The 72,089-nt window shown below is 38.9% G+C and overlaps 3 protein-coding genes and 1 pseudogene across 5 annotated transcripts; 1 reads left to right on the forward strand and 3 right to left on the reverse strand.

Annotated features, from left to right (window-relative positions):
- The first annotated feature begins 1,250 nt into the window (after nucleotides 1-1,250).
- On the forward strand, nucleotides 1,251-3,461 carry LOC110922075 (myb family transcription factor PHL11). The gene is made up of 6 exons (XM_022166404.2): nucleotides 1,251-1,673; nucleotides 2,133-2,209; nucleotides 2,395-2,458; nucleotides 2,545-2,623; nucleotides 2,728-2,797; nucleotides 2,871-3,461. Exons 1-6 carry the CDS (start codon nucleotides 1,508-1,510, stop codon nucleotides 3,252-3,254), a joined length of 840 nt encoding a protein of 279 aa, XP_022022096.1. The 5' UTR covers nucleotides 1,251-1,507; the 3' UTR covers nucleotides 3,255-3,461.
- A 639-nt stretch (nucleotides 3,462-4,100) lies between these two features.
- On the reverse strand, nucleotides 4,101-13,831 carry LOC110920740 (cyclin-T1-3). 3 transcript variants are annotated; one of them, XM_022164939.2, is made up of 7 exons: nucleotides 13,677-13,831; nucleotides 11,755-12,094; nucleotides 7,363-7,444; nucleotides 7,118-7,252; nucleotides 5,824-5,999; nucleotides 5,577-5,728; nucleotides 4,101-5,039 (listed from the first exon to the last, which is right to left on the reverse strand). In XM_022164939.2, the coding sequence occupies exons 2-7, from the start codon at nucleotides 11,982-11,984 to the stop codon at nucleotides 4,282-4,284; spliced, it is 1,533 nt and encodes a 510-aa protein (XP_022020631.1). In that variant the 5' UTR covers nucleotides 11,985-12,094; nucleotides 13,677-13,831; the 3' UTR covers nucleotides 4,101-4,281. The 3 variants fall into 3 exon arrangements, with proteins under 3 accessions (XP_022020631.1, XP_022020629.1, XP_022020630.1); XM_022164937.2 differs by having other exon boundaries at nucleotides 5,824-6,002; XM_022164938.2 differs by having other exon boundaries at nucleotides 5,824-6,002; nucleotides 11,755-12,089; nucleotides 13,677-13,783.
- Nucleotides 13,832-15,491: 1,660 nt separating this feature from the next.
- LOC110923686 lies at nucleotides 15,492-20,850 on the reverse strand (annotated as a pseudogene).
- Nucleotides 20,851-25,898: 5,048 nt separating this feature from the next.
- LOC110923685 (protein IWS1 homolog 1) lies at nucleotides 25,899-32,346 on the reverse strand. Its single transcript, XM_035986138.1, has 10 exons — nucleotides 32,171-32,346; nucleotides 28,038-28,326; nucleotides 27,773-27,895; nucleotides 27,405-27,628; nucleotides 27,196-27,325; nucleotides 27,038-27,100; nucleotides 26,884-26,961; nucleotides 26,705-26,787; nucleotides 26,302-26,609; nucleotides 25,899-26,213 (listed from the first exon to the last, which is right to left on the reverse strand). The coding sequence occupies exons 1-9, from the start codon at nucleotides 32,344-32,346 to the stop codon at nucleotides 26,537-26,539; spliced, it is 1,239 nt and encodes a 412-aa protein (XP_035842031.1). The 3' UTR covers nucleotides 25,899-26,213; nucleotides 26,302-26,536.
- Between the last annotated feature and the right edge of the window lie 39,743 nt (nucleotides 32,347-72,089).

Below are 72,089 nucleotides of genomic sequence, written 5' to 3' on the forward strand. Positions count from 1 at the left end.
TTGTCCCATGTGGGCCTTTCTTAAAATGAAACGAATAACTTGCCCATGTAACTGATTCCAAATAAAGTAGTACCCTAAATAGGTGCGAATATATACACACGCACACATACACATACACACACGTACACTCCCAATTCATGTGAAGTTGTGAACACCCAAAACAACTCTTGGTTGTAGCTTTAGTCGACAAATGATGCTTGTTATGACTCGTAAACTTTTGGTGTTGGTGTTATTATTCAAAAATATTGCATAGGTGTCGCTCGACTGTCAGCTTCAATATAAGGTTTCCATATCCCTTTATTCCGCAAGTAAAATTATATAAGATCAAATTCAAGTGATACTTGGAGCCATATTTAGGAATAGGGTTGGCAATAGATATTTTTATAAGACACGATTATCCCTGTTTACTGAAAAAGTACACTACTTGGTTTTTACCTTTTTAAAAATAAATAGAACAAGCAGACTACGATCCATCATTTCTTCTCTTTGGTACATAAAACATACAACTGTATTATAGACATGAGATATAAAATAGTTAAACAAGTTGTATTCATGTTTAATACTTGTGTTATTCGCATCGTCAGAGACCTGTTAAACCCGATAAGACATGATTTGTCAGCCCTATTTAAGACTGACACGTAAAAAGCCAATAAACATTTGGGATGCTTTATTTTCTATGATATTCAATGATTTATGTTTTAGGGTAGGTTCTAGTGCATAGTATAAACAAAAGGGTATTTTAGTCATATATGTGTGTGTAACATATATATTTTTAAGGTTAAAGATTTATTAAAATCCTAAATAGAACATTCGGAACTATAGTTTGATCCAACTGGATGAGACCAATGTGCAAAAAGGGTATAACAGTCATTTGTCAATGACACAAACTTCAGTGGAGTGTGTGACTTCAAGGTAGTAACTAGCAAAAGTAGGGGCTACCTATATTCTTTTCAATAGTTAGGGGGCAATTTTAGCAAAACATTAAAACTAATGGATGATCATGTAATTAACAAACAAACCTTGACTTACATTAATTGCACATGGCACATGTCATGTAACAACTTCTTAGTTTAGTTTAATTCCATTGTTTGTTTTAGCTTTTTTAAAACCATTGTTTCCAAAGATTCTAATTTCTATATAACTTGAATAGTTCTCAAGGAATTTATATAGATAGATACATGGTATGTATGTGTATGTCTATATATATATATATATATATATATATATATATATATATATATGTTTGAAGGCTTTAGCACTTTTGGCTTTTGAGTGTGGGGAATTCATTCTGTGGTTGCTTCTTTCTCTCTGTCTTTGTTGTACAAAAGAAAGAACCCATCCATAAATAAACAAAATTCCCAAAGAGGACAAATAAAAAAGAGAAATAAAGGAGAAAACAAATAAAGAAAATAGCTAGTGGGAGAAGTTGAATTTTTGGGAAAAAGAGCATAATCAAGGTTGTAGTGTAGTGGGCACTGGTGAAAGAAACTTGTGATCAACAGTTGATATGGATGGGAGGTATGGTGGTGTTAGTGGCGGTTCGGGTGGCGGTTGTTATGAGTTTGAGGGTGGTGGGGTGGTCATGACTAGAGATCCTAAACCAAGGCTTAGGTGGACTGCTGATCTTCATGATAGATTTGTTGATGCTGTTACTAAACTTGGTGGCCCTGACAGTTAGTCTTTTTTTTTTTTTTTTAATCTGTTTTTGATCATTGTTAATGTGTGTTTGTGTTTCTTTATGTTTTTTTAACCAAAAAGCTATAAACTTGATTATGTTGATGAGATTCTTGATCTTGATCAGAAGTTTACCAATGCCCGGAATCCAAGATTGTTCGAAACAATTGAAAGTTTTGATCTTGATGAGATTCTTGATCTTGATTGTTAATAAAACATATGAAAGTTTTGATCTTGATGAATCTTGATTTTTGAATTATTGGATTACATGTTTTTTTTTTTTTTTTTTTTTTTTTTTTTTTTTTTAAGTTGAATGTTAAAGTGGCTTTTTGAATGCTAATCTAACTAGTAAAACATGTCAAAAGTGATCTAGAAATAACATGGTGTGTTGACTTTTGTGTTGACTTCTACTTGCAATTTTGATCTGATTTAAACTGATATGAAATTTGTTTTTCCAGAAGCGACACCGAAATCGGTATTGAGATTAATGGGCTTGAAGGGGTTGACATTGTACCATTTGAAGAGCCATTTGCAGGTTAGAGTTTAAGTTTGACTTCACAAATTGAAATTTGACATGAATTCTATTTGTTAGGACTTAAAAATGATTCAAATCTGTCATTCTTTTACATAATGAAATGTAGTTTGTTAACTTTTCGACACAAACAACACCCGATTCTCGTCGATTTTGAAGTTTAAATGTCTTGTTTTTGATGTATACAGAAGTATAGACTCGGACAGCAGGCGAAGAAGCAAAACAACGGCGATCCCAACAACGAAAACAGCGGTGAGAATGAACCCTACAATATGCATTCAACATTTTTACCACTTTTTTTCAAAAACATTTTATGATTATTTAAATAATTTATTTAGGTGATTCTTATGAACCCTACAACATGCATTCGACGGGCACGAGCTCTAATTCGTTGAGAACCAACCATGAACCCGCAGGGTACGCATCAACCTCATTTGTCGCGTTACATAATACACGATCTTAATAGTATCTCAACGCAAATACGGTTTTTTTTTTTTTTTTTTTTTTTTTTTTGCATACAGAGAGATCCCTATTGCAGATGCATTACTATGCCAGATTGAAACACAAAAGAGGTTACAAGAACAGTTCGAGGTATGTAACGCTTACTCTCTTTGTCCCATCTCGTTAGAGGGTATTTTAGTCATTTCACGATGTGTGTGTATAGGTACAAAAGAAACTCCAAATGAGAATAGAAACTCAGGGGAAATACTTGCAAGGAATATTAGAGAATGCGCAAAAAAGCCTGTCACTCGACATGAACTCATCCGGCAATCTTGAAGCAACACGCGCCGAGTTAACCAACTTCAACTTAGCGCTCTCGGATCTCATGCAAAATCTTAATTCCGAACAAAGGGAGGAAAACGTTACCAAATTTAGCCTCGATGGTAAGAAGGGACCGGTGACAGTAAAAGAAGAAATGAAGATCAAAACGGAGGGTGGCGGTGGTGGAACTGGAACCATCAGTTTTGATTTGAACACCGGAGGTAACTACGACTTCATTGGGACGAATCAGGATTTACTTGCACTCGGGTTTGCACGACAAAACTAGAGACGATCGTAATAATAATAGCATAATTCATATTTTCTGCAATAATTCATCTAAATTTTGATGATGCCAATTAATGCACGTGATGTAGCTAGATGGAGTAATGTTTTCATGGTGTTTGCCATAAATCACATTGGAATTAAATTGTAGATTTATAACATTTAACATGTATTTTGAGATGATGATGATGGATGGCTTCTCTTAAATTCATTTCAATAAAGTATTATATTCTAAACATCTTTTACCATTGTTTTGAATGATATTCCAACCAATGTTTTGAAAACTGGAACAAAATAAATTAACAAGAAACATAATACATGTGGTGGGAGCGCTAGCGCTAGTCGGGCGGTGGGTACTGACTAGCAACTAATCGGATTGAGATTTTTTTATGTAATCTTCAGTTTTATATATATATATATATATATGCACACATTTTATGTGTAACTTTTTAGCAAGACTCATTTTTTAAGTAGTTGACCGGAAAATGAATTTGGCTGGTTATTGGCCAGAACTTATGATAACCACTGATTTTTTGGTCAACTAGGACTGTTGTTGACCGTCTAGCAATTAATTGGCTGATTAGAGGAAAATTACTCGATGAACCTCCGAGTAGCGATTAATCGACGACTAATCAGATGCTAGTCGGCATTTTTACAATACCATCCCACATGAGTGAAGATATATTTTTGCATATAAATTCGGAAACCGTTTACCGGTTCAACCTACCTGGTTTCCGGTCAAGGAAAACCGGATCAGCGGCTCAATCGGTTCCTGGTTTAATCAAATGGCTTCATACTCTCCTTTAGAAACCAAACCAAACCAAGACAAAATACACAACGAGCACGATAGTTGATGAATAGAGAGGAGCTCATATTAACGTTGGTAAAATGGTCTGATTTTAACGACCAAAAAGGAAAAAAAAAACAAAATTTAGTTTTAACATGTTCTCTTAAAAACAAGAACAATTATATAGATAATAATCTAATATCCACTCAAGATTCAAGAATAAATTAGTTTTACTGGCTGGCTTCTAATTTCTCCTCCTTTTATCAGGTGGGGTCCCACTCCCGAGCCCGGGCCCGGGCCCGGGCCCACCACCCTTTCTTTTCCTATTACTGGACTTAGGTGACCTTGACCTGTATTCATCATCCATCATCCCCACTTCCCCTTCTTCCACTGGGTCAAAATCTTGACTTCTTGATGACTGCCCCTTATGTGAAGTAGAATGATATTGACCATCTTCCATATCATCATCATTGACCGATTTTGACCAATTATGTTTTCGGTTTTTCTCTGACTCAGCAGCCAACTCTATACCGTCTTCTAACTCTCTCTCGATTAGATCATCTTCGTCCATCAAATCCGTTTTCCGGGTCACATCACCGCCACGCGCTTTTCGTCTTTTTTCAAGAGCGGCTTTAACTTTATCTTTGTCGAGTCGTTTTATAGCGTCTTGCGGCGACTGCCCTTTGAATTTCTCCTTCGATGATTCCACTGCTTCCCGTCTTTCCTCATTCCTGTTACCATCTTCTGCCGTGTGACGCTCTTGTTGACTTTCGTTGACTTCAATGTCTCCCTTTACGTTCGGGCCTGATTGATCGAGAGTGGGCCTTGATGAGGTACCCGGCCGAGAATTGCTGTTGTTTGGACCGTCTTCGTCGTCAGGAAGAGATCGGGTGGGACCCTTTTGCGTAACCCCGCCATTTGTACTGCCGTCAACAACTTCGCTCGTTTGAGACGGTGCCACTCTGTTTTGCTCATACAGTTCCAGCATTTGGTTACTGACCTCTGCAAAATGATTAAAAAAAATTAAAGAAAATCATCGAAATATATGTAAAAAAAATTAGAGTAAAATGCCATTTTCGTCGACCAGTTTTGCGACTTTCGTCTAAAGGTTTAGTTTTCCGCATCTGGATCCAAAAAGTTTGAAACCGTGCCATTTTCATCCGGCTCGTTAACTCCATCCATTTTTCTCCGTCAAGTCAGAGGTATTTTCGTCTTTTTTGTTAACTTAAAGGGCAATTTGGTCTTTTGAATACTTGTACATTATGCTAAATCCTTGTACATAAAGTGATTTAGCACAATGTACAAGTATTCAAAAGATCGAATTGCCTTTAAGTTAACAAAAAAGACGGAAATGCCCGTGACTTAACAAAGAAAAATGGATGGAGATAACGACCCGGATGAAAGTGGCAAGATTTCAAACCCTTTGGATTTAGATGCAGAAAAACAAACCTTTGGACAAAAGTCGCAAAACTGGCCAAACCTCAGGGACAGAAATGGCATTTTACTCTTTTCTTTTTATGAAAAGCAAAAAGCACAGACCCTCTAATTGACGTGGGGTGACATCGAACTCCTGCCACCAAACTTTTTCACCGTCTGACGGTAGTTTAACTTTGAGAAACTTGGCGGCAAGGAAAATAGCACCGGCGGCGATGTGGTGGGGTTTAAATTGCAAGCAAAGAGATGTCCGAAGCCTGCATGCCTCTTTTGCATGTCAAAATGGTACGACAGGCTGGCATTTTTACATAGAGAAACAACCACAAATTAAGAAATTATTACAGCAGCGTACCCATCGTTGACAAAATTCCAAGCAACTTGAGCAAGGGCATTTTGGGCAACTTTGAACTTCTTTATTGCTTCTACTAGTGGTTTATATGGATGATGCACGTTAAAATCGAAACCGAGAGTTGCAAGAACAACTCGCTCCCCGATTAATATTAATTCCTTTTGTTGTTCGTACACTTCCTGCTTCAAAAACATATAATAAAAAAAACCAACTGAATAAGTTGTTCCTACACTTCCTGCTTCAAAAACAAATAATAAAATCCAACTGAATGACAGACTGTCTTGGTTTTAAAAAGCGTATAACGATTTGATGCGTTTTGATCCCAAAATCCGATGCGTGACGCGCGAAGCGCACGCATCACGTATGCGAGGTGTTCTTTATCAAAAAAATACAAAAAATAATATTTTAACTTGTCAACCTTTAAACACTCAAATCTAAGATACTTTCATCATTTATAGCCAGATTTGTTCAATCGATTGTCTAACTTGTTCAAATACTAGTCAACTGTATAAGGCGCCACATCGAACCACATCATGTGATGCGCGCATTTTAAAACCAAGATGGATGTTAACCGGTAATGTCGGTTTGATGATTTCTTGAACCTAAACCAAAACCGAAAATACAGGTAACAGGTTAACCGATAATCAGTTAACCATTTTTTCCGGTCTGGTTATATGATTAACCAATTAGCTGTTTCTTTATTAAATATCTAGATTTTCAAACTTTAAATAGTTTTATTTGTTGTCATTATGAATGCAAACATCTCTTATTTACATGTAAATTAAAAATAAAATAAATAATTTATATTCTCATGAACTAATTCATAAAAAAGGCGAAATTAATGTCTCAAAGAAATGGCTATTATATATTACTATGCTGGTAAGTATATGACTATATGGGCTAAAAAATTAAAAGTTAAATTGAGCCATTAGTTATTACTAAACAAAAAAATATATATATAGAAGTGTTGACCTTTTTTGGTCAACCAATATATATCTAAACTTGATTTGTTTTTTCGGTTTAGCCTTCCGTCACCAAAATCTTGAAACATATCCCTGAACCGAAATTTTCAGAAAACTGGCTTGGTTAACCAAAAATATGTGGCGGTCCATCGGTTTTTCTGTTCGGTTTCAGATATTTTAAACACGCCTACATTCCAGATTTTACAGTTTGAACTCAAATGCACGACAATATCTAAAGAAAATTGTGGGTGGGTGGGTGTGTTGTTATACATATACGCACATATAACAAACCTAGAGAGCTAACAACTGAGTCTTTTTAGTAAAGTTAATGATACCTTCTGTTTAATTCTTTGTATAGCCTCGGGATCCTTTTTGTTATTGATTTCATAGGAAACAAGGATTACGTCTTTCAATGGACGAGGTGTTTCTTCAACCTTGCCTGCCAGAAACATGCAGACAGTTGCAATCGTCTGCAATCCAAGCATGTTACCCAACGATAACAATGTACTTAAAACAAGCTAAATTCGATTAAAAAAAGAAGCAAAACAAGAGTAAAGTTATGAGATGAAGCATAACTCACCCTCCTGTCATTCTTTGCATGTGATTGACGAAGAAAGAAACGGTGACAAAAGATTATAGCCGTAGCAATGGTTACCTGGGGCCTGCATGGAAATATCCAACACAATCCACATATTACTATAATAACTCGAAACAAAATAATTATTTTCAGTACGGAACACAGCAGGGCTATGTATAAAAAGCAGCATATATTGAAAATTAAGAATACTGCAACCTCCAAGATTGAAAGCATATCGATTATCAAGTGAAGCATGTATTTACAGTCTCTTTTCCTAGGGATCTGGAAGCACACAAAAAGGGCTCGGCAAGGGTATTTACTGCCAGGCTCAGGCTTGTCGGGTGGCGGCCTGGGAGGGGTTATCCCCTCCGCGGTCAGGGGTACCGTGCATTACCCTTTTTTTTTTCACAAAGAGTGAATTTAATCTGCCCTCAGCATAGTAGCATACCATTCTTTAATTTTAAGAATCCTACAGTCTTCAAGTCTGTTTTGATGTCTTTGTGTTAGGATCAAAGCACACATGGACACAATAAAAACAGTAAAGAACACGAGAGGTGTTACATGGTTTGATCCCGGTGTGCAACCTACGTCCATGGGGCAACTAGGGTTTTCGTATTATTGAGTGATAATGAACTACAAGCTTGGTTTTAAAATGCGAGCATAATGCATGATGCGCCCGATGCGCTAATGAGAACGCATCGCCACAAATGATGCGTTGCATTTACGTGATGCGAGTATATTGCGCACATTTCGCATGATGCGCTCATCGCATAATGTGCTCTGATGCACGCAACATTGTTTCTTATGTTTTTTTCCAGATTTTATGAACTGGGTTCGGTTTTTTCAATAATTAATATCTTAGTATGCTTGATTTGAACCAAAAAGCACAACTCTTATATTCTTATTGCGTCATTTGTTTTACTTCAAGTATATTTTTATAAGTTTTTATGTATAAATAATTTTTTGATATTTTTTTATAAAGAGCGCATCACGCAATTTAAAACCAAGACTACAAGTACAGGAGATATATTTATAGACTAGCTAATTAGGGTTTAACCCATACTAAACTTGCTAAACAAAAAGATAACGGGGCCCGTTAAGAGTCAGGGCCGGCTGGATCCTACTACTCCTCTCCTAATCCACTTGAAGCCACGTCCCAACATTTTGCTGTTCAAGCATTGTTACCATCGTGTTTTAAAATATAATCCGCCCTCAGCACGCCCTTATCTTTAAGTTTAAGAATCCTAACTTCTTCAAGTCTATTTTAATGTCTTACCGTCCAAGTGCTGTTACTTTTATATTTTAAGATATAATCTACCCTCAGCACGCCATTATCTTCTCTTGACGTCCTCCCTTTTATATGGATACTCTAGCCTTTATGGTGGTACAGACCATACTCCATAGAGAACAGACCATCTTTTACCTGACTTGGTTTTGCATTAAAAATTAACCCATCGTTTGCTCTGTTTTCTCTAAGCAGTCAATAGCGGTTAGCAGACCTCAAGGTGTGTAGCGATCCAAATAGCGGTGGCCTATAGCAGTTCCGCTATTAGCGGCGCTAAATACCGCTATTTGGAAACCTATATAGCGGTTATAGCAGTAACGCAGTAGAATGAGGCAACAGTGCAACACAGTAAAGCAGGTAGGTGTTTGATTGTGTTAATTCTTAAATTATGTTAGATTTGCAACAGGTTTTTGATAATGGAATGATATTACTATGAATTTTGATATTACTATTAATATTTTTCAAAGATATATTTATATATATATATATATATATATATATATAGGGAGCCGCTAGAATGAGAACCACCTCGAGTTGTAAGAACCGCGAGAACTACACCCCACGGAGCGCCGTTCGCCATGATTTTTTTTTACAAGTAGATGTGTATATTATAAACACGGCCGTAAAAAATCATGGCGAACGGCGCTAAGTGGGGTGTAGTTTTTTACACCACAAGTTTAGTGAAAAAAAAAGAAAAAAGAAAAAAAATTAAAAAACACCAAACTTGTGGTGTAAAAAACTACACCGCACGGAGCGCCGTTCGCCATGATTTTTTACGGCTGTGTTTATAATACACACATCTACTTGTAAAAAAAAATCATGGCGAACGGCGCTCCGTGGGGTGTAGTTCTCACGGTTCTTACAACTCGGGGTGGTTCTCATTCTAGCAGCCCCCTATATATATATATATAAATACATAAATTATGCATGGTATAAAATTACCGCTATACAACCGCTATAACCTATATATCATATAGCGGACCTTGACCGCTATTCGATTTTGGACTGCTATAACTGCATAGGTTTTCTATTTATTAAAAATAGACTACTGCTTTAAATTTAGTTGCTAATGACTTAGAAAACATAAAAATGTAAGAAATTTAGACTTGTAAGTTCTTTTTATCCAGATAGAAAGAGAACATGAACCCATGGCCAAACTAGATGCTTGCCGAGGCACTATTTTACTTCTAACCTAGTAAAAGGGGGTCTATATGTGAATTTCATGGTTCTCAATCTCACAATGGAAAGATCTGGATCTCACAGAAGTAAAGTGTTAATGCTGGAGGTTTAGTTGTAATCACCCGGCAATCCGGCATATGACTATGCCCTTGGTAAACTAAATGATGCTATTCATTGCCATGGCATTGCACAAAGATTACAAGCAGAAATAAATATTTTTGTGTTTCAGTTAAGTGAAGTTAGCATTTTGGGATACTGAGATGCTATGCAGTTATAGCGGTCCAAAACCAAATAGCGGCAAGGTTTAAAAGTACGGAATCGTGCCTCGAGGCGTTTTCCCTTTGCCTCACGAGACGGAATTAAAAAGTAAAATACTAACTAATTTTATCATCAGATTCATCAATAACATAGAAAAAAGACATGAAATGTTTGAAATTGACACAAAAAGTCAAAACATCAAAAACAAATATCAAAACCCCCTAAGACAGCTTTTCTTAGCACCTCAGCTCTATGAGGCGCACGTACAGTATACCCCCCTGAGGCGCCACCTCAGACTCGTTTTTTGGGCGCACGCCTCAGCAGTTTTTTTAAACCATGAATATCGGTCAAGGTCCGCTATTTGATATATAGGTTACAGCGGTGGTATATCGGTAATTTTTATACCATGCAGAATTTATGTGTGTGTGTGTATATATATATATATATTTGAAAAATATTAAGAGTAATATCAAAATTCAGAGTAATATCATGCTGTAAGATTCCAAAATTAAATTCTCAGCAGCCTATAGCACCGAAGAACCATGAAGATTCGAAAATAACCAACGATCTCAGCAGCCTATAGCACCGAAGAACCAGCAGCGATGAAGATTGAACTTTGTTTGAAGAACCAGCGATGTTGCACCGCGCACACATTACTAGATTAGGTTTAATTAAAGTTTGGACCTTTAGTTTTGGCCCCAAATTAAAAGAAAATTTGATTTTTTGTGGGCTTTTCCCTACTTTTGGCCCTAAATTAAAAGACCTATAAAAGCGGTGCTAGAACGCTATAAAGGAATCAAAATAGCGGCCTATAGCAACGATAATAGCAGAACCGCTATTTTTTTTTGGAACGGCTAAAATATTTCCACACCTGATTTTTGCAGGATTTGAACCCACAACCACTTGGTTGGGAATGCACCACTTTACCACCAGGCAATCCCCTTGGGGATCAGAACCGCTATTTTGACCGCTTTGTAATCTGAGGTCCGCTAACCGCTATACCAGTGCTATAGCACCGCTGTTGACTGCATAGCTGAGATGTCACACATACAACAATACTGTGTATGGATGTATAATGAATGAACTTTAAAGCTATCACAAAAGCATGATGACAAGAATGAAGGTAAAATTATGAGAAAGCAAAACTGCAACCGTCAGTACGATGATCCTAGAAAACTTTATAACTGCAAACTCTTAAGCTGACCAACTTAAAATGATGGGGATTCTGTAGGCCCGTAAATATGACTGATACAAGTATACTATATAAAAGAGTTTCAATATGTATATGGATGAGATCTCATCCTATTAATAGATACAAATATGGCTATAGAAAAAAAATGACCAAATTACCAAAGCACTACAAGAAAAAAAAAACTTAGAAAAATGGTAAAAACAATTAAAAACAGATAGAACCATAAACACCTATCAAACACGTAATAAAAATTATAATGAAGATATTGTCTTAATATAACATATTATGGCAGACCCATAGTGACCCAATAAGTGAAAAACTTTACCCAAACCAACCCAGTTTCCAACAAGACGAACTGAACTTTCCAAGCAGAATAAATCCTAATGCACTTTTCATTAACGATCAACAAATAAAGATATGGACACTAAAAAAAGATAATTTGAGGGGAATAATAATAATAACAAAGAATAAAGAAGCTTACACTTTGAGCCTCATACCCAAGTCTTGCAAGAACGTGCAATATGACTTACGTAGATAAGTTTCCTTCTTCAGATCAATGCCATCTGGTCTAGACGGGGAATTTTCTTCAATTTCTTTCCGTGAAAAATACCACCTGCCACCAGTTTCTTCCGTTTTATCATCAGAATGTCTATATGGACCGCCCTCATACATTCCAAAATGCATCGGATCACTGGACAACAAAGCAGTCATTGGCAGCTTCTGCTCTCTCTTATCAATTTTTTTTTTTTTTGAAAATGATGACGAGATTCCCGATTCCCCTAGTTTGCGAGTTTGTAGAATGCACTAAACTGACATCTGCACTGCATCAGTATGTGCACTAACAGATTTCAGTAAGCAAGAAAGGGCACAACAGGCAGTTTCTCATATATACAGATTTTCCCTAGTTTACAGTGTAACTTAACAGAGGTGTATTAACAAAACTGAGCGAGGAAAACAGAAAGTAAAACAAAACGGTTAGCTGGTTACAGGAATCTTTTAGCATTTATTAACTTACACACCTAGACTAAAATAGGTTCTAAGCCTATGTGGGAATAACTACAAATTCACATGCATAGCATCAAATCGCCAAAACGGACATTGGTAACTTCCTACAGCCTACAATTGATCAAATCATATGAGATGCAAAACACGTCCAGTAAAGATCATATATGATAATTAAAGTAAAAAAAAACAGGTTTGATGAAAAATATTAGGCAAGTCTTATGCGTGACCACATTGCAACCATGACCAATGCACTAGATTTGAAGCAAGTGCAGGGTGCAACAACAGTTCAAATGTTCAATTGAAGTGCCGTATGGCAATCATAGAGGGGTGTTGTCCTCAACAGTTTGCATCATAGTTGTTAATGGCGAATAGCAACAAATACCGATAAGGTACCTATATGCTACATAGCGAATAGCGATAAATAGCGGGCGCTATTTTATAAATAGCAATACACTAGAAAAAGATTTTAAATTTTTTTGTATGTATATTATATCAAAATACCCTGATATATACGCTACTTTACATGTATATTTAACAAAAACCTAAAATCCAGCTGTTTTATAGCTATGTTCAATCGCTATTTATATTTAAAAAGTAACTAAAATCCCACTATTTATGGCTACATACCCTGTAGCGACCTTCGACCTAGACGCTATGCTATTCGCTATAGCGACCGCCGACCGCTATTGACAAGTATAGTTTGCATACGCAAAACAACTAGAAAATGATACAGGGGGAATCACAAGATTACCTAATGCATTTTATACTGTTAAAATACTAATGTAAAGCATGAAAACCTTCAAAAGCCCCGACCAAACCACGTAAAATCTCTCGTGTTCTTTACCGCGTTTCTGTTTGTTTGTTCGTGTATGCTCAGTTTGATCCTTATTCCAAACAAGCTACAATGCAACTGAATGTACATATAACTAACTAAAAAGACTTCCAATTTTCCCAGTCAGAGACCTTTAACTAATGTATGTGTCCAATTTAAGACAACCACCGCCTACAAGAACAGGACCTTTTGCCCAATCAAACCTAATCTCCATTTAACAATAGTCCTCTTTAAGGATAAAGAACAACTGTTCATTAAAATTTAAAATCCAACAATTACTACTTAATTCCCTTTCATATGACTGCAAGAGCTTCAATTTTGACTGAAGCAAACCCTACTTCTCTAATAAGATGAAAAATGTAACAAGTTTTCAAGGAATAAACAACATATATTCTGCTTAACAGCATCGATTTATCTCAAGCTAAACGTTGAATATAGGAATCAAGATCACGTAAATGCATCGGTTACTTTGTGCCCTAATTGAAAAGGTGCTAACAAAACAATAAGATTGCATCTATACAGCAAATATTAGGGAAGCAAAAGGTATGAGATAAAGTAAGAATTACCGGCGATTAGCTGAGGAAGATTGCAGTGTTGGTGAGCGTTTGTGGTCGGTGTTTTTAGGCTGCGCGTATTGATGGAGAGAGAAAGAGAAGAAGAAGAAGAAGGTGTATTGAGAGGGTGTTTGGGTTCCTTATTTTGAGGGTTATTTTGAGGGTAAAAGGACTTTTGAATGGCAAAAGGACTTTTGAAAAGTGTTTGGCTTTCCTTTTGAAGGGCAAAAGTCCTTTGGATTTGTCAAAAGTCAGGATTTCCTGACTTATTTTGGGCAAAAGTCCTTTTGCAAAAGTTGAAAATAAGCTAAGCCAAACATGCCCTGAAATCATGTTTTTTATTTTAGAGTTAACTTCCGTTTTGCTCCCCATGGTTTGGTAATTTTAACGGTTTTGCCCTAATCATTTGGAAAACGGCCATTTTTCTTCTTGATGTTTCGATCTTGTCGTCAGTTTGCTCCTCGGCTCTAACTCCATCCATATTGTATGTTAACTAAAATGGTATTTTTGTAATTTCAAGTTGACATACAAGATTCAAGTACCCTTACATTATACTTGAAATTACCAAAATACCCTTCCATTTAACATACAATATGGATGGAGTTTGAGTCGGGGAGCGAACTGGAGACAAGATCGATACATCAAGGAGAAAAATGACCGTTTTTAAATGATTTGGGCAAAACCGTTAAAGTGGCAAAACCACAGGGAGCAAAACGGAAATTAACTCTTTATTTTATTAGTTAAAAAATGGTGTTTGTGTTTGGGGCGTGGAGAGTGGTGTGGTGTGACGTGGCTTTGAGTCATGGCGTTGAGATCGTATAGGAAATGTGACGTGGAGATTGGATCTTTTATATTGTATTTTTTTAGTATTTAAAGAAACATGTGGTGGTTTTTCACATGCGGAAAAAGTGAATCAACGCCCCATTTGTTGAAATCGTATAGGAAAGATGTGACCCATACATGACAGTTTCTACATGACCATACCCCATGGTCTTACCGAGCCCCCAACACGTATAAATCATCTTGTTTAAGTGACCAAACAAAATTGATATAAAATAGTTAATTGGCTAGTTTCGTAACATGGTTAAAGATATGTTATTACAAAAGTAGAAGGCGTAAACAAACACAAACACTATCGATCGAGTATCAACAAAGCGAGTGGTCACATAGTCAACATGCCTTATTTCATGTCCTCGCAAATCAACGTCTTCTCTCTCCTTCCCACACACCATGACGGCATGACTCCCCCCCCCCCCCCCTCTTACAATCATGGCGTTCTTTCCATAGACCATTTGTGTCAACGGACTGTGTGACTTCCTTTTTCTCACCTCTTTTCTTTGTCCATAATTTTTGAAATCAAAGCACCATTAGTTTCTCTTCCTAAACACCTTTCTATCTCCTCCCCCCCCCCTACAATCATGGCTTTCCTCCCATGGGTCGTCCATGTTCGCGGACCGTGAGACTCCTTTTTTTCTCACCTCTTTCCAACTAATTGAACCGTAAACGGTGGATCGAGTTGTCGGTTTAACGGACTTGTTTCATAACATTGGTTAAAATTATGCGGCGATAATGGGATGTATTATAAAAGTTTAAGGTGTAAAGAATCACAAAGAATAACGATTACTATAAGTATCTGCAATGTGGAATGTCACGGAGTTGCCATGCCTACTCTAATGTCCCCACAAATCACCATTATACAACCACAACTGTTCTTCACACACTAATGTTATATGATTAGAGAGATCCACATACCAAAACAAATTAAACACAACTTAACATTGAATAATAAAAATATTTACAGACTACCGTCATGAGACAACGTTTGGGCATATACATACATACTGACATATACTAGAATATTAACTATATGTTTTTATACTAGCGAGACACATAAGTTTTTGATGCCAACAGACCATTTCTTCAGCACCAACTCCTTGATTCTGGTCTACACGTACTTGATCATTCCACGACCCTCCACGCTAAGCTTAATAGCTTGAAGCTGCTTCTTTTTCTTCAACTGCCGCAGCCTCTTGTTCATCTGTCATCACAGAGAAGAATATTTATTATACACATAATATTAATTATAATCATTACTAATATGGTATACTATTGCAATTGATATAGACCTTGACTCGACGTTGATACTCTTGCATAGCTTGTTTGGCTCTGGCTTTAACTTCATCTGGATCTATCTTAGATTGGGGGCGCACCACAAAATGTAGTGGCATTGTTTCGGGCCTTGATGCGGGTAGTGTATAAGTTGAATTTCCAGACTTTAGTTCTCTACAATTACCCAAAAAAACCATCAAACAAGTGAAAGCCATATGTAGCAACTATAATATGTTCTAGAAATAAAATAACTTACGGATAATATTTAGCCGGATCCAGATCGTCATCATCTCTAAACTGCATTCGAGAAGATTTATTTATAGGCCTGTTAATGAGTAGCAAAACAGATTAGAAAACTTGAAGCAAAGAACGTAAATATTAATTTAGTTACAATATTTTGGATAAAAAATTGCAATATACATTTTTATTGATGGCCGGCGAATGGGGATTCTCTCATCCTTAAGGTCCTCAAATCTATTGCTTATATGAAATATTTGTCGACTCTGCATTATATGTAAAATGTTAGTGTCGATTGAAGGGCCAAGAAACTGGTAAACTCTCAACATGTGCATAAAACCTCAAAAAGAAGAGAGACTTACCCATTTGTCAACCAAGTCTTTCGCTAGCTTTCTGTTGGATGCGGTCTCTTCATCGGACTTTGACATGAACATAACGGCCTAAAGAAAGACATGATCGTTAGAAAAAGGAGAGGATAATAATAAGTACCAATTTAGAAACAATAATAAGACCAACCTTTCCTATTCCACTCTTCTTCAATTGTTCTCTTCTATCATCTTGATATAAATCAATTGGGAACTGCAGGATGGATTAAAGCAAAAAAAAAGTATTTAATTACACAAACATAAAACGATATGATTAATCAATCCTTAAGATAAAACCATGTTTATACCTCAGTTAGGATCTCTAATATCGCTGTACTGTACGAATGTTTCTATTGGGCAAGCTTCCATCAGGGAGGGGTTCAAGCCAGTTTTTCAAAAGCGTTAGAACTCCGTGATCCAGGAACTCCAGTTGAAGTTGTTTCCTGTATTAAGAATTGATGGAGATGGTAAATATAATATGTTCATTACGAGACTTATGCGAACAATGCACTTAGCCAGCCACTTACTTAGATAGAGCTTCAATTAGAAAAGGAAGCTTTATGAGTTTATTAATTGCTGGTTTGGATGCCCTATTGAGATTTGCATCTTCTTCTGCTGCAACCTCAAGTTCAGCCATGATCTTTTCGACAACAATTGCAATCTCCATAGCAGTTTTCTCAGTCTTCTTCTTTTTCTTGCCCATCTTGAAAAGTTCCTTGATCTCATCATCTTCTTCACCTAGCTCCTCAGCCTACATGATTAAAAAAATATAGTAAGTTCATAAATAATAAGTGTCATGCAAACCAAGAACATGTTCTTGACTTACGAACGCATCACAACAATTACTAAGAAACTTTTAAATAGGATATGCCTACCTAATTCTTTTACCTGACTCGAAGAATAACCACAACGGTTGCTTCCATGACGATTTACTGGATCGACACCACTATCATCTATAAAGTTATCATCATCCAGCTCCTTTTTTAATGGGGTGTTGTTGATGATTGTTGTGAAAACTACAAAGTTGACAAAAACAATACAGTTAAGGTCGGTTTCATGACTAACAGTAGTACGTAGCATTAATTGTCTAGATAATTAAAAAGAATACAGTTAAGTTCGACTCCGGGTTACTATAAACTGGGGTATCCATAAAAAATGACACCATAAGAAAAAATTTCTGGCTCCGCCACTGTCCATGACGATTTACTGGATCGACACCACTATCATCTATGAAGTTATCATCATCCAGGTCCTTTTTTATACCCTTTTTCTCTTCCTGAACCAGTAATTAAACAAACCTCCATAAAAAACTTACAAAGTTACCATCATATAACATGGTTAATTAATTGTTCAACAGATATTCCTATCAAAATCACTATAAAGGCTACCAGTTTAAAACTAACTAATAATTTACCTCTGAATCGCCTCCTCCGACAATAGTATCCCACATCTCCTTCACTTCTGGAGCATCAACACTCCTTTTACTATTCCCCTTAATTTTTTTATTACTAAAAGACTTGTTCCTATTTCCACAACCACTAACTGAACCATCATCTCTCACCATATCAACTGCAAACTCCACCTCCGTGCGCTTCTTCATTAACCTTCTAAGCGGCTTCGATTTAGAATCGAATTTGTTAAACTCAACCGTCGGATTTAAAACATCAACTTCTTTAATGGGGTGTTGTTGATGATTGTTGTGAAAACTACAAAGTTGACAAAAACAATACAGTTAAGGTCGGTTTCATGACTAACAGTAGTAGCATTAATTGTCTAGATTAAAAAGAAGTGGAACTTACATATTGTTCTTGTAGGACATAGAATTTTTAAGTGGAACTCAACGAAGAAGAAAAGTGATGATTGGAAGCACTTTTATATATACATAGTGAAGGTAGTTGCCATATTTTTGTTACTTTGTTATCAAGTAATAAAATTTCAAATAATTTATTTTACTTATGAATCATAAATCCGATAAATACTATAGTATACTTTGTTAGCAAGTAATTAACAAAAATTCAAATTAAAAATTAAAATTAATCTATTTTACTTATGAATAATCACATAAATATTATAGTCTGCGCAATACTCCACATCTTATCCAAAATGCGTATAAATAATAGGTTTATGTAGATAAGGTAAATAATATATGAGATTTAGGTAGATGAGGTAAATGATTTATGAGATTTAGTTAAGTATATGGTAGGTTAACGAAAAAACGTTAAATTATGGAATATCGAAAGTTATTAAATTATTATTTAATCTTCTAACTTATAATAAAAATTAAGTATAAATCTTTATAACTAACTAGTGTTATAGCCCGCCGCTTCGCGGAGAAGCGGCGAGGTTTAGTATACTATTAATAGGTTTTGGCATTTCATATGCGGCAAACTCCATAATTATAGTTGATGCTTGTATAACATAAATTACTTGAAGGGGAAATTTCTCTCTACTGCGTGACAGACACATGTCGCTTCATACTCCTCCACACCGAATAGTCTAAAAACCGGTTAGCATCTGACTTTTTTTAATAAAAGTTTTATTTATCTCTTTCTTTTTTTTTTGGGAAATACATATATTTAAAAACTTTCCTTTATTTAAAATACTAAAAACGTACCATTACATAAAATTGTACATCATCATCAGGTTACAAGTAAAATAAATATTAATATATTAAGACATAATGTAACAATAAAAAATAAAAGAACATCTTGATCTCGAAAAGCCCAGCCAACTTCTTGGAAATTTCTGAATTAAATTGGTTGACCAGAGAGCTCGATTCAGTTAGGTTAGCCGATAGAAAAGATAAATGGACTTGGATTGGTGAGGCTAAAGGCGGCTTCTCGGTTGAGCAGTTAGACGGCTTCTTAATAAAGGGGCGGGTAATAGTAGCAATTATGTTATGAGGTGATGCAAATGGACACGTGCCTTTTGGGGCTTGCTTGGTTAGAAAGCGAAAATCTTTAGCCTAGCTCTACTAAAAGGAGAGGAGTGATAACAACTCACTAGAAAGCAACTAGTTGTCGCCCTGCTTCCGTCTTCCCTCTCGATAGAGGGCTAAATCACCTACTTAACACTAACCCAACAGAACCAGGAAAGCATAACACCTTTCGCAGTTCCCCTCGCTAGCAAGCACCTAGCTGGCGAGGAAGGAAGACAAACTAGCTCTCCCGTAGGTGCAAAGCCGCTCGCCCTAATGATTAAGCAAAACAAATGTTAACTCTTTATTTTATTAGTTAAAAAATGGTGTTTGTGTTTGGGGCGTGGAGAGTGGTGTGGTGTGACGTGGCTTTGAGTCATGGCGTTGAGATCGTATAGGAAAGGTGGCGTGGAGATTGGAACTTTTATATTGTATTTTTTTAGTATTTAAAGAAACACGTGGTGGTTTTTCACATGCGGAAAAAGTGAAACTACGCCCCATTTGTTGAAATCGTATAGGAAAGATGTGGACCATACATTACAGTTTTCTACATGACCACACCCCATGGTCTTGCCGAGCCCAACACGTATAAATCATCCTGTATAAGTAACGAAACAAAATTGTATACTAATAATTGATAAAGTGAATGACCAATAAATTTGTTTTAAAGATTTTTTTATATGTGTTATTTAGTGGTTTTTTACATGTGTTATGTGGTTCTTTTATATATCTTATGTAACTTGCGTTTGTTTTTTATCGATGTAATTCACGTTTCAATATTTCTTGATATGATAAAGTGAATGAAGAGTAAATTTGTTTTAAAGATTTTTTTATATGTGTTATTTAGTGGTTTTTTACATGTGTTATGTGGTTCTTTTATATATCTTATGTAACTTGCGTTTGTTTTTTATCGATGTAATTCACGTGTCAATATTTCTTGATATGATAAAGTGAATGAAGAGTAAATTTGTTTTAAAGATTTTTTTATATGTGTTATTTAGTGGTTTTTTACATGTGTTATGTGGTTCTTTTATATATCTTATGTAACTTGCGTTTGTTTTTTATCGATGTAATTCACGTGTCAATATTTTTTATCATATCAAGATTTTTTATTTCTCTATGGGTTGCTGTAACGAGTGTAGGTGACGTAATAAAACAAACCGATACCGATCAAATTCCCGCCGTGTTGGTATATTTTTGGTCATATCATGATTTTTTTTCTCTATTGGTTGCTATAACGAGTGTCAGTACCGTAATTAAACTAAACGAACTGATACACACCCACCGCGCAACGCGCGGATTTAATAACACTAGTTGATATAAAACAATTAATTGGCTAGTTTCGTAACATGGTTAAAGATATGTTATTACAAAAGTAGAAGGCGTAAACAAACACAAAAACTGTCGACCGAGTATTAGCAAAACGACTGGTCACATAGTCAACATGCCTTATTTCATGTCCTCGCAAATCAACGGCTTCTCTCTCCTTCCCACACACCATGACATCTCTCTCTCTCTTCCCTGCTCTTACAATCATGGCTTTCTTCCCATATACCATTTGTGTCAACGGACCGTGTGACTTCCTTTTTCTCACCTCTTTTCTTTGTCGATAGTTTTTTGAAATCAAAGCACCATTTGTGTCGGCTTTCCTCCTATGGGTCGTCCATGTTCGCGGACCGTGCGACTCCTTTTTTTCTCACCTCTTTCTTTTGCTGATAGTCTTTTCTATTAAGCCAACTAATTGAACCGTAAACGGTGAATCGAGTTGTCAGGTTTAGCGGACTTGTTTCATAACATTGGTTAAAATTATGCGGCGATAATGGGATGTATTATAAAAGTTTAAGGTGTAAAGAATCACAAAGAATAACGATTACTATAAGTATCTGCAATGTGGAATATTACTCTTGTCGGAAAGGAAAAAAATAGATTGTGTAGGGGCTTGTGTGTAAAGTGGTGTCCTATATAAACCCTCTATTGTAACCCTAATTCTTTGAACTTTTTTAATCTCAATACAATTCAATCTCAATCACTGTGTTTGTCCTATACTTGACAGCATGTTTCTGATCCGTGGAACACTCTGTTCACCACCTACAATCGATCTCAGCAAAAAAAAACTCAAATCAAACCAGAAAAACCCAAAATCAACTCCAAAATCTGACCTGATTCCACTGTCGCTGCAAGAAACCCTAGCTGCGTCGTTCATCAGTTTCGGCGAATTAGCTCAACTCAAGCCTTCGGTCTTGTTCTTTGAACCCTAACCGTTCTGCTCACTGATCGATCCCTGCAAAAAAAAAAACCCTAAAACCGTTCAAGTTCAGCCACTTTGTTCACCCTATCCAACCCTGCAAATCAGTCGCGACATTTGTTCAGACACTCTCCGACCAGTACCGGTACTGCAGTCCTACTCTGGCTGCTGCCGCACAACATCAGCCGTCCAACCCTAGAAACTTTTTGTTTCAACAGGTCCGCTGAACCTTAGCAAAACCGCCCAAATCCGCTAATTGTTGCCGGATTTTCAGCTTATTGTCGCAAGTTTCCCTTTAATCTTGGGAGTTTCCTTTTCCCATAAAGTTTCCTTTCTCAGCTAATTTTTGGTGTATTTGAAAGTCCCCATTCGATTTTAAGTGTCAGATTCCTTTTTCATTAATTAGCTTGATAACTACGCTGGCCTCCTTGGTGTCGGTGGCGGATTTGTGGATTGCGGGCGACATTAAAATCTTGAACGCGAGTTCAAGTTGCCGGTGTATTTGATAAATACGCCGGTAAGATACCCTCGCTATCTAGCGTCGGTTTTCCAAATGAGAATCTTGAACGTGAGTTCAAGTATCCGGCGAATTTAATTGTGTTAAATCCGCTCGGTTAGTAACGCAAATTCAAGTGTCCGGCGAATTTAATTGTTTGTCAAATTCGCTCCTTTTTGGTTATAAAAAAAATGGCAATCAATCATGAAAAAAACAACTCTTGGATATTCAATTCCGGTGCAACTGATACCATGACATTTGAACCGTTGGATATACAATCAATGTCTAATCCTCGAAAAACTCAAATCCATACCGCAAACAATGGAATGATGCAAGTAAAAGGAGGATGGACTATTGAAATTTCACCAACTATGAAATTATCAAACTGTCTCTATGTTCCATCATTATCACATAAATTGCTCTCCATTAGCCACATTACCAAATAGCTGAATTGCACTGTACTAATGCACCTTAATTTCTGCCTTCTACAGGATATCAGGACGGGTGTGATTATTAGACGTGGTACTGAGCGCCAAGGGTTGTATTATGTGGATGAAGTGGCTCAACAGGGTACTGTGATGTTGGCACATGGAACCGAAAACCGGGAAGCCTGGCTATGGCATAGACAGTTGGGACACCCATCCGTTGGCTATTCGCACCTTTTGTTTCCAAAACTCTTTCCTTCAAATGGGAAAATAGATTGTGAAACCTGCTTCCGTGCTAAAAGTCATCGACAACCATTCAAACCTAGTAATACGAAAGTTGCTTCACCCTTTTCACTAATCCACTCTGATGTGTGGGGTCCTGCTCCTGTGATGGGGGGGGGGGGGGGCAGGGTCTTCGTTACTTTATACTATTCGTGGATGATTGCACTCGCATGACATGGGTATATTTTTTAAAAACCAAAGCCGAAGTTTTCGAAAAATTTGTCACATTTTATGCCATGCTTCAAACTCAATTTCAAACTCAAATCCAAATTCTTCGATCCGACAATGGGGGGAATTTGTCAATACATCTATGAAACAATTCTTTAAAACCAAAGGATTAATTCATCAAACCTCTTGTGCTCATACCCCTGAACAAAACGGTGTTTCCGAACGGAAAACCCGTATTATTCTTGAAATGACTCGAGCTCTTTTGATCGAATCTCAGGTTCCTAAATCTTTCTGGCCGGAGGCAGTTGCAACCTCCGTGTATCTGCTGAATCGGCTTCCCACAAAAGCTCTTAAATTTAAGACCCCTTTAGATTGCCTGTCTAAGTCTGCCAATATTCCCCATCCTCTTACACTTGAACCTCGAATCTTCGGGTGTACCGCATTTGTTCATATACCCAAAGTCAACCGAAACAAGCTCGGCCCATGTGCTGAGAAGTGTGTGTTTGTCGGCTATGAGATCGACCAAATAGGTTATCGGTGTTATAATCCAAAAACTCGTCAAATGTTCACCACAATGAACGTTGACTTTCTTGAAACAAAATACTTTTATGACACCCAACTCAGTGGTCAGGGGGAGAACGAATGTATAGACCCTCTGAGCTGGCTAACCCAGCTTCCCTCGTCTGAAGAAGTAACAACAGAACTCCCTCACAGTACTCTGAATCAGTCATCTTCAACCACAACCACACAATCTGAGGAGCACAGTACTACTGAAGATAGTCCATCCAACATGATACCTGAGGTAAGAAATAATGAGAACTCTGAGTTTACTATGTCTGGTAACTATGAGACAACAGGGGAGCATACAGAACCGACAACAAACGAACCTACAGAACATGGTGAACATGTTCAACCAGTTTTTGAAGAGGTTGAACCAGTTACTGAACATGTTGAACTAGGTGCAGCAGAGACAACCGGGAGATATTCTCTCCCTCCAAGAGAAAATAGAGGAGTTCCCCCTAAGAGATACTCTCCAGAAAAGGTGACTCCAAGGTCTAGGTATCCTGTGGCAAACATTGCCACTGGAAATTTGTCTAAGGAAGCTAAAGCATTTACCGCTTCCTTGTGCTCTGAACAAATGCCATCTACAACACAGGAAGCATTGAGTTCTGAAGAATGGAAAAAGGCTATGGAGACCGAAATGGAAGCACTCAAAAAGAATGACACGTGGGAGAAATGCAACCTCCCACCAGGAAAGAAACCAGTGGGATGTCGGTGGGTGTTTTCAGTCAAACTCAGACCCGATGGAACGATACAAAGCTCGGCTGGTTGCAAAAGGTTACACTCAGACTTATGGAATCGACTACTCTGAAACCTTCTCCCCAGTAGCCAAAATCGATACAATCAGAGTCCTGTTTTCTATAGCTGCCAATAAAGGTTGGCCTCTTCATCAATTTGATGTAAAAAATGCCTTTCTTCACGGGGAACTAAATGAGGAGGTCTATATGGACGCTCCACCAGGATTCAATGAGAATTTCAAGGCTGGAGAAACATGTCGGTTGAAGAAATCTCTGTATGGGCTTAAACAGTCTCCTAGAGCTTGGTTTGGGAGGTTTACCCTTGCGATGAAAAAATATGGCTTCAAACAAAGCAATTCAGATCATACCCTATTTTTGAAACGTAGGGGCAGTCTTGTGACCTGCTTAATTATCTATGTTGATGACATGATTCTCACGGGAAACGATGAAGAGGAAATGTCAATGTTAAAAGATAAATTGTTTTCGGAATTCGAGATGAAAGATATGGGAAGATTGAAGTACTTTCTTGGAATTGAAGTTCTGAGATCTAAACAAGGGATTTTTATCTGTCAAAGGAAACATGTCCTTGATCTGCTAGCTGAAACCGGAATGATTGAGTGCAGACCGGCGGACACCCCAATGGTGGTTAATCATGGCTTACACATGGAAGATGGAGCAGATCTAGCAGATAAGGAGAGATATCAACGAATGGTGGGAAAACTGATATACCTCTCCCACACTCGTCCAGATATAGCTTATGCAGTAGGAGTGGTGAGTCAGTTTATGCACCAGCCCAAAGCAAGTCATATGGAAGCAGTATTAAGAATCATCAGGTATCTCAAGGGAACAGCAGGTCATGGCATTCTGTTTAGATCAAATGGGCACTTAGAAATCCAAGCTTATACAGACGCCGACTGGGCAGGGGCTAAAGGGACAAGAAGGTCAACCTCAGGATACTTCACCATGGTTGGAGGAAATCTAGTTACCTGGAGAAGTAAAAAACAAAAGGCAGTCGCCCTATCTAGTGCAGAAGCTGAATTTCGAGGGGTTGCTCGTGGCTTAGCAGAGGTTCTGTGGATTCGCAAGCTCCTAATTGAGATTGACTTTCCTCCTACTACAGCAACCAAAATCATGTGCGACAATAAAGCTGCTATACAGATCTCAGAAAATCCAGTCCAACATGATCGAACAAAACATGTGGAGGTAGATCGACACTTCATCAAGGAGAAATTAGAGGAAGGCATCATAGAGCTCCCGTATATAGCATCGAAAGATCAACTCGCAGATATTCTCACAAAGGCAGTCAACGGAAACGCGTTTAGTAGCTGTTTGAGCAAGTTGAGTATTGGTGACCCCACTACTCAACTTGAGGGGGAGTGTCGGAAAGGAAAAAAATAGATTGTGTAGGGGCTTGTGTGTAAAGTGGTGTCCTATATAAACCCTCTATTGTAACCCTAATTCTTTGAACTTTTTTAATCTCAATACAATTCAATCTCAATCACTGTGTTTGTCCTATACTTGACAACAACTCTAATGTCCCCACAAATCACCATTATACAACCACAACTGTTCTTCACACACTAATGTTATATGATCAGAGAGATGCATATACCAAAACAAACAAAACACATCTTAACATTGAATAATAAAAAATATTTACAGACTACCGTCATAACTACTATGAGACACCGTTTGGGCATATACATACATACTGACATATACTAGAATATTAACTATATGTTTTTATACTAGCGAGACACATAAGTTTTTGATGCTAAGTTTAAATTCCAACACACCATTTGTTCAGCACCAACTCAACAACCAAATTGCTTCAGATATCTATACGATCAAATGCCGGCCAACCCAAAAGTTTACGTGGGTGATAATTTGAGGCACATGCTCCTTGATTCTGGTCTACACGTACTTGATCATTCCACGACCCTCCACGCTAAGCTTAATAGCTTGAAGCTGCTTCTTTTTCTTCAACTGCCGCAGCCTCTTGTTCATCTGTCATCACAGAGAAGAATATTTATTATACACATAATATTAATTATAATCATTACTAATATGGTATACTATTGCAATTGATATAGACCTTGACTCGACGTTGATACTCTTGCATAGCTTGTTTGGCTCTGGCTTTAACTTCATCTGGATCTATCTTAGATTGGGGGCGCACCACAAAATGTAGTGGCATTGTTTCGGGCCTTGATGCGGGTAGTGTATAAGTTGAATTTCCAGACTTTAGTTCTCTACAATTACCCAAAAAAACCATCAAACAAGTGAAAGCCATATGTAGCAACTATAATATGTTCTAGAAATAAAATAACTTACGGATAATATTTAGCCGGATCCAGATCGTCATCATCTCTAAACTGCATTCGAGAAGATTTATTTATAGGCCTGTTAATGAGTAGCAAAACAGATTAGAAAACTTGAAGCAAAGAACGTAAATATTAATTTAGTTACAATATTTTGGATAAAAAATTGCAATATACATTTTTATTGATGGCCGGCGAATGGGGATTCTCTCATCCTTAAGGTCCTCAAATCTATTGCTTATATGAAATATTTGTCGACTCTGCATTATATGTAAAATGTTAGTGTCGATTGAAGGGCCAAGAAACTGGTAAACTCTCAACATGTGCATAAAACCTCAAAAAGAAGAGAGACTTACCCATTTGTCAACCAAGTCTTTCGCTAGCTTTCTGTTGGATGCGGTCTCTTCATCGGACTTTGACATGAACATAACGGCCTAAAGAAAGACATGATCGTTAGAAAAAGGAGAGGATAATAATAAGTACGAATTTAGAAACAATAATAAGACCAACCTTTCCTATTCCACTCTTCTTCAATTGTTCTCTTCTATCATCTTGATATAAATCAATTGGGAACTGCGGGATGGATTAAAGCCAAAAAAAAAGTATTTAATTACACAAACATAAAACGATATGATTAATCAATCCTTAAGATAAAACCATGTTTATACCTCAGTTAGGATCTCTAATACCGCTGTACGAATGTTTCTATTGGGCAAGCTTCCATCAGGGAGGGGTTCAAGCCAATTTTTCAAAAGCGTTAGAACTCCGTGATCCAGGAACTCCAGTTGAAGTTGTTTCCTGTATTAATAAGAATTGAGATGATAAATATGATATGTCCATTACGAGACTTGTGCGAACAATGCACTTAGACACTTACTTAGATAGAGCTTCAATTAGAAAAGGAAGCTTTATGAGTTTATTAATTGCTGGTTTCGATGCCCTATTGAGATTTGCATCTTCTTCTGCTGCAACCTCAAGTTCAGCCATGATCTTTTCGACAACAATTGCAATCTCCATAGCAGTTTTCTCGGTCTTCTTCTTTTTCTTGCCTGTCTTGAAAAGTTCCTTGATCTCATCATCTTCTCCACCCTCCTCCTCAGCCTACATGATTAAAAAATAATAAGTGTCATGCAAACCAAGATCCTTATATGACATCCAAAAGTGACATGTTCTAATGCATCACAACATTTAATAAGAAAATTTTAAATAGGGTGCTGCATGTATATGCCTAGTTAATTCTTTTACCTTAGGAGCACGACTCGAAGAATAACCACAACGGTTGCTTCCATGACGATTTACTGGATTGACACCGCTATCATCTATGAAGTAATCATCATCCAGCTCCCTTTGTATACCCTTTTTCTCTTCCTGAACCAGTAATTAAACAAACCTCCATAAAAAACTTACAAAGTTACCATCATAAAACATGGTTAATTAATTAATTGTTCAACAGATATTCCTATGAAAATCACTATAAAGGCTAGCAGTTTAAAACTAACTAATAATGTACCTCTGAATCGCCTCCTCCGACAATAGTATCCCACATCTCCTTCACTTCTGGAGCATCACCACTCCTTTTAAATTTTTTATTACTATTCCCACCGTCTCTAAAAAACTTCTTCCTATTTCCACAACCACTAACTGAACCATCATCTCTCACCATATCAACTGCCAACTCCGGTACGGTGCGCTTCTTCATTAACCTCTTCGATTTAGAATCGAATTTGTTAAACTCAACCGTCGGATTTAAAACATCAACTTCTTCTTTAATGGGGTGTTGTTGATGATTGTTGTGAAAACTACAAAGTTGACAAAAACAATACAGTTAAGGTTGGTTTCATATGACTAACAGTAGTAGCATTAATTGTCTAGATTAAAAAGAAGTGGAACTTACAGATTGTTCTTGTAGGACATAGAATTTTTAAGTACGAAGAAAAGTGGTGATTGATTGGAAGCACTTTTATATATACACACTGAAAGGTAGTTGCCATATTTTTGTTACTTTGTTATCAAGTAATAAAATTTCAAATAATTTATTTTACTTATGAATCATAAATCCGATAAATACTATAGTATACTTTGTTAGCAAGTAATTAACAAACATTCAAATTACAAATTAAAATAATTTATTTTACTTATGAATAATCACATAAGTATTATAGTCTGCGCAACACTCCACATCTTATCCAAAATGCGTATAAATAATAGGTTTATGTAGATAAGGTAAATAATATATGAGATTTAGGTAGATGAGGTAAATGATTTATGAGATTTAGTTAAGTATATGGTAGGTTAACAAAATAACGTTAAATTATGGAATATCAAAAGTTATTAAATTATTATTTAATCTTCTAATTTATAATAAAAGTTTAATTATAAATCTTTATAACTAACTAGTGTTATTATCCGTCGCTGCGCGGAGAAACGGCGGGGTTTAGTATACTATTAATAGGTTTTGCCATTTCATATGCGGCAAACTCCATAATTACAGTTGATGCTTGTATAACATAAATTACTTGAAGGGGGAATTTCTCTCTACTGGCGTGGCAGACACATGTCGTTTCATACTCCTCCACACCGAATAGTCTAAAAACCGGTTTGCACCTGATTTTTTTAAATAAAGTTTTATTTATCTCTTTCTTTTTTTTCTTTTGGCAAAAACATATATTTAAAAACTTTCCTTTATTTAAAAAACTAAAAACGCACCATTACATAAAATGTACATCATCATCATCAGGTTACAAGTAAAATAAATATTAATATTAAGATATACCGTAACAATAAAAAATAAAAGAACACCTTGATCTAGAAAAGCCCAGCTAACTTCTTGGAATTTTCTGAATTAAATTGGTTGACCAGAGAGCTCGATTCAGTTAGGTTTGCCGATAGAAAAGATAAATGGACTTGGATTGGTGAGGCTAAAGGCGGTTTCTCGGTTGGGGCAGTTAGACGACTTCTTAATAAAGGGGCGGGTAATAGTAGCAATTATGTTATGAGATGGTGCAAATGGACACGTACCTTTAGGGGCTTGCCTGGCTAGAAAGAGAAAGTCTTCAGCCTAGCTCGACTGAAAGGAGAGGAGCGATAGCAATTCACCAGAAAGCAACTAGTTGTCACCCTGCTTCCTTCTTCCCTCTCGATAGAGGGCTAAATCACCTACTTAAGACTAACCCAATAGAACCAGGAAAGCATAACACCTTTCGCAGTCCCCCTCGCTGGCAAGCACCTAGCTAGTGAGGAAGGAAAACTAACTAGCTCTCCCGTAGGTGCAAAGTCGCTCGCCCTAATGAATAAGCGGGAGAGGGAGAGCGAAAGGAGCACACTTCTCGACTAAATGTGCTTGCATGGAGGACCAAAATGGGAAGAATTCCTACATGTATGGCGCTTAGAGATCGGAATGTTGACATTAATGACGCGTCTTGTCCGTTGTGCAGTTCGAGCGATGAGACTGCTGATCATATTTTCACATCTTGCATCAAACACAACGAAAATAAATATGGTTTAAATACACAATATTCTTGCATTTTCATAAAACACGTCCAGCTGTATTTGACAATATTTTGAAGGTTTTTTCGGTGGTTTTGGTCGAGACGTTGCTGTGACGTGCTAAACAAATGAAATTTCGTCAAGTCCGACTTGTTCTAACGGCCGGGAATCACCCCGTTCCGTCAGAAATGGTCGTTCTTGGCGGTTTTTCCATGTTTCTGAATTTGGTCCTCCCATCGTTAGAAATAAGATATTGGACCAACACGACACTAGGAATGAGTAGAAGGTCGGTACAAGCTCCGATTCCACCGCTCTTGAGTGCTTGAGAGTAAAAGAGTTGAAAGAAAGTTGGAAAACCATCTTTCAATCCTTTTATTCATGATTATGTGTAGATCTGTTGTGAAAATGTTGTTTATTCTTGTGGAAATCCTTCGAATCTAAGTTGTTCTTGGTGGATTGAGACTAACACTTGAAGTTCATATGAACTTCATGATGACCTCACCCTAGAACACCTCAAATCCGTTGATTTCATGGTTAAAAGTTGAGATTTGAAAGATAAAAAGGTGGAGGAGTGCGTATAGATCAAAGAAGTACAAGTTTTGAGTTGAAAACTTACAAGAATCGCGAGAAATCGAGAGATAAAGGGGTGGGAACGTCTGGTCGAACAACAACAGTCACAGCAAGTGTGCTTGATGTGAAAATGGGGTATTTATAGGCAAAGAGGAGGAGAAGAAGGAGGAGGAGGAGGAGGAGGAGGAGAGGAAGTGGTCCGGATCGGATGGCCCGTCCGATCGGCTGGCCCCTCCGATCGGCCGGCCCAGCCGTTCGGCCGGCCCAGCCGTTCGGCCGGCCCAGCCGTTCAACTTGCCCATCCGTTCGGAGGTATTTCGATCCACGTGTTTGTGCGTTGCGATAGTTTTGGTCACACGCTTCCATATACTTATTTATTATTTATTTATTTATTATAATTAATCACAAAAGGGTCGTATACACGTATTCATATATTTAATTACCCAAAGTTTGCGATATGGTAACTGAGTTTCGTTTCGAGTATTTGATTTCTTTTCGACGCTTCACGGTCAACGAGGAGGGTAGATTAGGTCCTCTCCCAATGCCATCGTGAACGTTAGATATATTTTAAGTAATAAGTTGCACTGCGACACATCACAGCTATCAAGGAGGGTAAAATTGGTCCTCACATGACGTCTTCGTGGTTGTCAGCAAGTATAACGTGATGTGATAGTACGAAAAATATTGTGATATAGCGATGTAACTGATGTGAGTACATTAAGATCCGAATCTCTGGTGCTTGGCGTAACGAGTATATCGAGTAGTAACAACGCATGAAAGTGCGGGTTGTTACAGTTTAAGTATCGCACTTTGTCATTCGTTGTGAGGGTTTCTATCTCGTGATTATCGTTAAAGTTAAATTGAGTTAATACACTAATACGAGTTCCATTGTATCTAGAAATTAGAACTCGTAAGCAGGGAGCTGCTAGAATACTTAATAGCTAAGTAAACTTAATAGTTAAATAGACTTAGCAGTTAAGTTAGCTGAGTAGATTAATTAATCTGTTAATTAAGTTAAGTATGATTAATTAGTTAAGCGAGATTAATTAAGCTAAGCTAAGCAAAATTAATTAAAGCTAAGCTAGATTAATTAAGCTAAATTAATTAAGATTAAGCAAGATTAATTAATCAGCTAAGTAAACCACCTCCAGTTGTAAGAACCGCGAGAACCACTCTCAACCAATCAGATTAAGCCAACTAAAAGGGTATTTTGGTCTTTTCCCCCAAATGTCAAATCCCCACGCTCTCTCTCTCCATTTAATGCTTCTCTCTCCTTATCCTCTCTCTCTGTATTTAATGTTTCTCTTTCATTTGTCTCCCATAAAATACAATAAGATCTTCATCTCCAAAATTCAAAATCCAAACACTTTTCCCCTTCAATCTCTCTGCATCCAAATGAAGGGAGAGATCCCTTCATCCCCTTCATAAAAACTCCGCTCATCGGAGAGATCCCAGCCGATTCCGGCCGTAATTTCGGTGCCCCTTTCTTCTCCAACAAGCTCACTCAACCCTCCCTCATTTCATCACTCTCACGCACACATCCCCAGCCCCTGTTTTTCATCGAGTAGACGGCTGGCCACCACCAACCAGTGGTGGCGTGCGGCGGCACACAACATAGAAGCAGAGAGAGGTAGTTCGAAGAGAGAGAGGGAGACGGCGGAGAACAACGGCTCGTGACGGCGGTGGACGTGGTCTGATGATGATGATAATGATGTTGCTGACGGCGGTGGACGCGGTGGCAGCGGTGACGGTGGTTTCGTCATTCACAGATTTACATTTAGGGCTTCAAAATCTCCTTTCAGAAAACATAAACAGCTTCTATAGATCAATTGTCAAGCTCGTTCGGTGAAATCGCTTCCGGTTATGGAGATGGAACGTCTTGCCGAGCTTTCCGATGAGTCAGTTGGATCTCAGTCTGAGAAAACGACAACGTTTGGGCTGGGATGTGGCTCCTCTCACTCCGAAGGTATAGACCCTGATTCGTTTTTGGTTTGTTAAAAAAAATTAGTGTTTTTGTTGTTTTGATGATTTAAAATCGGTTTGAATCAGTTGTTTTTCGGTTGAATTTTCGGACTAATTCGGTTAATATTCAGTGATTTTCAGTAGAGTCTTTTGATGATTTCAGATGTTTTACATTGATTTTAGATCGTTTTTTACCGATTAAAAATGAATTTGAATAGAATATTTTTGTTCATCATAACGAGATTAGTTGAAATTTTCATTTAAAAATTTCAGAAGTTATTCGCAAATCAATGTTCTTCATTGTTTGAATATGTTTTAGATGTAAGCTGAGTTGATTTGTTGTTGTTCATAGATGATAGGATTGCAGATTTTTTCGAAAATGTTGAAAGGCGGTTTGTTTTCGAACAAAAGACACGAAAAAGAAGAGTTGCAGGTTTCTTCATTTCGAATATTGATAGAGGTTTTGGTATAGATCAGTAGCATATGATCTGTTTATCGGAAAATATAAGTGGTTCTTTTTAGAACGTTGGTTTGAATTGTCGTTAGTTGGAAGAAAAGGTTTCGTATAACTTGAAGAGATCGATTTTGGTTGTGATTCTATCTTCAGTTGTTTTCTGTGAATTGTCGTTAGTTGGAAGAAAAGGTTCCTTAAACTTTTTAACATAAAATGTAAACTTTTTAACGTAAAACGTAAGGTTTTTAATGTAAAACGTAAAAAGTTTAACGCAAAGCGTAAAAACGTAAAACATAAAAAGTTTAACGTAAAGCGTAAAAACGTAAAACGTAAAAAGTAAAACACAAACATTTTAACGAAAAACGTACAAAGTTAAACCGTAAACTTTTAAACGAAAAACATAAAGTTTTTAACGTAAAACGTAAAAAGTTTAACGTAAAACGTAAATAGTTTACCGTAAAGCGTAAAAAGTTTAACATAAAACGTAAAACATAAAATGTAAAACGTAAAACGTAAAAAACGTTTTTTACGTAAAACGTAAAGAGTTTAACGTAAAACGTAAAAAGTTTTACGTAAAACGTAAAAATTGAAACGTAAAACGTAAAAAGTTTAAAAATTTTAACGTAAAACGTAAACTTTTTAACGTAAAACGTAAAATATTTAACGTAAAACGTAAAATCTTTAACGTAAAACGTAAACTTTTTAACGTAAAACGTAAAATCTTTAACGTAAAACGTAAAAAGTTTAACGTAAAACGTAAACTTTTTAACGTACAACGTAAAACTTAAAAAACGTGGAAAAACGGCGCGTTAAAAAAACGACGTTTGAAAAAACGGCGCGTAAAAAACGTGTAAAAAACGGCGCGTTAAAAAACGTCGAAAAAACAAACGGCGGGTGAAAAACGTGTAAAAACAGCGCGTTAAAAAACGTGGAAAAAACGGCGCGTTAAAAAACGTGAAAAAAACGGCGCGTTAAAAAACGTGAAAAAAACGGCGCGTTGAAAAAACGCCGATTGAGAAAAACGGCGCGTTAAAAAACGACGCTTGAAAAAACGGTGCGTAAAAAACTTGTAAAAAAAAACGGCGCGTTAAAAAACGTCGAAAAACGGCGCGTTAAAAAACGTGCAAAAAACGGCGCGTTAAAAAAACGTCGATTGAGAAAAACGGCGCCTTAAAAAAACGGTGCCTTAAAAAAACGGCGCGTTAAAAAACGTCGATTGAGAAAAACGGCGCCTTAAAAAAGTGAAAAAAACGGCGCGTCAAAAAACGGGACGTAAAAAGCGTGAAAAAAACGGGGCGTAGAAAACAGCGCGTAAAAACAGGACGGTAAAACGGCACGTAAAGAACGGGACGTAAAAAATGGGGCGTAAAAACGGCGCGTAAACGAGACGGTAAAACAGCGCGTTAAAAAAACGAAGCTTGAAAAAGCCCGGTGTGCAACAACCGGAGCGCACAAAAAATTGGCTTCTTAAAAAAACGGCGCGTTAAAGAACGACGCCTGAAAAAGCCGGCTGTAAAAACGGGGCGTAAATAAAACGGCTCTTCAATTTTTTTTTTAAAACCAAATCTTAAAAAAATTATTATAAAAATCTTATTTCAAAATATTCTTTTAAAAGAAATTGTTTTTTAATAAAAAGTATTTAATGAATAGGACAAAAATGACAATTAAATATAATATATATAAAAAACAAAAAAGACAATTTTACTTAAATACCCTTTAACAATAAAATATTAAAGACATAATAAGACTGTAACACCCCGTGTTTTCGAATGTCAAAGCCAAAGTCAAAGTCCAAGTCAACTTTGACTTCTTTGACTGTTAATGTTTCTTTTTGCTTTTTGTATTATGTGGAGTAAGTGTTGTCTAAATAAAATGATCGAATGTTTAATCAATGCGACCGATTTACGACTGTGAATAATAGGAAGTAACAATGCGATAAAGTTAATCAATCAATAATCAAGTTAATCAAATCAATCAATCGAACTCGAGACTCGAACTATGCGAAACTGGTGTGGTAATGCTTACGTGTGTGTGCGCCTTATGTGTTACTTGTGCATGTTTACTTTATGTTTTGTGTGGTATTCAATCGAATCAATCGAAGCTCGAATCAAAACTCGAAAAGCAATCAAACTCAATCGAAATCGACATCGAAACGTGACTTATAGATGATTGTATGTTAGATATAGTAGTTGGGACTGAAAGTAATTTGACTAGGAACTCTATCGTATTCGTATCATCGTCCATCGAAATCGAAATATCAAAAATCGTCGCAAAACACTCGAGAAGGTGTTCCTGATCGAACAGGAATCACCGATCGAACATGTAACAACCCGCACCTTCGTGCGTTGTTACTACTCGATACACTCGTTACGCCTAGCACCAGAGATTCGGATCATAATGTAACTATACCAGTTATATTGCTAAATCGAAGTATAATCGACTGATTACGCATATTCTATCGCTATTACAAACCTATTTTGCATAACACTCACGATGATGTCGAGTAAAGGCCTAATCTACCCTTCTCGATAAGCGTGAGGTGTCAAAACGTAAGTAATCAACGCTAACAAGGACTATCGGGTGAGTGCTATGACTCCAGCCGTCATGACGATGATAGCAATACGAGTAAGTAGTGCCCCGGTAATCATTGTGGCACATCACATCGAAGAACGCACTCGAAGGCACGCGTAACTCGATCACAGACTGTGAATGATAGGAAGTAACAATGCAATAAAGCTAGTCAATCAATAATCAAGCTAATCAAATCAATCATCAAACTCAAGTGTGGGGATTTTAGTACTTTTTATACGTGTGTGTGAGCCTTACGTGTTACTTGTGCATGCTTACTTTATGTTAAAGTGTGTGGTGAATCAATCAAAATCGATCAAGAATCGAAGGTGAATCAAACTCAATCGAAATCGAATCCAAATCATGGTGTAAGGATGCTTGTATGTTAGATATAGTAGTTGGGACTAAAAGTAATTTGATTAGGAAATTCTACCATCCTCAAATCATCGTTCTAAGTCGGAATACCGAAAATCGTCGCGAAACACTCAAAACCAGGCAAGCCGATCGAACAGGGCAACCTGATCGAACAGGCTAGCCGATCGAACAGGGCAACCTGATCGAACAGGCTAGCCGATCGAACAGGGCAACCTGATCGAACAGGCTAGCCGATCGAACAGGCTGTTCGATCGGGCAGCTGCTCGATCAGGGATGCTGTTCGATCAGCCAACCCTTTCCACTTTTGGAAGCCTATAAATAGGGCTGTCCTTGTCAAGCTTTCCACTTTTGGAAAAGCTCTGACCGACCAGCCTCTTCTTCTCACTAAATCTCAGATTTCTCTCAAACCGGTAAGTATTTCGCTCTAATCTTTGTACGTTTTTGTTCATTAATCGATTCTACATCTTTCTATCTTTCAAAACTTGGATTTCATCCATGAAATCACCAAGATCTAGGTGTTCTTGGGTGATGTCATCATGTGTTCTTCAAGAACACTAAGTTTTGACATCATCCCACCATGAATAGCTTAGATCTAACCGATTTCCACATAAATAACCTAAAATCTACCAAAGATCTTAACATTTCACGGTGGGGAAGGATTGGAAGATGGGTTTTCATCTATCTTTCAACTCTTTTACACTCAAAAAGGTGAAAACGAGACTTGAACCGATTTACAAATCAATCTAAACAAACACATGGTTCAAGATTCGGGTTCTACCGAGAGATATACCGATTTCGGGTTAAACGTTAAACTTAAGTTCCAAACCGCCTCTGGCCGAGCTTGGGTGATTCCTGCTCGAGTCAGTAGACTAAGTAGGGACTTCAGCTTTGCGGTTCAACTCGTAGTCAAAATATCTCTAAAACATCAACAATTAACGGGAATAACCAAGTGTTAAGTGATAGGTTAACCGAATCGAGAAGCTGGCCGGACGGCTAGGCTGTTCGATCGAACAGCCCAACCGAACGACTATGCCAGCCGATCGACTAGGCTAACCGATCGACTAGCACTTAGTCCCCCAAACTCACAAGGTGTAATATTGACGAGGTACTGTTCGATCGACTACGCTACTCGATTGTAATCATTACTACTCGAATCATGAGATACTACACTTCAACACTTAGACTTTTCGAAACATTGGAATGTCACCCGATCGAACATGCCAACCGATCGAGTGACATATTTGAAAACAATGAAGTGCTAGCCGATCGGTTGGGCTAACCGATCGAACAGCTGTTCGATCGGCCAACTTGAAAGGTAGTACAAACCATCATACACAAACACATCCTTCTCATCAAAGGAAGAAACAATCCACTTGAAGGAACCAGCCGATCGAGCCAGCCGGCCGATCGAATGGATGTTCGAACGGACTTTCAAACCAATCGAACAGCCCACTCGATCGAACTGCTGTCCGATCGAATGGCCTACTCGATCCAAGTACATTGTTTACTCTTCCGCGTTACTCATCGTTGTGTTACCGAACTATTCAGGCTAACCTATTCTCAGTGCTCTTTCAATCTACAACCAACCACTGTGAGTATACTTGACCCCTTTTACCGAATTTTGGGTGTAACATACGTTCCATAACAACCGAACTTATCAAACGAATGATTCAATTTGACAATTTATCACTTGCGAATAACTGTATGCATAGATATACGTGATGCTAGTTGCATGTATGCTAGGACTTATACTCGTGACGTCCCACCAACAACTAGTATAGTACTATTCCACCCGACGGGGTCTAGTTATGCCAGAGTCGAGCATCGAGGACTTAGCTGGTAGTATCAGTTTTGTGAGTATATATGTCGTGTATTACGTTTATGCATGTGGAAATTCGCAGCACTTTTAATCTATCATACTATACATATCAAACCTGTATACTCGCCAATACTTTTGTATTGACAAAGTTTTAACGTATGTTGCAGGTTTAGCCGAAGTATACACCAAATCAAGCTAGGAAGTCTAGAAATTCATCTAAAATCTAGGTTGTCGGATTTGAATTGTTCGAGAGGACAAGAAATCTGTGATGACTTACGTGATTGTATTGTTTGTTAGTATGGGATGACAAATGTAATAAATATTATCGCAATATAGTTGTTATGGATTCTCTTGAGCAATCTGATTCGCCTAGTGCCGCGCCCCGATGATTCCGCCATCGGTTGGGGTGTGACAGATTGGTATCAGAGCCATAACTATAGGGAATTAGGCAAAGTTTGAGACTCGACCTAGTCCGGGTCGATGTCTTAGAAAATTGACCTAGTCTATAGTCTAAGTACCCACAGGCCGACTCTTACGAACTCGTTAGGGTTTGTTTGGGCCAACTTGCTACTCTCGATCGAATTTGTTGAAAGTTACAACTATTGTGTGAACACCGCATACTATAGCTTCACACAAAGAGCCTTTCCTAAGGCTAGAATATTACTTAGCCTTCCCTAAGGCCGACACAATACACATGTTTTCAAAACTACTCGTACAACAAAACCGGGTGATCTAGTCGAGACCAGGTGTGAAAACCAAGAACTCTCGATAAGATCGCTCACTCAGCGTATTTTCCTAGCACGAGAACTCTTCGTCGAGCCAGGAGTGACATCCGCATCTCGACAAAAGGTCTCCATTTCAAAATTCTAGTGGAACTCTCGAATTTATTCGATGATCGCCACCACAAATGGGAACGAAGTTGTTAAGCCAGGGGTGAAACCCATACCTTAATCAACTGTTCCACTCCATAAAATGGTTTACAAAAGCTCTCACCAAGGTCACGGCCATAACAACGACTCAGGCTACGCGAAGACTAGAGAGACGAATGTCAGGAGCTGCATCCCAGTGGAAGCATGAGTCCCCTAGGTCAACGCGTATGCCCGAACTTGTTGGGTATAGTCGGGTTACTTGGGTAGTCAACGCCTAAACACCCAAGGCATTCTATCTAAGCTGTTACGTTTATGGTATCGATTACGTTTAGGTGTTTTCGAATTTAAACTTTACGATTTATCGATTTCTCGATTTATCGGATTTACGATCCTAGATTTACAAAGCGCACAACTTGCACAACCATCGCAATCTAAAACAAAGACCGAATGATCGCAACAAAACAAACGCCTAAGTACTCGAATTCGCTTACGCCATTTCTCTCGTCGCGTCCTCGCGAATTCTGAACCAATATCTATGTGTAACCTACAGCTATACCTATACGTACTATATACAAAACGAATCAATTATGTGAGAGTTTAGGAACCTAGAATTTTCCTATGTGGCTCCTATGTGTTTAATTAAATTCTATACCGAGTTTTGATCGAATCGAATCGCATCAAAAGTTCAGAAATCATTATGATCGAATCTCATTCCGAATCCTTCTGTCTAGATGCCTTCCAACAACTCGATCTCGAGACGAGTAGCTAGGAGAAGAGCCCAACGACGCGCCGATAAGAGGATTGCCTCAATTGTGACCAAGGAAGTGGTCAAGCTCATTCCTCAGATTGTCGCGCAAGTGCACTCTCAAAGCCACTCTCGAGCCCCGGAAGACGTCAAGACGGAATCTGCATTCCTCTACAAACACTTCAAAGCCTGTGATCCGATGCCTTTCACGGGTGAAGGAGATGTTTCTCAATTACTCCAGTGGTTCGATGCCATCGAGGTTACCCTTCGTCAGAGTGGGTGCCCCGAGGACCTTCAAACTACTTGCGCCACCGGAGTATTCCAATCCCGAGCACTCGATTGGTGGACCGCCGAACGCAACAAACGTGGGATCTCCGCAGCTTACGCCCTCTCATGGGATGAGCTGAAGGAACTCATGAAGGAAGAATATTGTCCCCCTCACGAAGTCCAGAAGCTAGAGAACGAATTTTGGGAAATCAAGCAAACCGAAGGTGACAATGCGAGCTATACAGCAAGGTTCAAACAGCTTAGCATGATCTGCCCAAGTCAAGTCAACACTCCAAAGAAAGCTATCGCAAAGTATATTCGTGGCTTACCAGAGTGTGTGGGTGATTTTGTCGAAGCTGCAAAACCTACTACCATCGAAGAAGCCTACCGTCTAGCCGCAGAGCTCAACAGCAAACGAGTCGTGGACGGATTCTTCTCCAAGAAGCCTGTCAAACGAGCTCATCAAGCAATCATCATCAACTCGTCCGACGATTCCTCTGGAGAATCGGTCGATGGATCATCTGACAGCTCCTCGGAGGATTCTTCTAAGAATTACTCCGACAATGCCTCCGTTAAATCGTCAGGCGAATCCGAAGACGACACTGCATCAACTCCAGAAGCCCAACCGAGCCGCAAACGAAAGACCGTGAGCCCAGACTCTTCAACAACTGGACTGCCGCAACCCGAACCTCTCCGATCAGTTCCAGTTCAGTCAAAACGTGCTTACAATGGATCTCATCCCCTGTGTTTCACATGCACGTATCATCACCCGCTAGAAGCAAAATGTCGCTATTGCGCAAATTGCAACTGGTATGGGCATTATACGTCGCAGTGTCGTACAGGACCGTGACCTGGAAGGAAGTCATCAGCAACCGCCGTCTCCGCAAGTATCCACAACAACGTTATTTTGATCCTAATGTTGTTGTAATAATACGACTTATCGCTATCATTTCTGGAACTTATTTCATATATCATCGTGTGTGGATTCTATTTCTCTTACAAGCGAGCACTATCTAGACGCTAGCACTATGTACTATATTATGTATTTTATCCCTATAACACTCTTAGAACGAGGTACGGTATACGTGCAAGGGACAACTAATCACGGGTGCACACGGGATTATCTTGGTCAGTGCACGGAGATCGTAGTGAAGTTCTAATGGTGCCATAACGTTTAAAAGCACGGTCAAGGCCGTGTCAACAAAGTGTGACACCAAAGCACGGGGCATAAGTAGTAGGGGTGACGCGGGGGTACGCTTTACCACACTACCGAAACTTCGTGAAGAAAGTGCCATGTGGAGTTGGACGTTATTAGACCTATTATACTATTATGGTTAATTTGACACACTACCATCAATCACAAGGCGTAACAAAACTAAACCGCATCACTGCGAGGCTTCTCGTAAGTCCGCGTACACAAATTGCCACATCGATGAACTTAGGTAAGTTCACCCCGAAGAGCAATTGGAACAACGCGAGACTGGTCGTAAAGTCTAGAACGCAACTTAATCGCAGTTTTGCCGGATCAATCTCGCAACCAAATCATTCGATAAGTGGCTCGAAATCGCAATCGCATCATGTGTTTGTCTAGAAATCTCTAACGCTAGTTGTTGTCAATTGTGTGAACTTCTATCAGCTGGTGTGGATCGTCTATTGTGGATTCGCTAGACGAGTATCGAGAATCACTCGCCGCCTTCCACTATTAACGCGCCTCGCACCTAATCCACCAACTCGATACTCTTATCGTGGTTCGCTATTACTTATCAATGCACGCGCATTCTACGTGTCACGTTAGCGCACAAGACCTCGCTTCACGAGACGAAACTAACAAGGTTGAAACATGGTGATGTTTTGACCATATTAGTTGACTTTGTGGAAAAAGGCCGTGTGGGCTAGCCTTAGTACTATTCGTGGTGTAATCAGTTCAATCAATCGTCTACCACTCGCAACGCAACAATCGTCGCTTATCAATCTGTTGAAATCTATTGTCTATCGATGTTCGAATGTTACTTGGAAGTCATCGCAGGTGGTGTAATGTTAGGGTGCATGACATTGCTTCACAAGATAAAACTAATATGAAAACATGGTGTTTGTCATATTAGCAAGTCTTGTGGAAACGTGCCATGCGAACTTCGTGTGGAATCAAATCGAAATCTCACTTACCCGAATCAAAATCGTGTCATTCGTTGCCCAACCAAGCATACCATATCAGCGTTGTGCGACCGGACTACTCGCACCCGCTGCCTACGCTTGGTTTGCATCCAACTTATTTCTATTCAAAACTCGGTCTAGCACCTCATCGCTAGGATCAAGGGAATCGAAATTCTATCTGTGTCTTATCGGCACGCATGACACTGCCTCATGAAACAGAGTTAATATGGGTAAAGCATGGTGGATACGCCGCTGGTACTTCCTATATATAAGTGTTTTAACCATATTAACGAACTTTTGTGGGAAGGTGCCACGTGGGGCCCGATGTAAGTTATTATCCCATAGTATTAAGGAAAACCTATTTTTATAAAATTTTTACTAAAACCGTTGGACAAATGAAATTCCTTACAACATGGAGAAAACATTGAATCAGTTTGGCTCCGTGCCCAATGAAAATTTCATAAGTCCAATTCTTTCCTTAAAAACCTTTGCAATGACCGACAGGAATCTTCCCGAGAACGAGGGTTCGACAGTCGAGTTCCGCTCGAACCCACGTTGTAGGAAAGTTTTCTTAAAACTTATTTCGCCACCTGATTCTTTTAAAATGTAAAAACTCAAAACCTGTTATTAAATAACAAAACCCTCCACATAGCGCTGGTGTGGACATCAAAACGGTCGACACCGCGCCATGAGGAGATTTTTCTTAATTAACTTCGGAAATTAATCGAGTATTGGTAAGTTTAAAACGCTATAAAATTGCTTTTTGTATGTGTTATCACTTCTAAGTAATCGAATCGTATGCTCTCTCTATTTTCACTCGCCAAATCGTAATCGATCGCTCGTTATCTAGACGCTAGTAATCTCTACTCTCAATCGCATCAACCCTTAAGACCCTACTATTGGATTAATTTCGGGACGAAATTTCCTAAAGGAGGGGATACTGTAACAACCCGCACCTTCGTGCGTTGTTACTACTCGATACACTCGTTACGCCTAGCACCAGAGATTCGGATCATAATGTAACTATACCAGTTATATTGCTAAATCGAAGTATAATCGACTGATTACGCATATTCTATCGCTATTACAAACCTATTTTGCATAACACTCACGATGATGTCGAGTAAAGGCCTAATCTACCCTTCTCGATAAGCGTGAGGTGTCAAAACGTAAGTAATCAACGCTAACAAGGACTATCGGGTGAGTGCTATGACTCCAGCCGTCATGACGATGATAGCAATACGAGTAAGTAGTGCCCCGGTAATCATTGTGGCACATCACATCGAAGAACGCACTCGAAGGCACGCGTAACTCGATCACAGACTGTGAATGATAGGAAGTAACAATGCAATAAAGCTAGTCAATCAATAATCAAGCTAATCAAATCAATCATCAAACTCAAGTGTGGGGATTTTAGTACTTTTTATACGTGTGTGTGAGCCTTACGTGTTACTTGTGCATGCTTACTTTATGTTAAAGTGTGTGGTGAATCAATCAAAATCGATCAAGAATCGAAGGTGAATCAAACTCAATCGAAATCGAATCCAAATCATGGTGTAAGGATGCTTGTATGTTAGATATAGTAGTTGGGACTAAAAGTAATTTGATTAGGAAATTCTACCATCCTCAAATCATCGTTCTAAGTCGGAATACCGAAAATCGTCGCGAAACACTCAAAACCAGGCAAGCCGATCGAACAGGGCAACCTGATCGAACAGGCTAGCCGATCGAACAGGGCAACCTGATCGAACAGGCTAGCCGATCGAACAGGGCAACCTGATCGAACAGGCTAGCCGATCGAACAGGCTGTTCGATCGGGCAGCTGCTCGATCAGGGATGCTGTTCGATCAGCCAACCCTTTCCACTTTTGGAAGCCTATAAATAGGGCTGTCCTTGTCAAGCTTTCCACTTTTGGAAAAGCTCTGACCGACCAGCCTCTTCTTCTCACTAAATCTCAGATTTCTCTCAAACCGGTAAGTATTTCGCTCTAATCTTTGTACGTTTTTGTTCATTAATCGATTCTACATCTTTCTATCTTTCAAAACTTGGATTTCATCCATGAAATCACCAAGATCTAGGTGTTCTTGGGTGATGTCATCATGTGTTCTTCAAGAACACTAAGTTTTGACATCATCCCACCATGAATAGCTTAGATCTAACCGATTTCCACATAAATAACCTAAAATCTACCAAAGATCTTAACATTTCACGGTGGGGAAGGATTGGAAGATGGGTTTTCATCTATCTTTCAACTCTTTTACACTCAAAAAGGTGAAAACGAGACTTGAACCGATTTACAAATCAATCTAAACAAACACATGGTTCAAGATTCGGGTTCTACCGAGAGATATACCGATTTCGGGTTAAACGTTAAACTTAAGTTCCAAACCGCCTCTGGCCGAGCTTGGGTGATTCCTGCTCGAGTCAGTAGACTAAGTAGGGACTTCAGCTTTGCGGTTCAACTCGTAGTCAAAATATCTCTAAAACATCAACAATTAACGGGAATAACCAAGTGTTAAGTGATAGGTTAACCGAATCGAGAAGCTGGCCGGACGGCTAGGCTGTTCGATCGAACAGCCCAACCGAACGACTATGCCAGCCGATCGACTAGGCTAACCGATCGACTAGCACTTAGTCCCCCAAACTCACAAGGTGTAATATTGACGAGGTACTGTTCGATCGACTACGCTACTCGATTGTAATCATTACTACTCGAATCATGAGATACTACACTTCAACACTTAGACTTTTCGAAACATTGGAATGTCACCCGATCGAACATGCCAACCGATCGAGTGACATATTTGAAAACAATGAAGTGCTAGCCGATCGGTTGGGCTAACCGATCGAACAGCTGTTCGATCGGCCAACTTGAAAGGTAGTACAAACCATCATACACAAACACATCCTTCTCATCAAAGGAAGAAACAATCCACTTGAAGGAACCAGCCGATCGAGCCAGCCGGCCGATCGAATGGATGTTCGAACGGACTTTCAAACCAATCGAACAGCCCACTCGATCGAACTGCTGTCCGATCGAATGGCCTACTCGATCCAAGTACATTGTTTACTCTTCCGCGTTACTCATCGTTGTGTTACCGAACTATTCAGGCTAACCTATTCTCAGTGCTCTTTCAATCTACAACCAACCACTGTGAGTATACTTGACCCCTTTTACCGAATTTTGGGTGTAACATACGTTCCATAACAACCGAACTTATCAAACGAATGATTCAATTTGACAATTTATCACTTGCGAATAACTGTATGCATAGATATACGTGATGCTAGTTGCATGTATGCTAGGACTTATACTCGTGACGTCCCACCAACAACTAGTATAGTACTATTCCACCCGACGGGGTCTAGTTATGCCAGAGTCGAGCATCGAGGACTTAGCTGGTAGTATCAGTTTTGTGAGTATATATGTCGTGTATTACGTTTATGCATGTGGAAATTCGCAGCACTTTTAATCTATCATACTATACATATCAAACCTGTATACTCGCCAATACTTTTGTATTGACAAAGTTTTAACGTATGTTGCAGGTTTAGCCGAAGTATACACCAAATCAAGCTAGGAAGTCTAGAAATTCATCTAAAATCTAGGTTGTCGGATTTGAATTGTTCGAGAGGACAAGAAATCTGTGATGACTTACGTGATTGTATTGTTTGTTAGTATGGGATGACAAATGTAATAAATATTATCGCAATATAGTTGTTATGGATTCTCTTGAGCAATCTGATTCGCCTAGTGCCGCGCCCCGATGATTCCGCCATCGGTTGGGGTGTGACAGAACAGGCTAGCCGATCGAACATGCTGTTCGATCGAGCAGCCCAGCCGATCGGAGATCCTGGCCGATCGGCTACCACTTTCCTCTTTTGGAGCCTATAAATAGCCCTGTCATTATCACTCTTTCTACTTTTGGAAAGCTCTGACCGAACCAGCCTTATTCTTCACCTTTTCTCAGATTTCTCTCAACTCCGGTAAGTGTTTACTCTAATTCTTGTACGTTTTTTATCATTACATGATTCTACACCTTTCTATCTTTCAAAACTTGAATTCTAACCGTGAAATCACCAAGATCTAAGTGTTGTTGGATGATGTCATCATGGTGTTCTTGAAGAACATCATACTTTGGCCTCATTCAACCATGAATAGCTTCGATCTGACCGATTTCCACATAAACAAACTAGGATTTGTAAGAATCTTAACATTTTCATGGAAGGATTTCCAACCTTCTTCCACTCCTTTACACTCAAAACCTTAAAATCGATAGAGACGGAGCTCGAACCAACTGACTAATCATTCTAACAGTCAAGAGGTTCAAGACTCGGATTCTCTCTACGAGGTTCACCGACTTCGGGTTAAACATCAAACTACCGTTCCGAACAGTTCACCGGCCGGACTTGGGTGATTCCTGTCTGAACTGGTGCAACAAGTAGGAACCCACGTTCTACGGTTTAACTCGCTGTCAAAATACCTTAAAATCGTTACAAATAATCAAACAGCCAAGTGTTAGACGAAAGGCTGGCCAGGTCAGAATTGCTGGCCGAACGGCTAGGCTGTTCGAACGAACAGCCCAGCCGATCGAACATACCAGCCGATCGACCGGGCCAGCCGATCGGCTAGCACATGGTTCCACACTTTTCAAAACTTCATGAAGTATGCTATTGACGAAGTGATGTTCGATCGAATATGCTACTCGATTGGTAAACATTACTCTTCGGATCATGAGATACAACGCTTCAGCACCTAATCGATTTTGCAACTCGTTCGTAGTATGGAATGCCAGCCGATCGAACCGGCTGTTCGATCGAGTGACATCCCACTAAGGACTACATCTGGAGTTCCTAACCGATCGGCTAAGTCGGCCAATCGAACAGACCGTTCGATCGATCGACCTGAAAAGTAAGAACACTTCAGTGTTCTCAAATACTACAACGAAAACTTCAAAAGTTCAAACCATCATACACAAACACATCAGAGGAAGAAACAGTCCACTCGAATGGTCCTGCCGATCGAGCCTACCGGCCGATCGAACATGACTGTTCAAACGGACTTTCAAGCCGATCGAACAACCCGTTCGATCGAACCGGCCATTCGATTGACCGGACTATTCGATCCATTTACACTTGTTTGCATTTCCGCGTTACTCATCGTTATGTTATCGAACTATTCAGGCTAACCCTACTCTCAGCGCTCCCTTCAATCCATAACCAACCACTGTGAGTATACTCGATCCCTTTTTGTTTTTAGCACTTTTGGGTGTTACATACGTTACTTATCAAAATCACAATCGAACACACTATTCAAACTATTTGAACGCTAACCGATTGCATGTATTACGTGACTAAATGTATGCTTGTTGTTATGTTTACACGTGGAATGCTGTCTACCTGCCTTAGCAACGTAGTACTATAGTTTGGACTCAGCACCCGTTCACACGGGGGTTGTTAAGGACAATTACTTGCATGGATTACGGTGGTAATCATGTATTGCGAACTGTCTCGGACAGTCAACCCGCAGTCGTTGGTATCGATAGGTCCATGTCGATAATTAACATGCATCATTTCCCTCTGTGTACGTGCTGGTCATGCGTAAACGATTCGAACTCTATATGCTATTATTAAACTTGATGCTCACCTTTACATTTTATGTATTGACTTTATTTTAACGTATGTGACAGGTATTTAAGGTTTTTGCTTGCTAGGGAAGTGAATCTAGAATAAGTCTCTAGAGGCCCCCAACAAATAGTTGTCTGTCAAGAACAAGCTGCTAGTGCATAGTTGTCTGTAGATCTTGTCAGTGTGGGTCTTTAGGGGCATTGAACAATATTTGTGTTTAATTTGAATCTGAGTTGTCGGAACAGGATCTAATTGTTTGGATGTTATCTGTAATAACTTGTTATTTATTCGGGATACGGTATGGGACGCATCATTTTAAACTTAATTTGTATTAATAGTTGTTGTGGAAACTTCTGGACAATCTGTTTTTTTCTCAGTGCCATGCCCCGATGATTCCGCCATCGGTTGGGGTGTGACAAAGACAAAAAGAATTTAATATTACTTTTAACTACTTTTAATCTCATCCATCCATTTTGAATATCTAATGGTCAGAAAGTGGTTCCCGCGGTTCTTACAACTGGAGGTGGTTTTCATTTTAGCGATCCCCTATATATATATATATATATATATATATATATATATATATAAATATAAGATAGATAATATCAAAGGAAGATGCTAGGAAGGTGTAAGAGGATAGACATATAGCTAGCTTCCTAGAAAAGCTATAGGAAACTTCCTAGAACTTTCATACTTCTTACCTGTAAATAGGAAGCTTAGGAATTCATTTCCTTTGTTCATTTCTTCTTTTCTTCTCTCTATAAGTTAGTGTTCTAACCAATAGTCACCAATGCGATGTTCTGTCCGATCGATTCAGGAACCATCTAACAAATGCCAAAGTACTATACTTTGTGAATTTCGGTAAATGGAATCCAAAGTGTTATACTTTGTGAATTTCGTTAAGGTTCAAATCTCGTGACTACCGTTAGGTTTGATTTGGGTTTTACACAAATACGTATTCCATTCTGTTAAACTATATGTTTAACTACCAGAATACTCCCAACTACACACTTACAATCAAACAAGCTGTTAAATCATCAGAAGATTCAGAACAATAAAGTATACGCTTAATTATCGGAAGGAATAGAATCAAGAAGCTTGCTAAATCATGCTTATACTGTGAGTCATTCTCTTTTTACCAAACTTGCTTTCAAAATCATGTTGTTTTTAAAGTTATAATTACAGGGATTAAGTCTTTGTAATCTCCAAATTACAGCCGGTATGTGGGGTTTTGTATACATTACTTGATAACCGTCACCATTGGACAACGGGTTAGCCAAGGGGTGATATGACCATAGTCACAGACACCATTGGACAACGAGATAGCCAATATGTGGTCGAGTGACAAATACCGTGGGTAGTTGGTTGATATATATAAACATTGTAATCGCTATTAATACTGTAAATTATAACAATGCGTCGTTTTAGACAAAAAGAATGATTCACTCAGTATTTCCTGCTGACAAAACCTTTTTAAAACGCATTTCAGGTAATTACAATAGATCGGAATAAGAGTTGGATACGACACCAAAAGGCTTACAGAAGTGGCTTGATTTATCAATTAAATTAAATTAAGAAAAGTTGTTTTATGTAATCGGGTTTATCCCATATGGAAAGTTACCTTTGTAAATCATGGGTTTTATCCCATCCATTTAATAAATAAAAAAAATCCGGTGTTTTCTAAACTCTGATATTTTTCCTAACTCACGGTCTTGATGAAATTTCCGGTCGGACGGCTGGTCAATCGGCTGGTTGGCTGATCGCTCGGTCGCCTGGTTCGAGTGTTCGATGCAACGAGTTTTGCGGTTTCGATTTCGATTGCGAGTGATGCGAATGCGATAGAGTTTACTAATCTAATTACTTTTAATCCCAACCACTCATATCTCGCACTATCTCTTCTCCACTAATTATCATACTATATCAACATACAATCATCCTTATTTCGTATTCGTTTTGCGATTGCGATTCGATTGCGATTGAGTCCGACTGCGATTCGATTGATTACCACACATAACATAAATAAACATGCACAAGTAACACATAAGGCACACACACACGTATAATAAACACCACAATTGCGATATTCGAGTTTGCGAGCGCGATGATGATTAGGTTAGTTCGATTAGCATTTATTTGACTTTATCGCATTGTTACTTCTTATTATTCACAGTCGTAAAGCGATTTGTAGCGATAAATATTCGTTGATTGCTGCGATTTTAACTAATTACTCCACATAATACAACTAACGTAAACATAAATTAGACTATCTACAAGTCAAAGAAGTCAAAACAGGAATCGAGCAAGGAGAGACAGATTGCAATTAGCAATCTTTTCTTCCTTTGACTTCAATCTTGACTTTGACTTTGACTTTGACTTTCGAAACACGGAGTGTTACACATATGGCGTGCTTGGAATGACGTGAAGTTTCAGAATAAACAGGATCGAGTAGAAGATATTATCAGAGATATAAAATATATCGGATTTCTTTGGATTAGTAGTAGATTAAAAGTTAGGTCCTTCTCTTGGACCGACTGGAGTAATTTTGTATTCATGTAGTTTGCTTGTTTGTTTGGCTGCGCTGTTCGTGGGTTTGGTCGGGTTCTAATGAAGTTCACATTTCAAAAAAAAAAAAAAAAAAAAAACTTAATCTAGAAAAGCAAAAGCCAAAAAGGATCATACAACAGCACCCCGAACGCCTTTCATTTTCTCTGTCTAAAACTCCTTTTTTTTCTCAAGATGTGAACCACCAACAACCACTATTATCAATGGTTTCAGTCGGTTTTGATGGTGAGTTCACGACGGAGATGGTGGGTGTCAAGTGTTAGCTCCGACTAAATAATGGTCGTGAGTGTAGTTGTAACCACAAAGAATGTCACTTCATACTCCTCCACACCGAATAGTCTAAAAACCGGTTAGCATCTGATTTTTTTTAAATAAAGTTTTATTTATCTCTCTCTTTTGTTTTTTTGGGAAATACATATATTTAAAAACTTTCCTTTATTATACCCTTTTTCTCTTCCTACATGTATATGCCTAGTTAATTCTTTTACCTTAGGAGCACGACTCGAAGAATAACCACAACGGTTGCTTCCATGACGATTTACTGGATCGACACCACTATCATCTATGAAGTTATCATCATCCAGCTCCTTTTTTATACCCTTTTTCTCTTCCTGAACCAGTAATTAAACAAACCTCCATAAAAAACTTACAAAGTTACCATCATAAAACATGGTTAATTAATTAATTGTTCAACAGATATTCCTATGAAAATCACTATAAAGGCTAGCAGTTTAAAACTAACTAATAATGTACCTCTGAATCGCCTCCTCCGACAATAGTATCCCACATCTCCTTCACTTCTGGAGCATCACCACTCCTTTTAAATTTTTTATTACTATTCCCACCGTCTCTAAAAAACTTCTTCCTATTTCCACAACCACTAACTGAACCATCATCTCTCACCATATCAACTGCCAACTCCGGTACGGTGCGCTTCTTCATTAACCTCTTCGATTTAGAATCGAATTTGTTAAACTCAACCGTCGGATTTAAAACATCAACTTCTTTAATGGGGTGTTGTTGATGATTGTTGTGAAAACTACAAAGTTGACAAAAACAATACAGTTAAGGTTGGTTTCATATGACTAACAGTAGTAGCATTAATTGTCTAGATTAAAAAGAAGTGGAACTTACAGATTGTTCTTGTAGGACATAGAATTTTTAAGTACGAAGAAAAGTGGTGATTGATTGGAAGCACTTTTATATATACACACTGAAAGGTAGTTGCCATATTTTTGTTACTTTGTTATCAAGTAATAAAATTTCAAATAATTTATTTTACTTATGAATCATAAATCCGATAAATACTATAGTATACTTTGTTAGCAAGTAATTAACAAACATTCAAATTACAAATTAAAATAATTTATTTTACTTATGAATAATCACATAAGTATTATAGTCTGCGCAACACTCCACATCTTATCCAAAATGCGTATAAATAATAGGTTTACGTAGATAAGGTAAATAATATATGAGATTTAGGTAGATGAGGTAAATGATTTATGAGATTTAGTTAAGTATATGGTAGGTTAACAAAATAACGTTAAATTATGGAATATCAAAAGTTATTAAATTATTATTTAATCTTCTAATTTATAATAAAAGTTTAATTATAAATCTTTATAACTAACTAGTGTTATTATCCGTCGCTGCGCGGAGAAACGGCGGGGTTTAGTATACTATTAATAGGTTTTGCCATTTCATATGCGGCAAACTCCATAATTACAGTTGATGCTTGTATAACATAAATTACTTGAAGGGGGAATTTCTCTCTACTGGCGTGGCAGACACATGTCGTTTCATACTCCTCCACACCGAATAGTCTAAAAACCGGTTTGCACCTGATTTTTTTAAATAAAGTTTTATTTATCTCTTTCTTTTTTTTCTTTTGGCAAAAACATATATTTAAAAACTTTCCTTTATTTAAAAAACTAAAAACGCACCATTACATAAAATGTACATCATCATCATCAGGTTACAAGTAAAATAAATATTAATATTAAGATATACCGTAACAATAAAAAATAAAAGAACACCTTGATCTAGAAAAGCCCAGCTAACTTCTTGGAATTTTCTGAATTAAATTGGTTGACCAGAGAGCTCGATTCAGTTAGGTTTGCCGATAGAAAAGATAAATGGACTTGGATTGGTGAGGCTAAAGGTGGTTTCTCGGTTGGGGCAGTTAGGCGACTTCTTAATAAAGGGGCGGGTAATAGTAGCAATTATGTTATGAGATGGTGCAAATGGACACGTACCTTTAGGGGCTTGCCTGGCTAGAAAGAGAAAGTCTTCAGCCTAGCTCGACTGAAAGGAGAGGAGCGATAGCAATTCACCAGAAAGCAACTAGTTGTCACCCTGCTTCCTTCTTCCCTCTCGATAGAGGGCTAAATCACCTACTTAAGACTAACCCAATAGAACCAGGAAAGCATAACACCTTTCGCAGTCCCCCTCGCTGGCAAGCACCTAGCTAGTGAGGAAGGAAAACTAACTAGCTCTCCCGTAGGTGCAAAGTCGCTCGCCCTAATGAATAAGCGGGAGAGGGAGAGCGAAAGGAGCACACTTCTCGACTAAATGTGCTTGCATGGAGGACCAAAATGGGAAGAATTCCTACATGTATGGCGCTTAGAGATCGGAATGTTGACATTAATGACGCGTCTTGTCCGTTGTGCAGTTCGAGCGATGAGACTGCTGATCATATTTTCACATCTTGCATCAAACACAACGAAAATAAATATGGTTTAAATACACAATATTCTTGCATTTTCATAAAACACGTCCAGCTGTATTTGACAATATTTTGAAGGTTTTTTCGGTGGTTTTGGTCGAGACGTTGCTGTGACGTGCTAAACAAATGAAATTTCGTCAAGTCCGACTTGTTCTAACGGCCGGGAATCACCCCGTTCCGTCAGAAATGGTCGTTCTTGGCGGTTTTTCCATGTTTCTGAATTTGGTCCTCCCATCGTTAGAAATAAGATATTGGACCAACACGACACTAGGAATGAGTAGAAGGTCGGTACAAGCTCCGATTCCACCGCTCTTGAGTGCTTGAGAGTAAAAGAGTTGAAAGAAAGTTGGAAAACCATCTTTCAATCCTTTTATTCATGATTATGTGTAGATCTGTTGTGAAAATGTTGTTTATTCTTGTGGAAATCCTTCGAATCTAAGTTGTTCTTGGTGGATTGAGACTAACACTTGAAGTTCATATGAACTTCATGATGACCTCACCCTAGAACACCTCAAATCCGTTGATTTCATGGTTAAAAGTTGAGATTTGAAAGATAAAAAGGTGGAGGAGTGCGTATAGATCAAAGAAGTACAAGTTTTGAGTTGAAAACTTACAAGAATCGCGAGAAATCGAGAGATAAAGGGGTGGGAACGTCTGGTCGAACAACAACAGTCACAGCAAGTGTGCTTGATGTGAAAATGGGGTATTTATAGGCAAAGAGGAGGAGAAGAAGGAGGAGGAGGAGGAGGAGGAGGAGAGGAAGTGGTCCGGATCGGATGGCCCGTCCGATCGGCTGGCCCCTCCGATCGGCCGGCCCAGCCGTTCGGCCGGCCCAGCCGTTCGGCCGGCCCAGCCGTTCAACTTGCCCATCCGTTCGGAGGTGTTTCGATCCACGTGTTTGTGCGTTGCGATAGTTTTGGTCACACGCTTCCATATACTTATTTATTATTTATTTATTTATTATAATTAATCACAAAAGGGTCGTATACACGTATTCATATATTTAATTACCCAAAGTTTGCGATATGGTAACTGAGTTTCGTTTCGAGTATTTGATTTCTTTTCGACGCTTCACGGTCAACGAGGAGGGTAGATTAGGTCCTCTCCCAATGCCATCGTGAACGTTAGATATATTTTAAGTAATAAGTTGCACTGCGACACATCACAGCTATCAAGGAGGGTAGAATTGGTCCTCACATGACGTCTTCGTGGTTGTCAGCAAGTATAACGTGATGTGATAGTACGAAAAATATTGTGATATAGCGATGTAACTGATGTGAGTACATTAAGATCCGAATCTCTGGTGCTTGGCGTAACGAGTATATCGAGTAGTAACAACGCATGAAAGTGCGGGTTGTTACAGTTTAAGTATCGCACTTTGTCATTCGTTGTGAGGGTTTCTATCTCGTGATTATCGTTAAAGTTAAATTGAGTTAATACACTAATACGAGTTCCATTGTATCTAGAAATTAGAACTCGTAAGCAGGGAGCTGCTAGAATACTTAATAGCTAAGTAAACTTAATAGTTAAATAGACTTAGCAGTTAAGTTAGCTGAGTAGATTAATTAATCTGTTAATTAAGTTAAGTATGATTAATTAGTTAAGCGAGATTAATTAAGCTAAGCTAAGCAAAATTAATTAAAGCTAAGCTAGATTAATTAAGCTAAATTAATTAAGATTAAGCAAGATTAATTAATCAGCTAAGTAAACCACCTCCAGTTGTAAGAACCGCGAGAACCACTCTCAACCAATCAGATTAAGCCAACTAAAAGGGTATTTTGGTCTTTTCCCCCAAATGTCAAATCCCCACGCTCTCTCTCTCCATTTAATGCTTCTCTCTCCTTATCCTCTCTCTCTGTATTTAATGTTTCTCTTTCATTTGTCTCCCATAAAATACAATAAGATCTTCATCTCCAAAATTCAAAATCCAAACACTTTTCCCCTTCAATCTCTCTGCATCCAAATGAAGGGAGAGATCCCTTCATCCCCTTCATAAAAACTCCGCTCATCGGAGAGATCCCAGCCGATTCCGGCCGTAATTTCGGTGCCCCTTTCTTCTCCAACAAGCTCACTCAACCCTCCCTCATTTCATCACTCTCACGCACACATCCCCAGCCCCTGTTTTTCATCGAGTAGACGGCTGGCCACCACCAACCAGTGGTGGCGTGCGGCGGCACACAACATAGAAGCAGAGAGAGGTAGTTCGAAGAGAGAGAGGGAGACGGCGGAGAACAACGGCTCGTGACGGCGGTGGACGTGGTCTGATGATGATGATAATGATGTTGCTGACGGCGGTGGACGCGGTGGCAGCGGTGACGGTGGTTTCGTCATTCACAGATTTACATTTAGGGCTTCAAAATCTCCTTTCAGAAAACATAAACAGCTTCTATAGATCAATTGTCAAGCTCGTTCGGTGAAATCGCTTCCGGTTATGGAGATGGAACGTCTTGCCGAGCTTTCCGATGAGTCAGTTGGATCTCAGTCTGAGAAAACGACAACGTTTGGGCTGGGATGTGGCTCCTCTCACTCCGAAGGTATAGACCCTGATTCGTTTTTGGTTTGTTAAAAAAAATTAGTGTTTTTGTTGTTTTGATGATTTAAAATCGGTTTGAATCAGTTGTTTTTCGGTTGAATTTTCGGACTAATTCGGTTAATATTCAGTGATTTTCAGTAGAGTCTTTTGATGATTTCAGATGTTTTACATTGATTTTAGATCGTTTTTTACCGATTAAAAATGAATTTGAATAGAATATTTTTGTTCATCATAACGAGATTAGTTGAAATTTTCATTTAAAAATTTCAGAAGTTATTCGCAAATCAATGTTCTTCATTGTTTGAATATGTTTTAGATGTAAGCTGAGTTGATTTGTTGTTGTTCATAGATGATAGGATTGCAGATTTTTTCGAAAATGTTGAAAGGCGGTTTGTTTTCGAACAAAAGACACGAAAAAGAAGAGTTGCAGGTTTCTTCATTTCGAATATTGATAGAGGTTTTGGTATAGATCAGTAGCATATGATCTGTTTATCGGAAAATATAAGTGGTTCTTTTTAGAACGTTGGTTTGAATTGTCGTTAGTTGGAAGAAAAGGTTTCGTATAACTTGAAGAGATCGATTTTGGTTGTGATTCTATCTTCAGTTGTTTTCTGTGAATTGTCGTTAGTTGGAAGAAAAGGTTCCTTAAACTTTTTAACATAAAATGTAAACTTTTTAACGTAAAACGTAAGGTTTTTAATGTAAAACGTAAAAAGTTTAACGCAAAGCGTAAAAACGTAAAACATAAAAAGTTTAACGTAAAGCGTAAAAACGTAAAACGTAAAAAGTAAAACACAAACATTTTAACGAAAAACGTACAAAGTTAAACCGTAAACTTTTAAACGAAAAACATAAAGTTTTTAACGTAAAACGTAAAAAGTTTAACGTAAAACGTAAATAGTTTACCGTAAAGCGTAAAAAGTTTAACATAAAACGTAAAACATAAAATGTAAAACGTAAAACGTAAAAAACGTTTTTTACGTAAAACGTAAAGAGTTTAACGTAAAACGTAAAAAGTTTTACGTAAAACGTAAAAATTGAAACGTAAAACGTAAAAAGTTTAAAAATTTTAACGTAAAACGTAAACTTTTTAACGTAAAACGTAAAATATTTAACGTAAAACGTAAAATCTTTAACGTAAAACGTAAACTTTTTAACGTAAAACGTAAAATCTTTAACGTAAAACGTAAAAAGTTTAACGTAAAACGTAAACTTTTTAACGTACAACGTAAAACTTAAAAAACGTGGAAAAACGGCGCGTTAAAAAAACGACGTTTGAAAAAACGGCGCGTAAAAAACGTGTAAAAAACGGCGCGTTAAAAAACGTCGAAAAAACAAACGGCGGGTGAAAAACGTGTAAAAACAGCGCGTTAAAAAACGTGGAAAAAACGGCGCGTTAAAAAACGTGAAAAAAACGGCGCGTTAAAAAACGTGAAAAAAACGGCGCGTTGAAAAAACGCCGAATGAGAAAAACGGCGCGTTAAAAAACGACGCTTGAAAAAACGGTGCGTAAAAAACTTGTAAAAAAAAAACGGCGCGTTAAAAAACGTCGAAAAACGGCGCGTTAAAAAACGTGCAAAAAACGGCGCGTTAAAAAAACGTCGATTGAGAAAAAACGGCGCCTTAAAAAAACGGTGCCTTAAAAAAACGGCGCGTTAAAAAACGTCGATTGAGAAAAACGGCGCCTTAAAAAAGTGAAAAAAACGGCGCGTCAAAAAACGGGACGTAAAAAGCGTGAAAAAAACGGGGCGTAGAAAACAGCGCGTAAAAACAGGACGGTAAAACGGCACGTAAAGAACGGGACGTAAAAAATGGGGCGTAAAAACGGCGCGTAAACGAGACGGTAAAACAGCGCGTTAAAAAAACGAAGCTTGAAAAAGCCCGGTGTGCAACAACCGGAGCGCACAAAAAATTGGCTTCTTAAAAAAACGGCGCGTTAAAGAACGACGCCTGAAAAAGCCGGCTGTAAAAAACGGGGCGTAAATAAAACGGCTCTTCAATTTTTTTTTTAAAACCAAATCTTAAAAAAATTATTATAAAAATCTTATTTCAAAATATTCTTTTAAAAGAAATTGTTTTTTAATAAAAAGTATTTAATGAATAGGACAAAAATGACAATTAAATATAATATATATAAAAAACAAAAAAGACAATTTTACTTAAATACCCTTTAACAATAAAATATTAAAGACATAATAAGACTGTAACACCCCGTGTTTTCGAATGTCAAAGCCAAAGTCAAAGTCCAAGTCAACTTTGACTTCTTTGACTGTTAATGTTTCTTTTTGCTTTTTGTATTATGTGGAGTAAGTGTTGTCTAAATAAAATGATCGAATGTTTAATCAATGCGACCGATTTACGACTGTGAATAATAGGAAGTAACAATGCGATAAAGTTAATCAATCAATAATCAAGTTAATCAAATCAATCAATCGAACTCGAGACTCGAACTATGCGAAACTGGTGTGGTAATGCTTACGTGTGTGTGCGCCTTATGTGTTACTTGTGCATGTTTACTTTATGTTTTGTGTGGTATTCAATCGAATCAATCGAAGCTCGAATCAAAACTCGAAAAGCAATCAAACTCAATCGAAATCGACATCGAAACGTGACTTATAGATGATTGTATGTTAGATATAGTAGTTGGGACTGAAAGTAATTTGACTAGGAACTCTATCGTATTCGTATCATCGTCCATCGAAATCGAAATATCAAAAATCGTCGCAAAACACTCGAGAAGGTGTTCCTGATCGAACAGGAATCACCGATCGAACATGTAACAACCCGCACCTTCGTGCGTTGTTACTACTCGATACACTCGTTACGCCTAGCACCAGAGATTCGGATCATAATGTAACTATACCAGTTATATTGCTAAATCGAAGTATAATCGACTGATTACGCATATTCTATCGCTATTACAAACCTATTTTGCATAACACTCACGATGATGTCGAGTAAAGGCCTAATCTACCCTTCTCGATAAGCGTGAGGTGTCAAAACGTAAGTAATCAACGCTAACAAGGACTATCGGGTGAGTGCTATGACTCCAGCCGTCATGACGATGATAGCAATACGAGTAAGTAGTGCCCCGGTAATCATTGTGGCACATCACATCGAAGAACGCACTCGAAGGCACGCGTAACTCGATCACAGACTGTGAATGATAGGAAGTAACAATGCAATAAAGCTAGTCAATCAATAATCAAGCTAATCAAATCAATCATCAAACTCAAGTGTGGGGATTTTAGTACTTTTTATACGTGTGTGTGAGCCTTACGTGTTACTTGTGCATGCTTACTTTATGTTAAAGTGTGTGGTGAATCAATCAAAATCGATCAAGAATCGAAGGTGAATCAAACTCAATCGAAATCGAATCCAAATCATGGTGTAAGGATGCTTGTATGTTAGATATAGTAGTTGGGACTAAAAGTAATTTGATTAGGAAATTCTACCATCCTCAAATCATCGTTCTAAGTCGGAATACCGAAAATCGTCGCGAAACACTCAAAACCAGGCAAGCCGATCGAACAGGGCAACCTGATCGAACAGGCTAGCCGATCGAACAGGGCAACCTGATCGAACAGGCTAGCCGATCGAACAGGGCAACCTGATCGAACAGGCTAGCCGATCGAACAGGCTGTTCGATCGGGCAGCTGCTCGATCAGGGATGCTGTTCGATCAGCCAACCCTTTCCACTTTTGGAAGCCTATAAATAGGGCTGTCCTTGTCAAGCTTTCCACTTTTGGAAAAGCTCTGACCGACCAGCCTCTTCTTCTCACTAAATCTCAGATTTCTCTCAAACCGGTAAGTATTTCGCTCTAATCTTTGTACGTTTTTGTTCATTAATCGATTCTACATCTTTCTATCTTTCAAAACTTGGATTTCATCCATGAAATCACCAAGATCTAGGTGTTCTTGGGTGATGTCATCATGTGTTCTTCAAGAACACTAAGTTTTGACATCATCCCACCATGAATAGCTTAGATCTAACCGATTTCCACATAAATAACCTAAAATCTACCAAAGATCTTAACATTTCACGGTGGGGAAGGATTGGAAGATGGGTTTTCATCTATCTTTCAACTCTTTTACACTCAAAAAGGTGAAAACGAGACTTGAACCGATTTACAAATCAATCTAAACAAACACATGGTTCAAGATTCGGGTTCTACCGAGAGATATACCGATTTCGGGTTAAACGTTAAACTTAAGTTCCAAACCGCCTCTGGCCGAGCTTGGGTGATTCCTGCTCGAGTCAGTAGACTAAGTAGGGACTTCAGCTTTGCGGTTCAACTCGTAGTCAAAATATCTCTAAAACATCAACAATTAACGGGAATAACCAAGTGTTAAGTGATAGGTTAACCGAATCGAGAAGCTGGCCGGACGGCTAGGCTGTTCGATCGAACAGCCCAACCGAACGACTATGCCAGCCGATCGACTAGGCTAACCGATCGACTAGCACTTAGTCCCCCAAACTCACAAGGTGTAATATTGACGAGGTACTGTTCGATCGACTACGCTACTCGATTGTAATCATTACTACTCGAATCATGAGATACTACACTTCAACACTTAGACTTTTCGAAACATTGGAATGTCACCCGATCGAACATGCCAACCGATCGAGTGACATATTTGAAAACAATGAAGTGCTAGCCGATCGGTTGGGCTAACCGATCGAACAGCTGTTCGATCGGCCAACTTGAAAGGTAGTACAAACCATCATACACAAACACATCCTTCTCATCAAAGGAAGAAACAATCCACTTGAAGGAACCAGCCGATCGAGCCAGCCGGCCGATCGAATGGATGTTCGAACGGACTTTCAAACCAATCGAACAGCCCACTCGATCGAACTGCTGTCCGATCGAATGGCCTACTCGATCCAAGTACATTGTTTACTCTTCCGCGTTACTCATCGTTGTGTTACCGAACTATTCAGGCTAACCTATTCTCAGTGCTCTTTCAATCTACAACCAACCACTGTGAGTATACTTGACCCCTTTTACCGAATTTTGGGTGTAACATACGTTCCATAACAACCGAACTTATCAAACGAATGATTCAATTTGACAATTTATCACTTGCGAATAACTGTATGCATAGATATACGTGATGCTAGTTGCATGTATGCTAGGACTTATACTCGTGACGTCCCACCAACAACTAGTATAGTACTATTCCACCCGACGGGGTCTAGTTATGCCAGAGTCGAGCATCGAGGACTTAGCTGGTAGTATCAGTTTTGTGAGTATATATGTCGTGTATTACGTTTATGCATGTGGAAATTCGCAGCACTTTTAATCTATCATACTATACATATCAAACCTGTATACTCGCCAATACTTTTGTATTGACAAAGTTTTAACGTATGTTGCAGGTTTAGCCGAAGTATACACCAAATCAAGCTAGGAAGTCTAGAAATTCATCTAAAATCTAGGTTGTCGGATTTGAATTGTTCGAGAGGACAAGAAATCTGTGATGACTTACGTGATTGTATTGTTTGTTAGTATGGGATGACAAATGTAATAAATATTATCGCAATATAGTTGTTATGGATTCTCTTGAGCAATCTGATTCGCCTAGTGCCGCGCCCCGATGATTCCGCCATCGGTTGGGGTGTGACAGATTGGTATCAGAGCCATAACTATAGGGAATTAGGCAAAGTTTGAGACTCGACCTAGTCCGGGTCGATGTCTTAGAAAATTGACCTAGTCTATAGTCTAAGTACCCACAGGCCGACTCTTACGAACTCGTTAGGGTTTGTTTGGGCCAACTTGCTACTCTCGATCGAATTTGTTGAAAGTTACAACTATTGTGTGAACACCGCATACTATAGCTTCACACAAAGAGCCTTTCCTAAGGCTAGAATATTACTTAGCCTTCCCTAAGGCCGACACAATACACATGTTTTCAAAACTACTCGTACAACAAAACCGGGTGATCTAGTCGAGACCAGGTGTGAAAACCAAGAACTCTCGATAAGATCGCTCACTCAGCGTATTTTCCTAGCACGAGAACTCTTCGTCGAGCCAGGAGTGACATCCGCATCTCGACAAAAGGTCTCCATTTCAAAATTCTAGTGGAACTCTCGAATTTATTCGATGATCGCCACCACAAATGGGAACGAAGTTGTTAAGCCAGGGGTGAAACCCATACCTTAATCAACTGTTCCACTCCATAAAATGGTTTACAAAAGCTCTCACCAAGGTCACGGCCATAACAACGACTCAGGCTACGCGAAGACTAGAGAGACGAATGTCAGGAGCTGCATCCCAGTGGAAGCATGAGTCCCCTAGGTCAACGCGTATGCCCGAACTTGTTGGGTATAGTCGGGTTACTTGGGTAGTCAACGCCTAAACACCCAAGGCATTCTATCTAAGCTGTTACGTTTATGGTATCGATTACGTTTAGGTGTTTTCGAATTTAAACTTTACGATTTATCGATTTCTCGATTTATCGGATTTACGATCCTAGATTTACAAAGCGCACAACTTGCACAACCATCGCAATCTAAAACAAAGACCGAATGATCGCAACAAAACAAACGCCTAAGTACTCGAATTCGCTTACGCCATTTCTCTCGTCGCGTCCTCGCGAATTCTGAACCAATATCTATGTGTAACCTACAGCTATACCTATACGTACTATATACAAAACGAATCAATTATGTGAGAGTTTAGGAACCTAGAATTTTCCTATGTGGCTCCTATGTGTTTAATTAAATTCTATACCGAGTTTTGATCGAATCGAATCGCATCAAAAGTTCAGAAATCATTATGATCGAATCTCATTCCGAATCCTTCTGTCTAGATGCCTTCCAACAACTCGATCTCGAGACGAGTAGCTAGGAGAAGAGCCCAACGACGCGCCGATAAGAGGATTGCCTCAATTGTGACCAAGGAAGTGGTCAAGCTCATTCCTCAGATTGTCGCGCAAGTGCACTCTCAAAGCCACTCTCGAGCCCCGGAAGACGTCAAGACGGAATCTGCATTCCTCTACAAACACTTCAAAGCCTGTGATCCGATGCCTTTCACGGGTGAAGGAGATGTTTCTCAATTACTCCAGTGGTTCGATGCCATCGAGGTTACCCTTCGTCAGAGTGGGTGCCCCGAGGACCTTCAAACTACTTGCGCCACCGGAGTATTCCAATCCCGAGCACTCGATTGGTGGACCGCCGAACGCAACAAACGTGGGATCTCCGCAGCTTACGCCCTCTCATGGGATGAGCTGAAGGAACTCATGAAGGAAGAATATTGTCCCCCTCACGAAGTCCAGAAGCTAGAGAACGAATTTTGGGAAATCAAGCAAACCGAAGGTGACAATGCGAGCTATACAGCAAGGTTCAAACAGCTTAGCATGATCTGCCCAAGTCAAGTCAACACTCCAAAGAAAGCTATCGCAAAGTATATTCGTGGCTTACCAGAGTGTGTGGGTGATTTTGTCGAAGCTGCAAAACCTACTACCATCGAAGAAGCCTACCGTCTAGCCGCAGAGCTCAACAGCAAACGAGTCGTGGACGGATTCTTCTCCAAGAAGCCTGTCAAACGAGCTCATCAAGCAATCATCATCAACTCGTCCGACGATTCCTCTGGAGAATCGGTCGATGGATCATCTGACAGCTCCTCGGAGGATTCTTCTAAGAATTACTCCGACAATGCCTCCGTTAAATCGTCAGGCGAATCCGAAGACGACACTGCATCAACTCCAGAAGCCCAACCGAGCCGCAAACGAAAGACCGTGAGCCCAGACTCTTCAACAACTGGACTGCCGCAACCCGAACCTCTCCGATCAGTTCCAGTTCAGTCAAAACGTGCTTACAATGGATCTCATCCCCTGTGTTTCACATGCACGTATCATCACCCGCTAGAAGCAAAATGTCGCTATTGCGCAAATTGCAACTGGTATGGGCATTATACGTCGCAGTGTCGTACAGGACCGTGACCTGGAAGGAAGTCATCAGCAACCGCCGTCTCCGCAAGTATCCACAACAACGTTATTTTGATCCTAATGTTGTTGTAATAATACGACTTATCGCTATCATTTCTGGAACTTATTTCATATATCATCGTGTGTGGATTCTATTTCTCTTACAAGCGAGCACTATCTAGACGCTAGCACTATGTACTATATTATGTATTTTATCCCTATAACACTCTTAGAACGAGGTACGGTATACGTGCAAGGGACAACTAATCACGGGTGCACACGGGATTATCTTGGTCAGTGCACGGAGATCGTAGTGAAGTTCTAATGGTGCCATAACGTTTAAAAGCACGGTCAAGGCCGTGTCAACAAAGTGTGACACCAAAGCACGGGGCATAAGTAGTAGGGGTGACGCGGGGGTACGCTTTACCACACTACCGAAACTTCGTGAAGAAAGTGCCATGTGGAGTTGGACGTTATTAGACCTATTATACTATTATGGTTAATTTGACACACTACCATCAATCACAAGGCGTAACAAAACTAAACCGCATCACTGCGAGGCTTCTCGTAAGTCCGCGTACACAAATTGCCACATCGATGAACTTAGGTAAGTTCACCCCGAAGAGCAATTGGAACAACGCGAGACTGGTCGTAAAGTCTAGAACGCAACTTAATCGCAGTTTTGCCGGATCAATCTCGCAACCAAATCATTCGATAAGTGGCTCGAAATCGCAATCGCATCATGTGTTTGTCTAGAAATCTCTAACGCTAGTTGTTGTCAATTGTGTGAACTTCTATCAGCTGGTGTGGATCGTCTATTGTGGATTCGCTAGACGAGTATCGAGAATCACTCGCCGCCTTCCACTATTAACGCGCCTCGCACCTAATCCACCAACTCGATACTCTTATCGTGGTTCGCTATTACTTATCAATGCACGCGCATTCTACGTGTCACGTTAGCGCACAAGACCTCGCTTCACGAGACGAAACTAACAAGGTTGAAACATGGTGATGTTTTGACCATATTAGTTGACTTTGTGGAAAAAGGCCGTGTGGGCTAGCCTTAGTACTATTCGTGGTGTAATCAGTTCAATCAATCGTCTACCACTCGCAACGCAACAATCGTCGCTTATCAATCTGTTGAAATCTATTGTCTATCGATGTTCGAATGTTACTTGGAAGTCATCGCAGGTGGTGTAATGTTAGGGTGCATGACATTGCTTCACAAGATAAAACTAATATGAAAACATGGTGTTTGTCATATTAGCAAGTCTTGTGGAAACGTGCCATGCGAACTTCGTGTGGAATCAAATCGAAATCTCACTTACCCGAATCAAAATCGTGTCATTCGTTGCCCAACCAAGCATACCATATCAGCGTTGTGCGACCGGACTACTCGCACCCGCTGCCTACGCTTGGTTTGCATCCAACTTATTTCTATTCAAAACTCGGTCTAGCACCTCATCGCTAGGATCAAGGGAATCGAAATTCTATCTGTGTCTTATCGGCACGCATGACACTGCCTCATGAAACAGAGTTAATATGGGTAAAGCATGGTGGATACGCCGCTGGTACTTCCTATATATAAGTGTTTTAACCATATTAACGAACTTTTGTGGGAAGGTGCCACGTGGGGCCCGATGTAAGTTATTATCCCATAGTATTAAGGAAAACCTATTTTTATAAAATTTTTACTAAAACCGTTGGACAAATGAAATTCCTTACAACATGGAGAAAACATTGAATCAGTTTGGCTCCGTGCCCAATGAAAATTTCATAAGTCCAATTCTTTCCTTAAAAACCTTTGCAATGACCGACAGGAATCTTCCCGAGAACGAGGGTTCGACAGTCGAGTTCCGCTCGAACCCACGTTGTAGGAAAGTTTTCTTAAAACTTATTTCGCCACCTGATTCTTTTAAAATGTAAAAACTCAAAACCTGTTATTAAATAACAAAACCCTCCACATAGCGCTGGTGTGGACATCAAAACGGTCGACACCGCGCCATGAGGAGATTTTTCTTAATTAACTTCGGAAATTAATCGAGTATTGGTAAGTTTAAAACGCTATAAAATTGCTTTTTGTATGTGTTATCACTTCTAAGTAATCGAATCGTATGCTCTCTCTATTTTCACTCGCCAAATCGTAATCGATCGCTCGTTATCTAGACGCTAGTAATCTCTACTCTCAATCGCATCAACACTTAAGACCCTACTATTGGATTAATTTCGGGACGAAATTTCCTAAAGGAGGGGATACTGTAACAACCCGCACCTTCGTGCGTTGTTACTACTCGATACACTCGTTACGCCTAGCACCAGAGATTCGGATCATAATGTAACTATACCAGTTATATTGCTAAATCGAAGTATAATCGACTGATTACGCATATTCTATCGCTATTACAAACCTATTTTGCATAACACTCACGATGATGTCGAGTAAAGGCCTAATCTACCCTTCTCGATAAGCGTGAGGTGTCAAAACGTAAGTAATCAACGCTAACAAGGACTATCGGGTGAGTGCTATGACTCCAGCCGTCATGACGATGATAGCAATACGAGTAAGTAGTGCCCCGGTAATCATTGTGGCACATCACATCGAAGAACGCACTCGAAGGCACGCGTAACTCGATCACAGACTGTGAATGATAGGAAGTAACAATGCAATAAAGCTAGTCAATCAATAATCAAGCTAATCAAATCAATCATCAAACTCAAGTGTGGGGATTTTAGTACTTTTTATACGTGTGTGTGAGCCTTACGTGTTACTTGTGCATGCTTACTTTATGTTAAAGTGTGTGGTGAATCAATCAAAATCGATCAAGAATCGAAGGTGAATCAAACTCAATCGAAATCGAATCCAAATCATGGTGTAAGGATGCTTGTATGTTAGATATAGTAGTTGGGACTAAAAGTAATTTGATTAGGAAATTCTACCATCCTCAAATCATCGTTCTAAGTCGGAATACCGAAAATCGTCGCGAAACACTCAAAACCAGGCAAGCCGATCGAACAGGGCAACCTGATCGAACAGGCTAGCCGATCGAACAGGGCAACCTGATCGAACAGGCTAGCCGATCGAACAGGGCAACCTGATCGAACAGGCTAGCCGATCGAACAGGCTGTTCGATCGGGCAGCTGCTCGATCAGGGATGCTGTTCGATCAGCCAACCCTTTCCACTTTTGGAAGCCTATAAATAGGGCTGTCCTTGTCAAGCTTTCCACTTTTGGAAAAGCTCTGACCGACCAGCCTCTTCTTCTCACTAAATCTCAGATTTCTCTCAAACCGGTAAGTATTTCGCTCTAATCTTTGTACGTTTTTGTTCATTAATCGATTCTACATCTTTCTATCTTTCAAAACTTGGATTTCATCCATGAAATCACCAAGATCTAGGTGTTCTTGGGTGATGTCATCATGTGTTCTTCAAGAACACTAAGTTTTGACATCATCCCACCATGAATAGCTTAGATCTAACCGATTTCCACATAAATAACCTAAAATCTACCAAAGATCTTAACATTTCACGGTGGGGAAGGATTGGAAGATGGGTTTTCATCTATCTTTCAACTCTTTTACACTCAAAAAGGTGAAAACGAGACTTGAACCGATTTACAAATCAATCTAAACAAACACATGGTTCAAGATTCGGGTTCTACCGAGAGATATACCGATTTCGGGTTAAACGTTAAACTTAAGTTCCAAACCGCCTCTGGCCGAGCTTGGGTGATTCCTGCTCGAGTCAGTAGACTAAGTAGGGACTTCAGCTTTGCGGTTCAACTCGTAGTCAAAATATCTCTAAAACATCAACAATTAACGGGAATAACCAAGTGTTAAGTGATAGGTTAACCGAATCGAGAAGCTGGCCGGACGGCTAGGCTGTTCGATCGAACAGCCCAACCGAACGACTATGCCAGCCGATCGACTAGGCTAACCGATCGACTAGCACTTAGTCCCCCAAACTCACAAGGTGTAATATTGACGAGGTACTGTTCGATCGACTACGCTACTCGATTGTAATCATTACTACTCGAATCATGAGATACTACACTTCAACACTTAGACTTTTCGAAACATTGGAATGTCACCCGATCGAACATGCCAACCGATCGAGTGACATATTTGAAAACAATGAAGTGCTAGCCGATCGGTTGGGCTAACCGATCGAACAGCTGTTCGATCGGCCAACTTGAAAGGTAGTACAAACCATCATACACAAACACATCCTTCTCATCAAAGGAAGAAACAATCCACTTGAAGGAACCAGCCGATCGAGCCAGCCGGCCGATCGAATGGATGTTCGAACGGACTTTCAAACCAATCGAACAGCCCACTCGATCGAACTGCTGTCCGATCGAATGGCCTACTCGATCCAAGTACATTGTTTACTCTTCCGCGTTACTCATCGTTGTGTTACCGAACTATTCAGGCTAACCTATTCTCAGTGCTCTTTCAATCTACAACCAACCACTGTGAGTATACTTGACCCCTTTTACCGAATTTTGGGTGTAACATACGTTCCATAACAACCGAACTTATCAAACGAATGATTCAATTTGACAATTTATCACTTGCGAATAACTGTATGCATAGATATACGTGATGCTAGTTGCATGTATGCTAGGACTTATACTCGTGACGTCCCACCAACAACTAGTATAGTACTATTCCACCCGACGGGGTCTAGTTATGCCAGAGTCGAGCATCGAGGACTTAGCTGGTAGTATCAGTTTTGTGAGTATATATGTCGTGTATTACGTTTATGCATGTGGAAATTCGCAGCACTTTTAATCTATCATACTATACATATCAAACCTGTATACTCGCCAATACTTTTGTATTGACAAAGTTTTAACGTATGTTGCAGGTTTAGCCGAAGTATACACCAAATCAAGCTAGGAAGTCTAGAAATTCATCTAAAATCTAGGTTGTCGGATTTGAATTGTTCGAGAGGACAAGAAATCTGTGATGACTTACGTGATTGTATTGTTTGTTAGTATGGGATGACAAATGTAATAAATATTATCGCAATATAGTTGTTATGGATTCTCTTGAGCAATCTGATTCGCCTAGTGCCGCGCCCCGATGATTCCGCCATCGGTTGGGGTGTGACAGAACAGGCTAGCCGATCGAACATGCTGTTCGATCGAGCAGCCCAGCCGATCGGAGATCCTGGCCGATCGGCTACCACTTTCCTCTTTTGGAGCCTATAAATAGCCCTGTCATTATCACTCTTTCTACTTTTGGAAAGCTCTGACCGAACCAGCCTTATTCTTCACCTTTTCTCAGATTTCTCTCAACTCCGGTAAGTGTTTACTCTAATTCTTGTACGTTTTTTATCATTACATGATTCTACACCTTTCTATCTTTCAAAACTTGAATTCTAACCGTGAAATCACCAAGATCTAAGTGTTGTTGGATGATGTCATCATGGTGTTCTTGAAGAACATCATACTTTGGCCTCATTCAACCATGAATAGCTTCGATCTGACCGATTTCCACATAAACAAACTAGGATTTGTAAGAATCTTAACATTTTCATGGAAGGATTTCCAACCTTCTTCCACTCCTTTACACTCAAAACCTTAAAATCGATAGAGACGGAGCTCGAACCAACTGACTAATCATTCTAACAGTCAAGAGGTTCAAGACTCGGATTCTCTCTACGAGGTTCACCGACTTCGGGTTAAACATCAAACTACCGTTCCGAACAGTTCACCGGCCGGACTTGGGTGATTCCTGTCTGAACTGGTGCAACAAGTAGGAACCCACGTTCTACGGTTTAACTCGCTGTCAAAATACCTTAAAATCGTTACAAATAATCAAACAGCCAAGTGTTAGACGAAAGGCTGGCCAGGTCAGAATTGCTGGCCGAACGGCTAGGCTGTTCGAACGAACAGCCCAGCCGATCGAACATACCAGCCGATCGACCGGGCCAGCCGATCGGCTAGCACATGGTTCCACACTTTTCAAAACTTCATGAAGTATGCTATTGACGAAGTGATGTTCGATCGAATATGCTACTCGATTGGTAAACATTACTCTTCGGATCATGAGATACAACGCTTCAGCACCTAATCGATTTTGCAACTCGTTCGTAGTATGGAATGCCAGCCGATCGAACCGGCTGTTCGATCGAGTGACATCCCACTAAGGACTACATCTGGAGTTCCTAACCGATCGGCTAAGTCGGCCAATCGAACAGACCGTTCGATCGATCGACCTGAAAAGTAAGAACACTTCAGTGTTCTCAAATACTACAACGAAAACTTCAAAAGTTCAAACCATCATACACAAACACATCAGAGGAAGAAACAGTCCACTCGAATGGTCCTGCCGATCGAGCCTACCGGCCGATCGAACATGACTGTTCAAACGGACTTTCAAGCCGATCGAACAACCCGTTCGATCGAACCGGCCATTCGATTGACCGGACTATTCGATCCATTTACACTTGTTTGCATTTCCGCGTTACTCATCGTTATGTTATCGAACTATTCAGGCTAACCCTACTCTCAGCGCTCCCTTCAATCCATAACCAACCACTGTGAGTATACTCGATCCCTTTTTGTTTTTAGCACTTTTGGGTGTTACATACGTTACTTATCAAAATCACAATCGAACACACTATTCAAACTATTTGAACGCTAACCGATTGCATGTATTACGTGACTAAATGTATGCTTGTTGTTATGTTTACACGTGGAATGCTGTCTACCTGCCTTAGCAACGTAGTACTATAGTTTGGACTCAGCACCCGTTCACACGGGGGTTGTTAAGGACAATTACTTGCATGGATTACGGTGGTAATCATGTATTGCGAACTGTCTCGGACAGTCAACCCGCAGTCGTTGGTATCGATAGGTCCATGTCGATAATTAACATGCATCATTTCCCTCTGTGTACGTGCTGGTCATGCGTAAACGATTCGAACTCTATATGCTATTATTAAACTTGATGCTCACCTTTACATTTTATGTATTGACTTTATTTTAACGTATGTGACAGGTATTTAAGGTTTTTGCTTGCTAGGGAAGTGAATCTAGAATAAGTCTCTAGAGGCCCCCAACAAATAGTTGTCTGTCAAGAACAAGCTGCTAGTGCATAGTTGTCTGTAGATCTTGTCAGTGTGGGTCTTTAGGGGCATTGAACAATATTTGTGTTTAATTTGAATCTGAGTTGTCGGAACAGGATCTAATTGTTTGGATGTTATCTGTAATAACTTGTTATTTATTCGGGATACGGTATGGGACGCATCATTTTAAACTTAATTTGTATTAATAGTTGTTGTGGAAACTTCTGGACAATCTGTTTTTTTCTCAGTGCCATGCCCCGATGATTCCGCCATCGGTTGGGGTGTGACAAAGACAAAAAGAATTTAATATTACTTTTAACTACTTTTAATCTCATCCATCCATTTTGAATATCTAATGGTCAGAAAGTGGTTCCCGCGGTTCTTACAACTGGAGGTGGTTTTCATTTTAGCGATCCCCTATATATATATATATATATATATATATATATATATATAAATATAAGATAGATAATATCAAAGGAAGATGCTAGGAAGGTGTAAGAGGATAGACATATAGCTAGCTTCCTAGAAAAGCTATAGGAAACTTCCTAGAACTTTCATACTTCTTACCTGTAAATAGGAAGCTTAGGAATTCATTTCCTTTGTTCATTTCTTCTTTTCTTCTCTCTATAAGTTAGTGTTCTAACCAATAGTCACCAATGCGATGTTCTGTCCGATCGATTCAGGAACCATCTAACAAATGCCAAAGTACTATACTTTGTGAATTTCGGTAAATGGAATCCAAAGTGTTATACTTTGTGAATTTCGTTAAGGTTCAAATCTCGTGACTACCGTTAGGTTTGATTTGGGTTTTACACAAATACGTATTCCATTCTGTTAAACTATATGTTTAACTACCAGAATACTCCCAACTACACACTTACAATCAAACAAGCTGTTAAATCATCAGAAGATTCAGAACAATAAAGTATACGCTTAATTATCGGAAGGAATAGAATCAAGAAGCTTGCTAAATCATGCTTATACTGTGAGTCATTCTCTTTTTACCAAACTTGCTTTCAAAATCATGTTGTTTTTAAAGTTATAATTACAGGGATTAAGTCTTTGTAATCTCCAAATTACAGCCGGTATGTGGGGTTTTGTATACATTACTTGATAACCGTCACCATTGGACAACGGGTTAGCCAAGGGGTGATATGACCATAGTCACAGACACCATTGGACAACGAGATAGCCAATATGTGGTCGAGTGACAAATACCGTGGGTAGTTGGTTGATATATATAAACATTGTAATCGCTATTAATACTGTAAATTATAACAATGCGTCGTTTTAGACAAAAAGAATGATTCACTCAGTATTTCCTGCTGACAAAACCTTTTTAAAACGCATTTCAGGTAATTACAATAGATCGGAATAAGAGTTGGATACGACACCAAAAGGCTTACAGAAGTGGCTTGATTTATCAATTAAATTAAATTAAGAAAAGTTGTTTTATGTAATCGGGTTTATCCCATATGGAAAGTTACCTTTGTAAATCATGGGTTTTATCCCATCCATTTAATAAATAAAAAAAATCCGGTGTTTTCTAAACTCTGATATTTTTCCTAACTCACGGTCTTGATGAAATTTCCGGTCGGACGGCTGGTCAATCGGCTGGTTGGCTGATCGCTCGGTCGCCTGGTTCGAGTGTTCGATGCAACGAGTTTTGCGGTTTCGATTTCGATTGCGAGTGATGCGAATGCGATAGAGTTTACTAATCTAATTACTTTTAATCCCAACCACTCATATCTCGCACTATCTCTTCTCCACTAATTATCATACTATATCAACATACAATCATCCTTATTTCGTATTCGTTTTGCGATTGCGATTCGAT

The sequence above is a fragment of the Helianthus annuus genome, chromosome 17 (assembly GCF_002127325.2).
Source record: "Helianthus annuus cultivar XRQ/B chromosome 17, HanXRQr2.0-SUNRISE, whole genome shotgun sequence".
Lineage (NCBI taxonomy): Eukaryota > Viridiplantae > Streptophyta > Magnoliopsida > Asterales > Asteraceae > Helianthus > Helianthus annuus.

Excerpts from the sequence above, each read along its gene's own strand:
- LOC110922075 (XM_022166404.2), top strand. The coding sequence starts at position 1,508 with ATGGATGGGAGGTATGGTGGTGTTAGTGGCGGTTCGGGTGGCGGTTGT. Across the intron at positions 2,210-2,394 it reads ATTTGAAGAGCCATTTGCAG|AAGTATAGACTCGGACAGCA; the intron begins GTTAGAGTTTAA and ends TGATGTATACAG. Across the intron at positions 2,459-2,544 it reads TCCCAACAACGAAAACAGCG|GTGATTCTTATGAACCCTAC; the intron begins GTGAGAATGAAC and ends TAATTTATTTAG.
- LOC110923685 (XM_035986138.1), bottom strand. The coding sequence starts at position 32,346 with ATGACGAAACCACCGTCACCGCTGCCACCGCGTCCACCGCCGTCAGCA. Across the intron at positions 28,327-32,170 it reads GCCGCCGCACGCCACCACTG|TTTTCACAACAATCATCAAC; the intron begins GTTGGTGGTGGC and ends TCAACTTTGTAG. Across the intron at positions 27,629-27,772 it reads CTTCGAGTCGTGCTCCTAAG|GCTGAGGAGGAGGGTGGAGA; the intron begins GTAAAAGAATTA and ends TTAATCATGTAG.
- LOC110920740 (XM_022164937.2), bottom strand. The coding sequence starts at position 11,984 with ATGACTGCTTTGTTGTCCAGTGATCCGATGCATTTTGGAATGTATGAG. Across the intron at positions 5,729-5,823 it reads TGGAATTTTGTCAACGATGG|GCTTCGGACATCTCTTTGCT; the intron begins GTACGCTGCTGT and ends AGAGGCATGCAG. Across the intron at positions 5,040-5,576 it reads CACCCCACGTCAATTAGAGG|AGGTCAGTAACCAAATGCTG; the intron begins GTCTGTGCTTTT and ends ATCATTTTGCAG.